At 34.8% G+C, this 72,089-nt stretch overlaps 3 protein-coding genes across 3 annotated transcripts; 1 reads left to right on the top strand and 2 right to left on the bottom strand.

Annotated features, from left to right (window-relative positions):
• Positions 1-20,364: 20,364 nt before the first annotated feature.
• Positions 20,365-20,790, bottom strand: LOC145007677 (uncharacterized). The gene has a single exon (XM_078966535.1). The coding sequence runs from the start codon at positions 20,788-20,790 to the stop codon at positions 20,365-20,367; it is 426 nt and encodes a 141-aa protein (XP_078822661.1).
• Positions 20,791-60,222: 39,432 nt separating this feature from the next.
• On the bottom strand, positions 60,223-60,704 carry LOC145007661 (uncharacterized). Its single transcript, XM_078966534.1, has 3 exons — positions 60,612-60,704; positions 60,403-60,542; positions 60,223-60,286 (listed from the first exon to the last, which is right to left on the bottom strand). The coding sequence occupies exons 1-3, from the start codon at positions 60,702-60,704 to the stop codon at positions 60,223-60,225; spliced, it is 297 nt and encodes a 98-aa protein (XP_078822660.1).
• Positions 60,705-66,900: 6,196 nt separating this feature from the next.
• On the top strand, positions 66,901-68,397 carry LOC144998942 (Inosine triphosphate pyrophosphatase family protein). Its single transcript, XM_078958676.1, has 8 exons — positions 66,901-67,154; positions 67,248-67,312; positions 67,395-67,458; positions 67,578-67,587; positions 67,672-67,703; positions 67,783-67,895; positions 67,979-68,055; positions 68,160-68,397. Exons 1-8 carry the CDS (start codon positions 67,013-67,015, stop codon positions 68,263-68,265), a joined length of 609 nt encoding a protein of 202 aa, XP_078814802.1. The 5' UTR covers positions 66,901-67,012; the 3' UTR covers positions 68,266-68,397.
• The last annotated feature ends 3,692 nt before the right edge of the window (positions 68,398-72,089 follow it).

Here is a 72,089-nt window from a genome sequence, read left to right as displayed (position 1 = left end):
TAGTTAACATATAAATTCACATATATGTAACCAATTAGTCTTTAAACAACTAATTTACAAAGCTAAAACATCCTAAGACAAGTTAAACACTTTATATAAGTGTTATAAGTCCCAAGGATTGCATCTAAGTGTTGTAGGACAAAGCTATTGGGTTTAGGGTTCAAAAGAACCCCTTTCTTGAGTTTACGGTTTTGTAACCTCAACTCATTGAGTTTACGGTCATAAACCCATGAGTTTACGGCCGTAATCTCATACTCCTTTGACCATTTGTTGATTTGAAGGTTTATAAGTCCCTAGAAGCATTTTGTACTTGATGTATAAGTCTAAGGAAGAAGTTAGGGCACCATTTCCCTCCTTTGAGGAGTTTACGACCCTAAGACCATTTCCTTTTGGGTTTACTACCGTAAAACCATATGGATTATGGTATTTTGATGTTTTCAAGTCCTAATCATATAATGGAATGAGTCTAGACTAGTTTCCCAAGCTTGTGAACGGACTAGGGTCACTTTGGCCCCTTTAAGAAGGGTTTACGTTTTAAGGAGTTCTTGGACCGTAAACACCTTTGATCTTGGTGTTTCTTTGTGTTTTCTTGATGTATGGACGTATAATAAGCTCTATGATACTATAGGATAGAGGCACTTACAATATAGAAGCTTGAAATGAGCCAAAAGTCCAAGAACGCTAGTGTGTGTTCTTGGTGAAACTTGAAGAATCAACCTTTTGGAACATTTTCACGGATGGATGTGTGTTAAAACACAAGATTAGGTGATATACTAACTTCAAAGGGCTATAAACACTTACTAGATTGTAACGCCCGTGTTTTTAGGCTCGCCATTTTTAGCAATGTAATAGTTTAGGTTAACCTTGTAACTCAACTTGAAATAATAAGAATGTATTATTTGTGAATTATGTGAATTATGTGTTTATTTTCTTGATTTTTATAATTTAATGAATTAAGAATAAAATAAGCGTCAAAATTAAAGTGTGAGATAAGCCCGATATCTTTGCATAAAGTTGTAGTGGTCGAAACAAGGATTCCGGAGATATAAGGAATGCCAAAATCCGAGTTATAACGAAGAAGTTATGACCTGTCGAAGTTTCGAGACGGAACCAGCACGACGCCGAGTGACGTAAAATATGAATTTAATTTAGATCGATATTTAGCCTTAGCGGTCTAATCGAAAGTCGTAGATTTCGTTAAACCGAGAGCGTGCATAAAAAGAACGCCCAAATCTGACTTCGTATGAGGAAGTTATGATTTTTCTAAGTTTCGACTTGGTAGTATGCAGCCAAAATACTCGATTTGAGATCGAGCGGTTTTTAGCCGAAACAATCTAAATGAGAATAGAAGATCTCGTTGTTAGTATCTAAACGATGAAAAGATAGGCGAGAACGGACGTCGGACGAAGAAGTTATGATTTTATAACGAAGTTTTCCTGTCCGAGCCTTCTAAAAATAATTAATAAAAATAAAAGTCAAAATTAGCCGACGGAGTCTAAACGAAAGTTGTAGAGCGTAGTCTCACCTTCGCGTGGATATAAAGAACGTCGAAATCAGAGTTCGTATGGAGGAGATATGAATTTCTGAAGTTTAATAAAATATTTAATATTTACTTTTATTTTACTCCGATATTATTCGAAGAGAGGAGAGGCGGTCTATCCGAAGTACGCAGCGCGTACTGCTGTACGCCCCGCGTACAGCGTAGGGCACTCGAGTTCTACGGAGTAGTGAGTCATATGCAATGACGTAGATGGACCGATGACGTAAGCGCTGACGACCACCAAGGCGTACTCCCCGCGTAGCCTCGTACGCCCCGCGTACGTGCGAGGGTTCAGCACCTATAAAAGGAGACCCGAAGCAGCCGAGTTTCCTTTGCAAATTCCATCATTCTCTCTGGTCCTTTGCCTCGTTTTGCGTGCCGTTTGTACCTCGAAGCCCCGGTAATATTCCCGAGCCCCGAAGCGAGATCCGAAGCCCCGAGAATCCCGAAGAGCGTTATTCCCGAGCCGAAGCCCTGCCCGCGAGGAGCCGGTTTTTGTGAAGATCTTCCAGATCTACGGAGAGGCGCCGCTTCTATAAGCTATAGTGCTGTCGGATCATCTTCTGATCAAGTGAGTGTGTAGTTATTTTCATTCCAACGCAATATTATGAAGTATTTCCTATAAAATACGTGTTATGTGTATATATTTGGTTGTTATACGTGTGAGTGTATATTCACTCTCTTCTATCTTATAGATCTGATGTATTCTCTATGAAATACGTGTTATGTGTGTATGCCTCATCTGTTATGTGGAATATGTGTTGATTAAAACATGTTATACAGGTTTTTAAACAATGTATAAAAATGTATATTTTTATCTACTAATAAGTTGGGTAGAACATGGGTAGGTAATTGGTGTGTAATAAACAGATGAGAGGCCTCGGTGTTATTGGTGTTATTCTAGTCATTCAGCAGAGTATGGATGACGACCACGAACTATTCTAGACTGTCCTGTGGAACACTAGCAGGCTCATTACCTGTAGGTGTTGTGAACGACGTGTTCACCGGTGTACTCTATCCCCCACATGGTTGCCTTTAGGACACTTATTGTTGAGGAAGCCCCTCTGCAGTGATGTCCGTCCCGATGAAAATCCTGAAATAGGTTCCTTATAATAGACGTTATTTTTAGGAACGTAAGGTGAGGATAACGGGAATGGGTAATCGGGTTTATTGTTGATTGTTGAAATTAAATATAATTATTGTAGGTTGAAAACCCTATATGCTCACCAGGCTCCCAAGCCTGACCCACTCAATTGATTTATTTTACAGGAAGTGGCGCAAGAGCTTAAGATGGGCGAACATCAAGTTGTTTTGTTTACAAGTCTGTATATGTATATATTTGTTGAATGACTTGTAATGCTATCGTTTATGCTTTATGACCTGTATCGGAACATGACATCCCGACTTTTGATTATGAAATGAAATCATATTTCTTTATGAAATGTTTTGATAAATATCTATTTTATCATGTTTTGTTTTTGGGAACAAATTCCGCATCTCTTTTAAAATTAAAAGGATTTACTCTGAAAATGTTTAAAAAGCATAAATGACACCGGTCTTTTCTGGCCGAGATTTTGGGGATGTCACAGTTGGTATCAGAGCATTAGTTTAAGCGAATTAGGAATTTGTAGGATTTCTAAACTTAAACTTAGGATGCTAAGTGGAGATTGTTAGGTGTGTGTCTGATAGATTTTAGACACAAGCACTAGTTTATTTTAGGAAAGTTGCCTAAAATGCTTTTATGTGCTAAATGTTATATGTTGCCATATATGATATTATTTGTTCGGATCTATGGTTTGTTGCCAACCGGATCTGAAGGTTTATGTGTTTAGGATTCTAAGCGTATATGTACGATATTAGAACTAGCATGTAATCGTTTGGAGTAATAAGGGGAAATTATTCGGTGTATAGATCAAAATGGTGAGAACAAGAAGCGGAATTGGAAATGCTGATGAAAACAGGAATCAACCGCCTGTAATCGAGCAAGTACCTGTCGTAGCTGCTGCACCTGAGCCGATAACAATGGCTGGTGTACAAATGATGATTCGAATGATGTTGGATCGTCAGATGGAAGAAACAAGACGCTTGCTTAGGCAGAATCGTGAAGAACCGTCAATTCAAGCGGAAGAGCCCGAGGAGAATGGAGGGCAGTCTGAAGGAGAAAACTTTAGTGGGATCATTGGTCAAGACGAACAACCAGTGGTTAGACGCAATAACCAGTATGGAGGAAATGATGGTCGTGGGTGCAAGTATAAGGATTTCATGGCATCCAAACCACCATGCCTATCCGGAAGCCCGACGCCGGTGCAAGTTATGGACTGGGTCTCCGAAATGGAGACTATGTTTGAAAGTTGCGAATGCAGCAACAGGCAGAAGACCGCTCTTGCGATCCCTCTGCTAAAATCTGGGGTGTTGAGTTGGTGGAAGCTGTTAGCTGACTCTATGCCCAAGGGAAAAGCAAGCAAAATGTCTTGGGAAGACTTTCTGGAACAACTAAAACTGCAATACTGCTCCGAGCAGGACCTTCTGGAAATCAGTAATGAGTTTCAGAATTTGAAGAAAGGGAAATTGAGCGTTACTGAATACGCTACAAGTTTCACGGAAAAGATGAAGTTTATCCCATATTTGGTGCCTACAGAACTCTCTAAGGTCAACAAGTTTGCCCTTGGAGTACCAGCAGACTATGGTCCAATGGTTAAGCAAGAAACCACATTGAAAGCCACCATCTGGGCTGCTAAAAATGTTGAGACCCAGATCAGGGAAAAAGGTCTAGAAAGGTCAGAGGTTGGTGAGAAAAGGAAAATCGATGGATTTTCAGGGTCCAACAAGAAAAGTAAATTCTCGAAGTCTAGTTCGAGAGGAAGTGGAGGAAAGGTAGAGGCGAAATGGTGCGACAAGTGCAAGAAGAAGCATCATGGGAAGTGTGGCGGGGAAACCACATGCTTCAAATGTGGAAAGCCAGGGCATTATGCCAACGACTGCACTTTCACCAAGAATGTTTGTTATGGTTGTGGTGAGGAGGGGCACATCTCAAGGGATTGTCCGAAAAAGAAGGAAGCATCAAGACCCAACATTCCGCGAAAGCCAAAGGCAAGAGCATTCCAGATGACACTGGAAGCTGCTAAAGATGAAGCTGATGTCGCTTCAGGTACCTTTCTCATTAACAAATTGCCTGCACAAATTTTATTTGATTCTGGAGCCAACTACTCCTTTATATCGCATGAATTTGGTAGAAAACTAGCTTTGCCTATTGTGAGACTAGATAATGCTTTATTAGTCGAAGTTGCTAGTGGCAAGATTGTACCTGTTAGCCATCGTATGAAAAACATTTTAATTGATGTGAATGGGAATAATTTCCACGAGGAATTATTACCTATAGAACTTAATAGTTTCGACATCGTTTTGGGAATGGATTGGCTTAGTGCCAATGATGCCGAAATTTTATGCAAGAAGAAAATAGTGAAAGTGAATTTGCCTGGAAAGGAATCGTTTATGGTGTATGGAGATAAACGCAGAGTAAATTCTGGAATCATTTCTCTAATGAAAGCCAGAAAATGTTTGACCAAGGGGTGTACATCATACTTAGCATTCTTGATCGATGCTAAGAAGGAAAAGAAGGTGATGCAAAATATTCCTGTTGTGTGTGATTATCCGGAAGTATTTCCCGAAGATCTTCCTAGATTACCGCCCGATCGACAAGTAGAATTTCGTATTGACTTGTTGCCCGGAACAACGCCAATTGCAAAAGCACCTTATCGATTAGCACCGACGGAGATGAAGGAGCTAATGATGCAACTTCAAGAGTTATTGGACAAAGGTTTCATTAGACCTAGTTCATCACCCTGGGGAGCTCCGGTGTTATTCGTAAAGAAGAAAGATGGAAGCATGAGGATGTGCATTGATTTCCGAGAGCTGAATAAGGCAACAATAAAGAATAGATATCCGTTGCCGAGGATTGATGACCTATTCGATCAGCTACAAGGTTCAAGTTATTTCTCAAAGATCGACTTGAGGTCAGGATATCATCAGCTAAAAGTAAGAGAGCAGGATACAGAGAAGACTGCATTCAGAACCCGATATGGACACTATGAGTTTTTGGTTATGTCGTTTGGACTAACCAATGCTCCGGCAGCATTCATGGATTTAATGAACAGGGTTTGTAATCCGTTCCTTGGTAAATCTGTGATAGTGTTCATTGATGACATTCTGATTTATTCAAAAAGCCAAGAGGAGCATGGCAGACACTTGCGAGAAGTTTTGGAAGTCTTGAAGAAGGAGAAGTTGTATGCGAAGTTCTCCAAATGTGATTTTTGGATTCGAGAAGTCCAATTCTTGGGTCACGTGGTCAACCAAGAAGGTATAATGGTTGATCCAGCAAAGATTGAAGCTGTAATGAAGTAGGAACAACCAAAAAGTCCCACGGAGATCCGAAGCTTTTTAGGATTAGCCGGATATTACCGAAGGTTTATCCAAGGCTTTTCTTCGATTGCTAGTCCATTAACAGCTTTGACCCACAAAGGAGCTACTTATGCTTGGAGTGATAAGCATAAAGAAGCATTCGAGAAGCTAAAGAAGAAACTATGCGAGGCACCGATACTTTCTCTACCCGATGGAGTTGAAGACTTCGCTGTTTATAGCGATGCGTCTGGTGTTGGATTGGGTTGTGTTTTGACCCAAAGAGATAAGGTGATCGCGTATGCATCTCGACAGCTGAAAGAGCATGAAAAGAACTACCCGACTCATGATTTGGAGTTGGCAGCGGTAGTTTTCGCTCTGAAAATATGGAGGCACTACCTCTATGGCACGAAGTGCAAACTTTTCACTGATCATAAGAATCTCCAATATCTCTTTAGTCAGAAAGAATTGAATATGAGGCAACGACGCTGGCTGGAACTACTTAAAGACTACGACTGTGAGATACTTTACCACCTCGGTAAAGCCAATGTTGTCGCTGATGCTCTCAGTCGGAAAGTCAATCTTGAAAAGAGAAGGCCAAGAGCGTTGAGAATTGAAGTTTTCTCAACCATTTTGGAAAGTATAAAGAAAGCTCAAGAAGAAGCTTCGGAGAAGAATGACCGAAAGGAGGAACGTTTGGGCAAAACGTTGGTGTTCGATGTAAACAGTCACGGACTGAAGGTGTTCCAAGATCGGATTTGGATACCTAAGACAGGAGGAGTCAGAGATCTTTTGATGGAAGAAGCTCACAAGACCATGTACTCAATTCATCCCGGTATCACTAAAATGTATAGGGACCTGAAACCCTATTATTGGTGGCCGACGATGAAGCTCGACATTGCGAAGTATGTGGCCGAGTGTGTGACTTGTGCAAGAGTCAAGACACAACATCAGAAACCGTACGGGAGTTTAGAACCATTGCCTATGCCTATGGGTAAGTGGGAAGACATTACTATGGATTTTGTCACTAAACTGCCCAGAACAAAGAATGGTCACGACATGATTTGGGTGGTCGTCGATCGATTCACTAAGAGTGCGCATTTCATAGCAACCAATGAGAAATGGTCTATGGAAAAGCTTGCGAATTCTTACGTGAAGGAAATTGTGAGGCTTCACGGTGTTCCGATAACGATTGTGTCGGATCGTGATAGCCATTTCACCTCAAGATTTTGGAAAAGTCTACAAGAGGAATTGGGTACCAAGTTGTGTTTAAGTACAGCTTACCATCCGCAGACTGATGGTCAGAGCGAACGGACGATACAAACACTTGAAGATATGTTAAGAGCGTGTACCTTGGAATTCCTAGGTAATTGGGATGAACATTTACCTTTGGTAGAATTTTCCTATAATAATAGTTTTCACTCGAGCATAAAGATGGCACCTTATCAAGCTTTGTATGGACAGAAGTGTCGTACGCCGTCTTGTTGGCTTGAGGCTGAGGAAAAGCAGTTTATGGGGCCAGAGATAGTCCATCAAACTGCTGAAAAGTTGAAAATAATTAGGGAGAGAATGTTAGCAGCTCAGGACCGTCAAAAGAGTTATGCTGACAAAAAGCGAAGACCGATGACTTTTGAAGTTAGAGATTCGATTTTGCTTAAAGTCTCGCCGTGGAAGGGACTTATAAGATTTGGAAAAAGGGGAAAGTTAAGTCCAAGGTTTATTGGACCGTTTAAAGTTCTTCAGAGGATTGGGAACCAAGCTTACAAGCTCGAACTACCAGAAGAACTAAATGGAATTCATAACACTTTCCATGTGTGTTATTTGAGGAATTTCACGGGAGAAGTTCCCGACATAATTCCACTTTCAGAGTTGAGGATCGATGAGAACAAAAGGTTGATTGAGGAACCGGAGGCAATTGTTGACCGAAAGACTAAGAAATTGCGACGTAAGATGGTGGAGTTAGTGCTTGTCCGATGGAAACACACGAATGGGCCAAATCTCACCTGGGAGACGGAGAGTGACATGATGAGTCACTATCTGCATTTGTTTGCTGGTGTGTGATTCCGGGGACGGAATCATTCTAAGGTGGAGAGAATTGTAACGCCCGTGTTTCTAGGCTTGCCATTTTTAGCAATGTAATAGTCTAGGTTAACCTTGTAACTCAACTTGAAATAATAAGAATGTATTATTTGTGAATTATGTGAATTATGTGAATTATGTGATTTATGTGTTTATTTTCTTGATTTTTATAATTTAATGAATTAAGAATAAAATAAGCGTCAAAATTAAAGTGTGAGATAAGCCCGATATCTTTGCATAAAGTTGTAGTGGTCGAAACAAGGATTCCGGAGATATAAGGAATGCCAAAATCCGAGTTATAACGAAGAAGTTATGACCTGTCGAAGTTTCGAGACGGAACCAGCACGACGCCGAGTGACGTAAAATATGAATTTAAGTTAGAGCGATATTTAGCCTTAGCGGTCTAATCGAAAGTCGTAGATTTCGTTAAACCGAGAGCGTGCATAAAAAGAACGCCCAAATCTGACTTCGTATGAGGAAGTTATGATTTTTCTAAGTTTCGACTTGGTAGTATGCAACCCAAATACTCGATTTGAGATCGAGCGGTTTTTAGCCGAAACAATATAAATGAGAATAGAAGATCTCGTTGTTAGTATCGAAACGATGAAAAGATAGGCGAGAACGGACGTCGGACGAAGAAGTTATGATTTTATAACGAAGTTTTCCTGTCCGAGCCTTCTAAAAATAATTAATAAAAATGAAAGTCAAAATTAGCCGACAGAGTCTAAACGAAAGTTGTAGAGCGTAGTCTCACCTTCGCGTGGATATAAAGAACGTCGAAATCAGAGTTCGTATGAAGGAGATATGAATTTCTGAAATTTAATAAAATATTTAATATTTATTTTTATTTTACTCCGATATTATCCGAAGAGAGGAGAGGCGGTCTATCCGAAGTACGCAGCGCGTACTGCTGTACGCCCCGCGTACAGCGTAGGGCACTCGAGTTCTACGGAGTAGTGAGTCGTATGCAATGACGTAGATGGACCGATGACGTAAGCGCTGACGACCACCGAGGCGTACGCCCCGCGTACGTGCGAGGGTTCAGCACCTATAAAAGGAGACCCGAAGCAGCCGACTTTCCTTTGCAAATTCCATCATTCTCTCTGGTCCTTTGCCTCGTTTTGCATGCCGTTTGTACCTCGAAGCCCCGGTAATATTCCCGAGCCCCGAAGCGAGATCCGAAGCCCCGAGAATCCCGAAGAGCGTTATTCCCGAGCCGAAGCCCTGCCCGCGAGGAGCCGGTTTTTGTGAAGATCTTCTAGATCTATGGAGAGACGCTGCTTCTATAAGCTGTAGTGCTGTCGGATCATCTTCTGATCAAGTGAGTGTGTAGTTATTTTCATTCCAACGCAATATTATGAACTATTTCCTATAAAATACGTGTTATGTGTATATATTTGGTTGTTATACGTGTGAGTGTATATTCACTCTCTTCTATCTTATAGATCTGATGTATTCTCTATGAAATACGTGTTATGTGTGTATGCCTCATCTGTTATGTGGAATATGTGTTGATTAAAACATGTTATACAGGTTTTTAAACAATGTATAAAAATGTATATTTTTATCTACTAATATGTTGGGTAGAACATGGGTAGGTAATTGGTGTGTAATAAACAGATGAGAGGCCTCGGTGTTATTAGTGTTATTCTAGTCATTCAGCAGAGTATGGATGACGACCACAGACTATTCTAGACTGTCCTGTGGAACACTAGCAGGCTCATTACCTGTAGGTGTTGTGAACGACGTGTTCACCGGTGTACTCTATCCCCCACATGGTTGCCTTTAGGACACTTATTGTTGAGGAAGCCCCTCTGCAGTGATGTCCGTCCCGATGAAAAATCCTGAAATAGGTTTCTTATAATAGACGTTATTTTTAGGAACGTAAGGTGAGGATAACGGGAATGCGTAATCGGGTTTATTGTTGATTGTTGAAATTAAATATAATTATTGTAGGTTGAAAACCCTATATGCTCACCAGGCTCCCAAGCCTGACCTACTCAATTGATTTATTTTTACAGGAAGTGGCGCAAGAGCTTAAGATGGGCGAACATCAAGTTGTTTTGTTTACAAGTCTGTATATGTATATATTTGTTGAATGACTTGTAATGCTATCGTTTATGCTTTATGACCTGTATCGGAACATGACATCCCGACTTTTGATTATGAAATGAAATCATATTTCTTTATGAAATGTTTTGATAAATATCTATTTTATCATGTTTTGTTTTTGGGAACAAATTCCGCATCTCTTTTAAAATTAAAAGGATTTACTCTGAAAATGTTTAAAAAGTATAAATGAAACCGGTCTTTTCTGGCCGAGATTTTGGGGATGTCACATAGATTGAAGATCTTGAAGAAAACTTGGATGATACTTGAGAGAGTTTGAGGTTTGTTCTTGAAAAGGTGGAAAAATGATATAAATGACTAAGTGTCACTTATATACCCCCTTCCTTGGGGTTTACGACCGTCAACACCATTGTTTAGGCCATAAACTCCAATATTTTTGATGTTTCGGGACTTTATTGTTGCACAATAAACCCTAGGGCATCCTCTCTCCTGATATCTCCTAAGTTGTTAATCCTAAAATACTCAAACTTATCCTAAAAAATCTGAAAATTAAAAGTAACTGTTCTGACTTCTATTGACATGATATGTTTTACAGAATAGAAATTTCGGGTTATCACATGTTCTCCGACCAATTCATGTGTTTCGATAAACTAGTTCTTAAAAAACAATCTCCCTCTTCATATTCTCTATGCATCCCACCTATAAACCTTAAAACCCATAATCAAACCCAAAAGAGTACTCTGGAGGTGTGGAGTACAAATATATCCAAAATTTGTATAAGAAACAGATAAATACATGTATTTGCAAAGAACTTGAGCTCTGGAGCAATATAATTGACCCGGATCAAGACCCATTCAGAAAGATATGACGGACGACTGTAACGACAGATAACATGGCGGAGGCTATGGAGGTGAGACAGCCAACGGCACGGTGGTATTTGGGGTTCTCTTTTCCCTAAAAACTTGGCACTAGTCAACCAAATTAGAGGTACCTGGAACAAAATCGAGGCTGAGAGGTTGTAAATTCTTGGTTGTAGTTTCTTCTCCACTCTAGCGGCGACTGTTTGACTTTGACCAACAATCTACAGTTGTCGTACGGAGCGTACATCCTATGACTTAACCTAACTAGAGATGGTTGGATAAGAGTGTTCGATGTTAGTGGTCTGGTAGTGTTAAGAAAATGGATTTGGTTCATAATGGTGCAATTAAGAAACTAAAAGAAGAAGAATAAGATGGGGGGATTGGGGGAATTAGGTTTCAGTTTCTTTTGAGAGAAAGAGAGAGAGAGGGACCATCTTTGTACGTAAAATAAAGGGTACTTTTGTCATTTAACAGAACCTAATAGAATCTTTTAACAAAGTTAGTCACAGGGGCCTTTTATGTGCAAGGTTTGTTTCTTAGGGACCATCTCGGGGAAAAAAGTTTTGTAAGGACCATTTCATGGAAAAACAAGAAACATAAAGGACCATTCGTGTAATTTAATATATATATATATATATATATATATATATATATATACATATATATATATATATACACACACACACACACACACAAAGAGAGAGAGAGAGAGAGAGATTGGAACAAATAAGAAGGATTAATTTGGTAAGAAGGATAAGAAATGCATCACTTGAAAAAACAATACAAACAATTATTGGCACAATCTTATTTTGCTCCTTTATTTTTATTGTCTATGGCAGTCTGTAAATTTATGTTTGTCCACCTTTAGTCCTTATTATTGTTGATGTCGATTTGAATGGTTATATCACAATTTAAGACAAAATATTGATGAGGAGGAATCCACACTTGACATTTTTCATAAATTTGTCTTTATTGAGATTTTTAAAGTCCTACATCTTCTGATAGTGTGCTAAAAGGGTCATCGAAAGTTCACAATATCATTTTTAAAGGGAAAGGTAACAGTTCTTCATCCATAAATTTCGATTTAATGTACATTACATAGATAACAGTATATCCTACTTCAATTTATATAACGTCGGAACTTTGGGACCTTATCCTAACAACAAAGTTCGATGTATATAAATAGAAACTTCTGCATACATCGGTAGACGTGAAATCACAATCCTTTACATTGGGCATGTATTACAAAGGTCTTGTTATTCAACACACCCTTACGTGCATAGATCCTATAATCTTAATTTTTATCGATAAAAAATTTGTAAAATATGGACCACAATGGATTTGTTGGTTTTTCTTAATGAAATATAAAATACTATAATGAAAATATGTATTATTGTATTCCAAGAAAACCATTGTCTAATGGCCTTAGAATCTTGAAGAATTGTGAAAATTATAGGGTTTTCATAGATTAGGCTCTTGATAATGGGGGAAGTATAAATGGATAAGTAAATTGGTCTAACTCTATGTTTTAGTTACAGACACATCAACTAAGAGAGAGAGAGAGAGAGAGAGGGGGAGGGAGGGAAGGAAGAGAGACTTAAAGTATAAATGTTGGAAATAAATCAGAAAACATATACATAGAGACTGAAACCATGGTGGTGGAAAATTCACAAGCAATGGACATTTCACAAGTGCTTCACAATTCACAAATGTCAACATATTGTAATTTTGTCCCAACATGTTAAAAGGTTAAGGAAAGTCAACCTCGGGAAACCAATGTATGATCTAGTGAGTAAAAGTTAGAGAGATGTGTTAGTTTATAGTGATGATAACAATGTTCCTATGTAATATAGGACTCTAAATGACTCTAATATTCATCATATTGTTCAAATTTTACATTGTTTCTATTTGGCGTCTGGTCCGAAAATTAATCTCTAGATATGTAGATTCTTGGGGATTGGAGTTTCATATCAGGAAGTGGAGATAGCTATGTTGCTTATGATGGCTTTTACATATAATAACATCCTATGTGCTAATGCAAACCCTAAAGCTTGGATCTAGGTTTCTCTATTGTACATGCAATTCATCTAAGACTTATAAACCCTAAATCTAGCATACATATTTCAAAATGGGAACTGATTTGTACACAACACTTTTTCTCCGTACACAACAATTTGTGCTTTAAAGTGTTGTATTGTACAACTCTATAATGCATAAATTGTTATGTACGGTGAAAAATTGTTGTGTACGAATCACTTCCCTTTCAAAATTATCATAAGAAAATAGATATAGATGATTACCTTTTCAACAATAGCTTGAATCTTTTTGTCTTAGAGCTTAGAGTCACAAATATCACTCCTCTAATGGCTTACAAACACCACACAAGATGGAGGATGATATTGGAAAGAGGGGAGAGGCACAATTTCAGCTATGAACTCTCTAGGGTTTCATGTGGCCGAAAATTAGATGCCTTGGGGTATTATTTATACTGGTGCTGCTAGGGTTTCAGTCAAAACCCTAATGGACAACTTAGGCCTTAAGCAATCCAATGAAGCTTTAGGAATAGAGCCCTTATGGCCAAAATTAGGATCGACACATCCCTAATTTCGTCCATGCCTAGTCCATAAGCCTTCTCAGCCCAATATTCAACTATAACACATTTGACAGTTTAAGTCCCGTTTATTTAACTAATGTCTTTTAGTCACAAAATTAATTCTTCATTAATTCTTGTCTGATATTAATTAAGCTATATGATTTCTCTTTTAATATATTATTCATGTAATATTTTAATAAACCATAATAACCTCTTCCTTTATAAATCACCCTGTCGAGTTGCTCTGGTGAAAGCAACCTAAAAGGACCATGCACAACCAGGTCAAAACTTACCAAATATAGTTGCGGGATTAGATACAAATCCAACAATCTTCCATTTGGATAAGTCTAGTAACTAGAAATGAAAATACAATCCAATTAGTAATCGTAGCTCTCAAAGACGCTATTGAACTCTGATCTCATCAATAACCTGTCCTTCAGATAAGGTTTCGTATAGTCCTCTGTTCTAGATATCGTGCAGACAATTACATGGACATAATCATACTTATTGTCCAACAATTTTATTTCTCGATCTATGATTCGTCTAACATAGAACTTAATTAAACACATCAATTCAATCCTGACTGAGCTCGGCACATAAGTCAAACCAAATCATCGAGGGGCAAGTTGCTCTGGTGAAGGCAACCCAAAAGGACCATGCACAACTGGGTCAAGTACTTACCAAATATAATTACGGGCTTAGACACAAGTCCAAAAGCTTATTGGTTGTGGTGCAAGTAAATAGCCTTTCACTTATTTTGGAGTCATGGTTGGTGTTTGATGTCTAGGCTCCAATCTTGGTGTATTTTGGTGTTGAAGGTGTTTGAACGACTATCTAGGTGGAAGGCTAAAAGTCTTATTACTGGTGATCATCTCACTTTGTTAAAATCTTTGTTAGGGGCCATTTTCAAATTATTACCTGGTGTTTCATAAGGTTCCGATTTGCATCATTTCCATAATGGAATCTTTTAAAAGGAAAATTTTAATGGTGTTGAGATGGGTGATAGAAAAATGTCGTGGGTCTGTTCGGACAACGTGTTAGCTTCCAAAGACATGGGTAGGTTGGGAGTTGAGATTTGTTTTTGCTTTGAATAGAGCTATGCTTTTTTTAATGGGTTTGGAGGTTTCTTTCTCAAAATGATGCTCTATGGGTTAAAGTGATTAAAGCTATCCACAAGTCTCATGACTATTTGGATCGTATTCCCCCGGATGGTGAGGCATTCTCCTTGGCTTGGTATTATTTTTTATATGTCTCATCTTAAGGATAAGGGTGTTGATTGCTTGATGTAAAAAGGTGATAGCTAATGGGGAGAGTTCTGTCTTTTGGGACGATGCTTGGTTAGGGGACTGTACTCTTTATTCGAAGTTTCCTAGATTTTTTATGTTGGAAAATTAGAAAAACGTAGCTGGGAAGTTGACAAATCCTTTATCTTTTTCCTTTCGTCGACTAGCTTTAGGTGGATCCGAGAGTGAGTACTTTATTGCTCTTGGTTCCATTTTGGAGCCGATTGTGTTGAATCATTTTCCATATAGATGGATTTATGTGCAATCTTCTTCTAGGGAGTTTTCGGTTGCTTCATCTCGTAGCATGGTGGATGATTTATTCCTTCCTAAGGCTTCGGTTGCTACTAGATGGGTTAACTTAGTACCTATAAAAGTTAACATTTTTTATTCGAGATTAGTTAAACATTGTTTGCATACTCGTCTGAATCTTTCTAAGTGAGGTCTTGACATTCCTTCATTGGTGTGTCCTCTATGTGATAATGTTGTGGAGTCGGTTAACCATTTGTTCTTCACTTGTTCGGTGGCTTTGGCTCTTTTGGAGAAGGTTTCTAGATGGTGGGGCATTAATTTTCCAATTCTTTTTTCTCGTGAGGACTGGAGTTCTTGGTTTGATAGTCTTCGGCTTCGAAAAAATGCTAAGGTGTTTCTTAAAGCGGTGTTTCTAGTTATGTGGTCACAAATTTGGAGTTTTAAGAATACGTTATTGTTTAGTTCCTTTATTCCTATGAAAGCTCTTATATTTGACAATATTGTCACGTTTGCTTATTCTTGGTGTCATAGTAGGTATAAGGGTTCTTTTAGTTGGGTCGAGTGGTTGCAAAAACCTTTTGTGGTTGTTATGTAATTTGTGACTTTTTGTTTTGTTAGCTTCTTGCTAGTTTTTAGTTTAGTTTTTACCATTCTAAAAAATGAAAGATTAGATCGGCCTATGGTTGTGTTGAAATCAATTATTTAACTGGATCGTATATTAGGGTTTGCAAAATTATAATAAATGTTTTCTGATGGGTATTGGTTTATGTTATTTCTTTATACATTTCATCAAACTCTATCAATTAAAAAACCAGGTGCAACATAATTAAAATTTCAATTATCCAACTTCAAATTTTATAATTACTTCACATTAAACTTTCAATTATCCAACTTCAAATTTTATATTTACTTTACATCAGTTCATAGTAACACTTGATGCAGTGGTGGAGCCAATGTCTAATTAAAAGGGTATGCAAAACCGATGGATTCGATTTCTCGGTTTTCCGAACTTGGTTTCAGGTTTAAACCCAAACTCATTCGAAAGTTTAACTTCTTGAGAATTGAAGTGCTTGTGTTTCTTATATAACATATGTATATGAGATATGTTTCATGATATGGTTGATGTGGGACAATTTTAGAATTTTAAGAAAAGCTGAAAAACTGATAAACAAAATAAAGTACACTCATGTAAGGGCTAAGATTCAAAATAGGGACCTCAAAGCTCTAAGTTTATTTACCACTTTGACAACTCAATACATGTGTTTAATTTTCACAACATCATAATATAACTAGGCGAATGCCCGCGCGTTGCGCAGAAACATCTATATAACTGAAATCCTTACAAATATATGTTTTTTAAATATAACAATATTTTTGTTGTTAAATTTGATATAATAATTCGTATACTAAGTTGATATAATATATTGATTATTTTGAATTATATGATAATATGCACATCTATTAAAACTACATAATCTCAATCTTTTGAATGACCACTACCTGCGGGTTACTCATGAATAAAATTAAATATAATATATGGTTTCATGTTATTTATAGTTTTGTTATTGTTAATTATTTTTGTAAAATTAAATATAATATATGGTTTCATGTTATTTATAGTTTTGTTATTGTTAATTATTTTTGTAAAATTTATTTGCTTAGGATTTTAATTTCTATCATTGTAATTATTTAAAACATCAAATAATTTTTTTTATTTTAAAGGTAACAATATAATCATTTATATAAAGTTATTATGAACTATTGTTGTTGTAAGTTATTTTAATCTACTTATTTATAAACTTTTAAAGATTATAAAAATATTTTTAAGAAATATTTTAGTTAAACTGATATTACAATTTAATTTTTGCATTTAGCACTATAATTAATCACTTTTAAACATTCACAAAATATTATTTGAGTATTTTAAATGGAACTGAAATTTATATTGATGTAGACACTATAATGTTATATATTCAAATTAACAACTTAAGTATTTTATTTTCAAACTGTTCAAAAATTATAGCTTTAAACTGATAATGGTTTACATACAATAACATATTAAATCTAATAAATTAAGTATAATATGTTAAAAGTTAAAGACATAACTTTATAAGTAAAAGTAAAAAGATTATTTTAATATTAAAATTTAGTTTATTTATGATTCCACTTTATTTGATACTTGTTTAACATTATCAACCAACTTATAATCATTATTAGAAAGACACTGCAATTTATCATTTTTAACTATTGACAAAATATTCTTTGGTTTTTAAGTCGAACTAAAATTTATATTTAAGTTGACCTATAAGGTTATATTTAAATTAACAATTTAAATATTTTATACAAATTGCTCAAAAGTTGTAGCTTTAAAATGATAATGGTTTACATACAACAACATATTGGACCTAATCAATTAAGTATAATATGTTAAAAGTTAAAAACATAATTTTATAAGTAGATGGAAAATATATTCTTTTAATATTGAAACTTAGTTTATATATAATTACACTTTAGGTTTTATATTTATTCAACCATATTAACCAACTTATAATCATTATTTGAAAGAAATTGAAAAGTCATGGGAGTTTCAAATGAATGTGGTGAAAGGAAAAATGAATGGGAGTTTCAAATGAATGTGCTAAAATGAAAAATGTTTCCTTTATAAGTATATTAGACGAATTCTCGCGCGTTGCGCAATGGAGATTAAAAAAATATTTTTAAAATATTGAAAAATATATGTTTAAAATGGTTATGTTATTGACATTAACTTTGAGATAATATTTTTACACTAATATATATATATATATATATATATATATATATATATATATATATATATATATATATATATATATATATATATAATCTCAATTATTTTGAACAATAATATTCATTGACATCAACTCACATTCCTCATTAATAGAATTAAATATGATTATGTATTTAGTATTATTTTTAACAATTATTATTATTGATTAATTATATTTTTACTTATGCGATCATTTTCTAATTTCAATAATGATATTCATTTAAAATACAATTTATTTATAGCTAAATGTAATTTATAATTTGATGTTATTATCATTTAAAATTTTTATTCATTAATTTTAAACCACTTATTATTAATAATAAGTTAAAGAAGAATTTTAAGAAACACTTAATATTATTATTAAAATGTGAAACATACACTAAATAATAAAGTGATAGGATAGACAATTTGTACTTCAAAAGAGACTTGCATGGATAATATGAAATATCGATGTAATTTGATTTTTTATTATTTATAATTATTGCTTATATATTTTAAAACCACTTGTTATTATTAATAGGTGAAAAAAACTTATAAAAAACACTTATTATTATAATTAAAATGTTAAACATATACTAAAATATAAAGTGATAAGATTGATAATTTACATTTTAAAAAAGATTTACATGGATAATATAGATAATATGACATATCCATGATTTTTAATTAATTATTGTTTTGAAGCAACATGAATATACAAACATGTATTCAATAGTTAATTAAATATTATATATATCACCTTCCATAACATATGATCGCTAACATAAATCTAATATAATTTACATTAAAATTTCAACAATAACATAAAATGATATTCTTAAAAGAATACTTAAATCAAGAAAATACAAAAAATAATTAGTATATAACAAACTTACAAAATAAAAACTTCAACATAATAACGTTGCTCAAAAAATTGTTCAAAGCCCTCAAACCAACACAAAAAACTTTAAACTTATTTTCTTTGTGAATTTTGTATGTGATTTGTATTTGTGTGTCTACCCAAAAAGATTGACCTTTTTATAATAGAGTATCCATTAATTGTTTATTAAATATATTATATAAGTTATAAAACCTTTAAGTGTTAATCATTATTAAGAGACTATTGAGTGGTATTCATTAAAATAGGAGGTTTCAAATGGATGAGGTGTTTGCAAATTTTTATGGGGGTTTCAAATGCATGAGGTTCAAGAAAAAATGCTAGCTTTATAAGTATGTATGATAATGATAAATATAATCTATATAAAGCTATATAAAAAGAGTTGCGAAAATAAAAAAATAAATAAATGTTTGAAAGCTGATTTGAACTTGCAACCTTTAAAAACACCCCCTAACACTTTAGGTATTGAGCCAACTACAACTTGTGTTATTATCCTCTTTCAAAAAAAAATTGTTATAATCTCGCTAAACATATTAATATTATGTATATATACACTACATACAACAAAAAATTTCTAAAAAAAATAGTACTTAAATTTTTTTTTAGGAATACCCGAGGATCTATTGTGTATCCAGCCATGGCTTGACACTTTTAGAAAATATCATACTTACACATCACCAACTTAGTTAATAAATATTAAATAAAATCTTAACTAGTATATAGTCCTTTAAAATATAACTAATAAATCATTAATATATATATATATATATATATATATATATATATATATAATTCATTTGTTAAACTTTTATAATAATAATAATAAAACATTATATAACCTATAAAATTGCCAAAATCATTAGTTTACAAATGATTTGTGCCAAAAAAAAAATGCAAAAACCTAAGTTTCTATCTACGATTAGGCATTTATCATCAAACATAAGGCTATAGGTGTGGGCAACATGTTATTACATGTAACCACACCCAAAAGGTCACACATCATCATCCTAGTCATAAATGAGTGTTATAACACCAACAGTGGAAATAGCCAATACCAAATAACATGTAATAAAACCACTTATTTTCTATTTTATTTTTAATTTTTTTTAATGTTTTTACTTTCTATATTTTCGAATTTCATTATTTTTTTTATTTATGTCATAATATAATTATAATATAAATTAAATCTTAAATTAAAAATAACATTAAAAAATAATGATAACAATATAAATCCTAAACTAAAAACAACATTAAAAAATTACAACTAACGATAAAAACACATTTAGAAACCAAAAAATAAATAAATAAATAAAGACGAAACAAATTACATTTTCGATCTAAATCACTCAACTTCACTGTCATCATAGATATGATCTGCCAAGTCTTCTCGAAGTTGTTTGTGTTTTCGTTGATCTTGGATATCAACGACTCTATGTAAGTATTCTGTTGTCCCTGGTTGAAATTGAATGTGTTCAGGTTCCGTAGGTGAATACTCCGCAATATTTCTTCCTTTATCTTCAATCACCATGTTATGCATAATGATACATGCATACATAATATCTCGTAGTCTGCCCAACTCATATGCTCGTGCAGCATGTTCAACTATGTGTCACTTTGCTTTCAGAACTCCAAAAGCACGTTCCACGTCCTTACGTGCTCCTTCTTGTCTTCTCTTGAAAAATTTATCTCTTGGTTCTATCGGGTGTCGAAACGCCTTCACAAACGTGGAATATGTTGGATAAATTTCATTCGTGAGGTAATACCCGAACTTATACTCATGGCCATTTATTGTGAAAGGAGCATCTGATGCCTTTCTTATCAAAAGGTCTTGGAATATTGGTGCCTGATCAAGAACGTTCACGTCATTGTTTGAACCTACAACTCCAAAAAAAGCATGCCAAACCCATAAGTCTTGTGATGCAACCGCCTCTAATACTAACGAAGGCGATCCAAGATGACCACTTGTGTATTGACCTTTCCACGCCACAGGACAATTTCTCCATATCCACTTTGTGTAATCAATGCTTCCAAGCATTCCCAGAAAACCATGTCGTTCTTCATGCGCCACATATAGTTGTTGTATGACATTCAATGAAGGTTTGCGCAAGTATTTTTCACCAAAGTTTTCGATAACACCTCTCGCCAATCTATACAAACTTTCTCATGCGGTTCGCTCTGACATTCTTATATAGTCATCAATAGAATCGGGTGATTCCCCCAAAGCCATAAGTTTGATTGCAGCAACACATTTTTGCAACCCTGTAAAACTCTGTTTACCTCTCGCATCGTACCTCAGTCGGAAATATTTATACCTAAAAAACATATAATAAAATTACCTAAAAACTTCTTAATAATCTAAAAAACATATAATAAAATTACCTAACAACTTTTTATTAATCTAAAAAACATATAATAAAATTATCTGATTTCCATTGCATTGACTATTCGCTGAAATACATTTTTCCACAATCGAAACCTTCTTTTGAAATCGTTTAGTTGGTAGACACAATTATCCGCAAAATAATATTTTACTAGACGTCTATGCCCCTCTTCACGATCTCTGTTCAACGTCGTACGTCTGGTTAGTAGTGGAGCTTGCTCTGGAGTATCATGTTGGTAACATATTGATACATCATACCCATGAACATATCATCCTCATCGATATCATGATTGTATAGATGGAAGAAATCAAAAGGATCCATGTTATAATTAAATAGAGTATGAAGGTAAAATGAAATTTTTTTAAATTGAAAGAGATGGAGATTATTGAAAGAGTTGATAATTCAGAAGAAGGTGAAATATATTTTTGAGTATTTATACATTGTGAAAATAATAAAGATTTTTTTTTAAAATTTTGACCGTTTGTTTTCGAACGGTCGAAAATATGACCGTTCCAAGCTAAAAAACCGATGTTACGTTGCGTTACCGTGGTAACACCTTTTGCCATAACGCCGAAAAACGCAAAAGGGGGGCGGTGTTTATGGCGTGATAACGCCAGTATTCCATATCCACGTCACAATAATGCCTAATGGCGTTGCCCGCTCCGTGCTGCCTAAAGGTTGGATGTTTAAAACCAAACAACCTCCACCTCTTAATGTTATATTTGTGGGTGGGTCGTAAAAGTCAACCCGTCTCCAAGCTAGATCCAATTTATATTTTAGGTTTTTATGGTTTCATTTTTTTTTCTTCTTTTTACAGTTTTCTTATTAAATACTAAGTGTTAGACACGTATAATATACGAGTTTAAAAAAAAAAAAACAAATTAATATATTTTATTAAAAATTACATGTTTTTTAATATTAATTTTACATAATGACAAAAATATATAAAAAATAAATTAATATAAAGAAATAAAATAAAAACGTATGTATTTATAAAATGATGATATCAATAATGTTATAAACATCAAACATTAATTAAATAAAAATTGATAAATATGTAAAAACAAAATGATGAATAAGTACGTAAGATAATGTATAATAATAAAAACAATCATTGAAATATTGAGAGTTATTTTTATGAATTACAAATTTCCAAAGACTTCTTTGAATACAATATTAGATGTCGTATTGGTAAGTTTACAATCTTTATCTAAAATTAATATTTTTAATCCATATTTGCTCTTCACTCTCGACAATGCAACATACAACTGTAAATGAGTGAATACTTGTTGTCTCAAAAACAACCCCACCTTCGATAGTGATTGTCCTTGACTTTTATTTATTGTCATTGCAAAACATACAACTATCGGGAATTATCGTCTTTGAAATATGAAAGGAATCCTTTTATCTGAAGGCGTCAAAGACATTCTTGGAATAAACTACGGTTTCCGATATTACTTCCAGATATTATCTCAGCTTCTATAACACATTTGCCCAATGCAATAATCCGTAGCCTTGTCCTATTGCACAATCTGGATTTTTGATCAATATTTCTTAGTAACATAATCAGAACACTGACTTTTAATACCAACTTATGAATTGGCATACCTGAAGGTCTAAGACCATTTAGAACATCAGGGGAGTATAAAGTTTCATCAATGTCATCATGAACAAAATCTGCATATGAAAGACTATCTTAACTTAAATACTCCTGTTGAGCTCCTGGAAATAATTTTAACAAACGCTTGTTAATCTCTTGAATGACTTCATTCTTCGGTTCAAGGATTGCTCTTTCTTGAAAATAAATCGGATTCTTGGCATTTTCAATAATAGAAGGATAGACAAATTCAATTAATGAACCAATAGGATATCTGTAATAAACGGAAGCCATGAAGCTTCACATGCAGACAAATACCTACAATCATAGTAGTTTTATATTTCATCGATGGAAGCATCATCATTATCATCTCCGTTGTTTTGTACAACTGCAACAGTAGCCCGATCAGGACCCTTGTTAATATATTTAAACAAATATTTGATGGAAACCACTTGATTGCACCACTCAACATTAATGTGAGCCTGATATCTTTTCAAAATGGCTTTGTGATATGGAACCACACTTCTGTTGTCTAACCTAACACCAGACTTTTCAACAAAAGATCCATCATTACGTCTCCTATATATAGGATAACCATTTGAATTGAATGAGGTATTTTCTAAGAATGACTTTGGGAAATTTTTTGAACACTTGTTGTCACTCATGCATAGGCATTTAGGATTATCAAAACCACATGGACCATGCATCAAAAACTCACTGACAAGTGCATACAATTATGGATCATCTTCTTTATTTGGAATTTCAGCCCAAATAACTCAATCAATTTGTTCAGCAGTAATAAGTTTGTAATCACAATGCATGAATAAAAATATATGCGCACGAGGTAGATTGTGCTTTTGAAACTCCACAGTATAAACAACTGTAAATTAGTTAAATATATATAATATTATAAGATAATAAAAATAAATAATGATAAAAGTGTTGTTGTATTATAAAGTACCTGCTTGGACATGTGACATCCCCAATTTCACGGCCAGAAAATACTGATTTGTTTATGTTTTGTTTTATAAATAAGAGTAATCGTTTAAAGAAAATGGTTGCGAAATTTGTTCCCAAAACAAGATATGAAAATAACTTATCAAAACATTTCTCAAAGAGAATGTATTTTTTTATTTAATAATAAAACCTCACGATGTCATGTTCTGATACAGACCAAAAGCATAAACAATATAAAATAGACCTTACAACAGTTATTTATAACTACTGATCTATAATTTAAAATCTCTCGTCAAGTCCATATCATGGAAATGAGAAGAGGAAAACATGAAATGTTCAATTAAAAAAGAATCAAATCATTTTCGTGATGCTGTAAACTAAATGTTTCGAACATCACATATATTAACACGATGTAGTAGAATGAGGCGATAATCCACTTTGATGATGAACGTGGTGATGCAATAAACCTTCAATCTCTCAATAAAATGTGACATATGAATGAGATTGTAGTTGTATATATTTTACAAAATTTGAATTTGGAAAGGATATGAAGAATATCTGTGATTGAATTGAAATTTGATAAGTTTCTGCAAATAAGCGTCAGTTTGAGTGATGATTTCCGAAAATTGTGTATGTAATTTAGGAAGATATAATTGGATTTAATGTATCCATTGACAAAAATCGGGAGGAGATATTTATGTTTCCTTTCTTTGTGTAAAATGCAGTAAATATTTGATATTTTTCAATTTTATAAAAAACCAAAAAAATCCATAATTTGCCAAGTGGAATTAAAGTTAATTGAAAAAATTATAAAAACGTCATGTGTCATAAATTATAAAAATGTCATGTGTCATATTGAAATGAGGTGGTATGTAAGAAAAAACATTATTTATTAGGTAGGATAATCTCAAATTTATTAGCTTATTAATTTAGTTAAGAAAAAATGGATGCATATGCCTTGCAACTAAACTTGCAAAATTCGAAAGGGTGAACGGGTGATATGGCAATTTTGCAATTCTATTGTAAGTGACAAGTGACAACGTTTAAATAGTTGAATAGTCTCTTTTTGTGTATTTGAAACTCGATTTGGAACCTTTATAAATTTCTCACTATATTGTTTCAAAAAAGTTTCATATATAAATTAATTTAATACAGTTCAATTTAAAAATTAATGTCTGTATCAACATTCCACATTTAATATAAATATGTATCACAAAAGAAAGTGACAAATGAAATGTCCCACTATTTCCTTAAAATGAGCATGTCCTTTGATTCTTAATCCCACCCAAAATTATATGAGACAAGATATCCTTATCATCAATTTGATAGGATTTTAAAAGTGAACCAGATAACCACGTTCGGACATACATGTTGAAATGGAGGATAGAAATCTTAAATCGAAATCTAATATTTAAGGCCAACACACACATATATATATATATATAGTAGACGAACGTCCGCGCGTTGCATAAAACAACCTATATAGTTGAAATTTTTGCAAATATATGTGTTTTTTAAATATAACAATAACTTTGATGTTAATTTTGATATAATAATCCGTATAATAAATTGATGCAATATATTGATTATTTTGAATTATATTATAATATATACATTTATTATAAAGACATAATCTCAATCGTTTGAATGATTTCTACATGCAAGTTACTCATTAATAAAATTAAATATAATATATGATTTAATATTATTTATAATTGTTGTTATTGATAATTAATTTTTTAAAATTTGTTTGCTTAATGTTTTAATTTGTATCATTATAATTATTTAAAACATCAAATATTGTTTTTTTTTTATTTTAAAAGTAACAATATAATCATTTATATAGAGTTATTTTTAACTATTGTTATTATAAGTTATTTTAAGCAATTTATTTGTAAACTTTTAACGATTATAAAAATATCTTTAGAAAATATTAGAGTTAAATTGAGATTATAATTTAGTTTTTACATTTAATAATACAATTTATCACTTTTACTGTTCACAAAATATTCATTAGGTTTTTTAAGTGAAACTGAAATTTATATTTATGTTGACACTTTAATGTTATATTTAAATTAACAATTTAAGTATTTTGTCCATATTGTTCAAAAGTTGTAGCTTTAAACTTATAATGGTATACATATAACAACATATTAAATCTAATAAATGAAGTATAATATGTTAAAACTTAAAGACATAACTTTATAAGTAGAAGTAAATATATTTTAATATTGAAATTTACTTTATTTATGATTACACTTTAGGTTTGATATTTATTTAACCATATTAACAAACTTATAATCATTATTAGAAAAACATTACAATTTATCACTTTTAACTATTTACAACATATTTTTTGGGTTGTTTAAATTAAACTAAAATTTATATATAAGTTGATCATATAATGTTGTATTCAAATTTATAATTTAAGTATTTTATACAAAATTGTTAAAAAGTTATAGTTTTAAATTGATAATGGTTTACATCCAACAATATATTAAAACTAATAAATTAAGTATAATATGGTAAAAGTTTAAAAACATAAATTTATAAGTAGAATTAAAGATATTATTTTCATATTGAAATTTAGTTTATTATGACTACATTTCATGGGAGATTCAAATTGATGTGGTGAAAGGAAAAATGATTCCTTTTTAAGTGTGTGTGTGTGTGTGTGTATATATATATATATATATATATTGTGAGACCCATGTATTACATGGGTTAATTTAAAAAAGAAAAAAGAAGTTAAAACTCATAAAATGACATGTGAAAAAAATATAATTTAAAATAATCACAAATTGATATTTAACAAATTAAATGAGAGTGTGACAAGTGGAAAAAAAATATCTTCATTTATTAAAGTGTGTGTGTGTGTGTATATATATATATATATATATATATATATATATATGGAGTTCATTGATGATCGCTACACAACCATTACTGAGAAGGCTTCTGTTGTAGCCTACGCAGTCGTGGCGGCTATAAGTACTGGGTCTGCTCGGGCTTCTTACTATCGGGACTTCGATAATACGAAGCCCCCGACTTTTGATGGAGTTCAGGACCCGATCGTAGCCATGGGGTGTTTATCTGATGTTTCACATGTTCATGCCCTGCTCACCAGAACTTCAGGTGCACTCTAAATCTGCTGAGGTCTGGAGCAAAGGATTGGTGGAGACTTGTGTGAGGATCATACTTTGATGAGCAGTGGGTGGTAGTGTCTTGGGATCAGTTTAGGGAGATGTTTTGCACTCGCTACATTCCACGGGTTGAGCGAGAGATGTTGGCTCAGGAGTTTTTGGATTTGAGACAGGGATCGGAGTCGGTGATGGAGATAACCCAGATGTTTATTGAGAGAGTGATGTTTCTCCCTGAATTTGCTTCTGAGCAGGCTCAGATGACCCGTTATCTGAGTATGATTAAGATGGATATCATGCAGTTTGTTTCTACTCATAGGTGTGATACTTTGTTGGAGCTACATGAGGCCGCTAGGCGGCATGAGCTTGAGATTAAGCTTCAGTTAAGGGAGCAAAGGCAGGTCGTGGTGCAGTCGTAACTGTTGGATAAGGTGTCTAATTCCATAACTATTTCTGGTATGTACTTGACCCGACCCGGCATGGTCCATTTGGGTTGCATGGCACCATGTAATTGGATAGACTAAATGAGAGAAATAACACTTGGAGATTATTAATATATTATAAGTTCTAATATAGTAATAATATTATTTGATTAGTTTGATCAAGAATTAATTTAGAATTAATTAAGTGATCAAAAGATAACTAATTAAATATATGTGTTGATTATGTAAATCATCCATATCTTGTATAGTGGGCTAAAAGGCTCCATGGACCATCAAGTTGGGTTCCACCCATAGGATGCTCCATGGGAGTTACAAACCCATGGGTCATGGAAATGAAGAGTCATGACACATTAGGGTTTAACCCTAGATGTGTCAACACTATATAAGTAACATATTCTCCACCCAAAATTGGCTACACTAAGAAACAAGAGGGCTTGGCCGATTTTGAGAAGTGAGTATTCTCTCATAAGTTCTTCCAAGAGCATTTGGTGTTGTGTGAAGCATTTGAGGCATCACACTTGGGGTGCTAGGCTCACAAGGTTTCAAGGAACACAAGCAACAACAAGGTAAGTTATTCTATCTATACTTTATGTTAAAATTGTTCCCCATGTATGCTAGATAGGAATATAACCTTGGAACCAACTTTGCATGACAAATTAGACAAACATAGATCCAAGGTTATTAGGGTTGCATGTACACTTAGGAAGTGTTAGAATGCTCAAAACCCATCAGTGGTATCAGAGCCTAGGCTTGTTTGTTCTTATTTGTGCTTAAAAGTTGAAAACAGAATCGGAAATTTTGCTGTCTGCGAATGGACTCGTCGAGTCTATAGGGGGGACTCGTCGAGTCCATGAGTATCTTCAACCAACTCGGCGAGTCAGTTTATGCACTCGGCGAGTAGGGTCGACTGAGTGCAGAATTTCGATTCAGTTGCTGGAAATGAATTAGAAACATTACCCTAAACTGTTTTGGTAATTGAAAACTTGTTTTTAGTGGTGTAATGACTTTGCTAATTCATTTACAACAACTAGTTATCAAAATTACTAAGTTTTATGTAATTTTGATTATGTTCATATTCATGTTCTTGTTCTTATGATGTTTTAGATGATCATAGGAATTATTTGTAACCTATTTGGTAGTTTAATTCTTGATCATAATGTGTTTTAATGGAGTCCATAACTTATCCTTAAGTTATGGAAAACCAAGAGTCACACTTGAGTTAAAACCATTAAGAAAAACACAAGAGTTAGAAAAATGAAGAGTCTTCATTTTATTACTCTATTAAACTCATAAGTTACAAGAAATGAAAAGTTTTGAAAGTTACAAAACTTGCCCTCAAGTTTTGGAACAAGTAAAGTTAAGTTAAAACTTTAAGTTCCAACCCCTAGAATTTTAAAAGTTAAAATTCAACCCTTATACTTATATTATGATAATTTAATAATTATATATATATGTATAAGAATAAAGTCGTCTTACCGCTAGTACGCCTCATTCACGAAGCCGGTCTATAAGGTGGGTATAAGGTTGTTGCCTATAAAATGGTGACTTAATGGGTGAATATTCTCACCCACCGCTTGCTTGACTGGTGGAGGGTCGTTAGCCGAACGGGTAAGACAAGGACTTATAAATTCTCATTCAAAGTATGATGAATATAATAAAGTAACTAAATGTTTATTAAATTCCCAATCTTAGTTACTTTAGGAAAAATGTGAATAAGGTGCTAATCCATGAAATTACACTTTACACTTTGTCTAAGTCGTTGGTGGAGCGTGTGTGGTTAACCGGCACACTAACTTGGACTTAACAAGGTAGGTAAAGGGTGACTTAAGGTTTATTATAGTATCGGTGGAGCGTGTGTGGTTTACCAGCACATCGATTGAGTGATAAACTTTAAGGGTACCAAGTGATTTGCATGGTTACTTCACACCTCGTTTTGTGATCCTCGGCATCCCAGTCACAAAACCTGGAGGGCACTCCCGAGATTGAAACATGCCTTTGAAAAGTTCATTGAATCTCAAAGAATCTAGGAATTTCTAAAACCAACAAAAAACTAAATATCTAATATTTCGGTTTTCGTGGTGGAAATTGGTGAATCGTCATTCACCTACCTTTCAAATATGGTATAGCTTAGATTACGGCATACCTCTTCTAAGTTATATTATATTGTGATTGGATCCTAGCCTTAATATTACATTTGGGTGTTTTATTAAGGACTCTCTTAAATCTAAACTAAACTTTTTCTTCTCTTTCAGATGTCTTCAAACAATGCTTCTGGCTCGAATCCTAATGGCTCCTTTACTCTTATGAGTTTGTGTGGGAAAGTCACCTTTGATGGATCCAACTTCAATAAGTGGATCAGAAACATCAGGATGATTACCCGCTACGAGGACAAAGAATATGTCCTTGACAAGGAGCTTAAGGAAATTGACGAGTCCACTGCAACTCCCCAGGAGATCGCTGACTTTCATACTCATGAAAGAGATGCAACCAAGGTGGCTTGCATCATGTTGGCCACCATGACAGCTGAACTCCAAAAGTCTTATGAAGACTTCTACCCTTATGAAATGCACCAAGATTTGATGGAAAGATACCATCAAAGTGCACGACAAGAGAGGTACGAAGTCATCTGCTCCATGATAACAACCATGATGAAGGACGGAGAGTCCGTCACGAGCCACATGCAGAAAATGCAAAGGTATGTGGATCGTTTGCTGAAGCTCAATGTGAACTTCCCTGAGGAGCTTGCAATAGATATCATTTTGCACTCCTTACCATCGTGCTATGATCAATTCCGCATGACATATCACATGAACAAGGAAGAGGTCACCCTCAGCAAACTTCAGGGACTTCTCAAGACCGCAGAAACAGGTCTTAAGGGGAAGTCGGTTGCTATCACTCCTACTCCAGACTCAACTCCGGTCTTGGCAATCGGGCAAATTCGAGGGAGGAAGAGAAAGAGATATTCGAAGGGTACCAAGGCTCGGACCCTTGATGGATCTTCTTCAAGTGGAACCAAGAAAGGTTTCATTACTCCTTCTTCTGACCCAAAAGAGGCTGAATGCTTCTATTGCCATGAAAAAGCTCATTGGAAGCGGAACTGCCCAAAGTACCAGCAAGATGTGAAGGATGGGAAAGTCAAACCCAACCATGCAGGTATTTACACTATCATTTCTAATAACTCACCCCATTCGAAATCTTGGGTCCTTGATACCGGTTGCGGTATTCATATTTGTTGTGACTTGCAGGGACTAGGAAGAAGTGAGAATGTGGAGCAAGGAAGAATAAACTTAATCATGGGGAATAGGAAAGTTACACCTGTCACCAAGATTGGAGTTTATACTTTATCGCTAAGTAGTAGGTTAAATTTAGATTTGAATAAATGTTGTTATTCGCCAGAAATGGCAAGAAATATTATTTCCTTTCATGCATTGTACAAACAAGGTTTCACCTTTTCGTTTGATAATGAAGTTGGTTCGATTAATGCTTTCTTTAATAATGTACTTTATTTTAAAGCATTACCTTGTGATGGTGTGTATGAAGCTGTATCTATTGTAGATAACTCAGGAAATAATGTTTTGTGTATTGATTCTACTAATAATAATAACTTGGATAAAGCATCATTATGGCACTATCGTCTTGGACATATAAGCAAGAAACGCATAGGCCAACTCCAAAAGGATGGAGTCTTGGAGTCGTTTGACCTAAAGTCAAATGATAGTTGCGAATCATGCTTACTTGGAAAAATGACAAAGTCACCCTTCACAGGCTCGTGTGAAAGGGGTGAAGGTTTGTTGGACCTTATACACATGGATGTGTGTGGACCATTCAAACATGCCACAAGTGATGATAATCGTTATTATTTGACTTTTACTAATGATTACAGTAGATATGGATATGTCTACTTAATCAAGCATAAGTCAGAGACTTTCGAGAAGTTTAAGGAATTTAAACAGGAAGTCGAGAATCAATTGGGCAGGAACATTAAGATGCTTCGATCCGATCGAGGTGGTGAGTATTTTAGTTCAGAGTTCCTCGACTATCTAAAGGAATGTGGGATTGTCTCACAATTGACACCTCCCAGGACACCGCAGTTGAATGGTGTGGCTGAGAGGCGTAATCGAACCTTGTTGGACATGGTTCGTTCCATGATGAGTCGAGCTTCGCTACCAATCTCATTATGGGGGTATGCCTTAGAGACTGCCGCCCATATCCTTAATCTAGTCCCTACAAAGAAAGTTGCCAAAACTCCTCACGAGATGTGGACTGGTAAAGTACCTAAACTAGACCACATCAAGATTTGGGGATGCGAGGCTTTCGTGAGACGCGAGACTCATGATAAGCTCGAACCCCGAAGCGAGAGGTGTATTTTCATCGGCTACCCACAGCAATCCTTTGGTTACCTCTTCTACAGACCTAATGACAATGTGATCTTTGTAGCAAGAAGAGGAGTCTTTCGAGAAAGAGAGTTTATAAGCCAAGGAGACAGTGGGAGGCAAGTTGATCTTGAAGAAATTCAAGAGTCAAGTGGTGAAGGAACTTCAAACTCTAGCCCTCAACTTGAGGAGGAAACTCCTGTTGAGCCAATTGACGAATCTGTACCTCTGAGGCGTTCCACGAGAGTTAGGAGTGCACCTGAGCATTACTATGGATTCCATATTACTGTAGAAGGTGAGACACTTATTAGTGATGAGACACTAGTAAGTCAAGATGACCCTAACAGCTACGAGGAAGCCATGGCGGGCCCCGAGTCTGCTAAATGGAAAGAGGCTATGGATAGCAAGATACAATCCATGTATGACAATCAAGTTTGGAACTTGGTTGAGAATGTACCAGGTCGAAAGACTGTAGGGTGCAAATGGGTCTTCAAGAAGAAGACCGACATGGATGGTAAAGTACACACTTATAAGGCTAGACTGGTTGCAAAGGGCTTCTCTCAAATTCCTGGAGTGGATTATGATGAGACCTTTTCTCCAGTAGCCAAGATTAAGTCTATTCGGGTTCTGTTAGCCATAGCCGCATTTCATGACTATGAAATTTGGCAAATGGATGTCAAAACCGCTTTCCTTAATGGGAAGTTGGCTGAAGATGTTTACATGAGTCAGCCAGAAGGTTTTGTCAGTAACGAGTACCCTAATAGAGTGTGTAAGCTTGAGAAATCCATTTATGGATTAAAGCAAGCACCTCGCAGATGGAATCTTTGCTTTGATGAAAAGGTCAAGGAATTTGGCTTTTCTAGGAGTGAAGATGAATCTTGTGTATATGTCAAGGCTAGTGGGAGTATAGTTAGCTTTTTGGTATTGTATGTGGATGGCATACTACTCATAGGAAACAACATTCCAACCTTGCAGGAAGTAAAGTCCTGGCTTGGAAAGTGTTTCGCTATGAAGGACCTCGGTGAAGCTGCCTATATTTTGGGGATAAGGATCTTGAGAGATTGGAGTAAAAGACTAATTGGACTTAGTCAAAGTACCTACTTGGAGAAGGTTCTGAAGAGATTCAGAATGCAAGACTCCAAGAAAGGAGAGCTGCCCATCCAGAGTAGCGCCAAGCTGAGTAAGACACAAAGCCCTAGCACTGAGGCTGAGATAGCAGAAATGAGTCGAGTACCTTATGCTTCGGCTGTAGGATCGATCATGTATGCTATGACGTGTACTCGACCTGATGTAGCCTTTGCCTTGAGCATGGTTAGCGGGTTTCAGGGGAACCCTGGCAAGGCACACTGGACTGCGGTAAAGAATATTCTCAAGTACCTACGAAGGACTAAGGACTGGGTCCTTACCCTCGGTGGGAGTGATGACTTGAGAGTTGTAGGGTATAGTGATGCTAGCTTCCAGACTGATAGGGATAACTTCCGCTCTCAGTCGGGCTGGGTCTTTACCCTAAATGGAGGAGCAATTTCTTGGAAGAGTTCCAAGCAAGAGATAGTGGCAGATTCTACGTGTGAATCAGAGTATATTGCAGCTAGCGAAGCGGCAAAGGAGGCGTTATGGCTGAGGAACTTCATTGGAGACCTTGGAGTTGTACCAGCTATTAAAGAGCCGATGGAAATTTTCTGTGATAGTGAAAGTGTTGTTGCCTTAGCCAAGGAACCAAGGGATCACGGGAGATCCAGACACATCGACAGAAAATACCATTTCATCAGACATCGGATCGAAGAAGGACTCCTCGTGGCAAAGAGGGTATCATCAGATGAGAATCCGACAGATCCCCTCACGAAGGGACTGACTCGGGTTAAGCATCTCCAGCATGCTCGGAGCATAGGGCTGAAGGATGATATTAGATTTAGTAGTTAGATAATCTCGAAATTTGTAAAGTGTAATTGACATTTGATGATGAATAAAAGTGTTTTATTTATGAGTAAAGTGTTGCTATCTCTTGTCAATCGTTTACTATATTTCTTTTGCATGTTTTGACTTCCAGAATAATTTTGTTTGGTATAACATATTATTCAAACCTCCACAGTCGGTCATATGTCGGAAGTAGGTATGAATCAAGACTGTCATGTTTGGTTGTAGAGGTCTGGGACAAGGCTACAACAATCATGAGTGCTCATAAGTTCTGAGCATTGGACTCAACCCACGCTCACTGGAATCACTTCATGGAATTCTATCTCGAGTGATCGTGAGACGGTAATATCATATAAGTCTTTAAACCTAGAGATATGATTTGTTACTTACAAGTTGGTTATGCATTGATTGTACGAAAAACGCATTGGTAACTCGATGTTATAAAATCGCGCTCTTATGTGTAATTCAATGAGTAGTAGAACAAACATATGAGTCGAAGTTTATCTGTTCCTTCTTGGATTAGAAGCTGATATCTGGGCCCCTCGATGATTTTGTTTTGACCTATGTACCGGGCCCGGTCAGAACTAAGTTGATGTGTTCAATTAAGTTCTTTGTCAAACAAATCGGAAATCGGGAAACAAATGTTGGACAATAAGTAAGACATTGTTCCATGTATTTGTCCGACTGATATCTAGAACAGAGGATTATATGATCACTTATCTTAAATGGCGTACCATCATATTCTCAGTTTCGAGAAACCTTGAAAAGAGCTACGATTGCCGATCGGTTCCTGAAGTCATACTTGCAGTAATAGTTATTAGACTTATCCAAGTGGGAGACTGTTGTATAAGGTGTCTAAGTCCATAACTATTTCTGGTATGTACTTGACCCGACCCGGCATGGTCCATTTGGGTTGCATGGCACCATGCAATTGGATAGACTAAATGAGAGAAATAACACTTGGAGATTATTAATATATTATAAGTTCTAATATATTAATAATATTATTTGATTAGTTTGATCAAGAATTAATTTAGAATTAATTAAGTGATCAAAAGATAACTAATTAAATATATGGGTTGATTATGTAAATCATCCATATCTTGTATAGTGGGCTAAAAGGCTCCATGGACCATCAAGTTGGGTTCCACCCATAGGATGCTCCATGGATGCTCCATGGGAGTTACAAACCCGTGGGTCATGGAAATGAAGAGTCATGACACATTAGGGTTTAACCCTAGATGTGTCAACACTATATAAGTAACATATTCTCCACCCAAAATTGGCTACACTAAGAAACAAGAGGGCTTGGCCGATTTTGAGAAGTGAGTATTCTCTCATAAGTTCTTCCAAGAGCATTTGGTGTTGTGTGAAGCATTTGAGGCATCACACTTGGGGTGCTAGGCTCACAAGGTTTCAAGGAACACAAGCAACAACAAGGTAACTTATTCTATCTATACTTTATGTTAAAATTGTTCCCCATGTATGCTAGATAGGAATATAACCTTGGAATCAACTTTGCATGACAAATTAGACAAACATAGATCCAAGGTTATTAGGGTTGCATGTACACTTAGGAAGTGTTAGAATGCTCAAAACCCATCAGTAACCTGCACCAAAGCGATTTAAGACCGCTAATATAAGTTATGAGGGTCGAAAGGGCCGCACTTGTGGTAAGTGCGGCAAAGCGCACGAGGGTGCTTTTCGGTCATCATCTGGGTGCCATAATTTTGTCCAGCATGGTCACATGCCGCTAGTAGGGTCCAACACTTAGTTCCAGGATTTGCTATCATTGCGACCAGTTTGGCCATGTGAAGGCCAATTGTCCATTGCTCACCGCCAAGCCAAAACAGGGTCCAGCGCCAACTATATTGAGAATCACTAACGAGACTTAGGGCGAGGTGGAGCCCCCCGAGGGCTCAAGGTCGCGCTTTCCAGCTCACTGTCGAGGAGGCCAAGACAGCACCATATGTTGTGACTGGTATTTCTTATTCTCTTATCTTGTTGTTTATGATTGTACTATGCTCATGTATTTGTGCCTTTGTTAGGTATGCTCCTAGTGAACTCTTTGCCTGCTTTTGTGTTTTTTGACTCGGGTTCGAGTTGGTCTTTTGTTTCTCGGTCCTTCAGTAGGGAGTTTGTTTTGCCCATGGGGGAGTTGGAGTGTCATTGCATGTTTCTATCGCCAACGAACATGGGGTTTCTGATTCTTCGGTTTATCACGGATGTATTCTAGAGATCGTCGAGGTGTCATTCCCGATCGATTTGATTCCGATTCCAATGGGGGATGTTTTTATGATCGTGGGTATGGATTGACTAAGTTGATTCGGTGTCATGATCGACTGCGAGGGTTAACGTGTGGTAGTTCAAACTCGTTATTTATGGAGAGGAAACCAGGTTGGGTTCAGGGTTTTGTTCGGCAGCTAGGGTGCGACAGTATATTAAGCACGAGTGTGCAGGTTATTTGGCAAATGTGGTGGATACGTGGGTCAGGGATCAGGTCTCAGTTGGAGATGTTCCAATTATCACGGATTTTGCCGATGTGTTCCTGGAGGAGTTACTCGGTGTACCTGCTAAGAGGCAGGTCGAGTTCCAGATCGACCTTGTGCCAGGTGCGGCCCCTATTGCCAAGGTGTCGTACCAATTGGCACTGCATGAGATGCAGGAGATATCATCTCAGTTGCATGAGCTATTGGGTAAGCTGTTCATCCATCCGTGTAGTTCTCCGTAGGGAACTCCGATTTTATTTGTCAGGAAGAAGGATGGTTCACACTAGATGTGCATTGATTATAGGGAGTTGAAAAAGTTAACGGTGAAGAACCGTTATCCCCTTCTGCAGATTGATGATGTCTTTGATCAGTTGCAGGGAGCATCTTGGTTTTCTAAGATAAATCTGAGGTCTGGGTACCATCATGTCAGGGTGAGGGATGAGGACGTGGAGAAGACTGCATTTTGGACTCGTTATGGGCATTACGAGTTCGGGGTGATGCATTTTGGGGTCACCAATGTGCCTTCAGTATTTATGGATTTGATGAATCAGGTATACAGGCCGATGCTCGATCGATCAGTCATTGTGTTTATTGATGATATCTTGGTGTATTCCAAGACTAGAGAGTAGCATGAGGAGCATCTTCATGAGTTTCTGGGAGTTTTGAGGGGAGAACAACTTTATGCTAAGCTCTCAAAGTATGAGTTATGGATGTGAGAGGTTCAATTCATTGGACACCTCGTTAACAAAGATGAGATTTTGGTCGAACTGGCAAAAATCGAGGCGGTGATGTAACAGGAGATTCTGAAATCTCCCTCGGATATCAAGAGTTTTTTTAGGGTTGGCAGGGTACTACTAGAGATTTATTCAGGATTTCTCCAAGATTGCAGTTCCCCTCACTCGTCTAATGAGAAAGGGGGTAGGTTTTTGGTGGGGCCCTAAGCAGCAGTCAGCATTTGAGACCCTTCGCCAAAGACTTTGTGAAGCCCTAGTCTTGACCCTTCCGAGGGGAGTTGAGGACTTTGTAGTTTTATGTGATACGTCCATCACCGGCTTGGGGGAAATCCTCATGTAGAGATGACGAGTGATAACTTATATGTCGTGGCATCTGAAGTCGCATGAGACGAGCTATCCTACACATGATCTTGATTTGGGAGCGGTGGTTTTCGCTCTCAATATTTGGAGGCATTACCTTTATGGGGTCCGTTGTATAATCTACATGGATCACAAGAGTTTGAGGAATATATGGATCAGCCGAACTTGAACATAAGGCAACACAGGTGGATAGACGTAGTCAAGAACTACGATTGCGAGATCTATTACCATCCGAGTAAAGCGAATGTGGTGGCGGATGCCCTGATCCGCAAGATGGTTGGATCTTCTGTTCCGATGATGTGCATGAAGAAATCTGTGGATTCTCCACTTGTGGGTTTAATTAGGGAGGCTCAGAATGAGGGTGTTTGACAGGAGAATTGAAAATTTTAGAGAATCAGGGATAAGATTACCAGATTTGTGCCTGACATTCGTGGATTGTTGACCCGTTGCAGTCGGGTATGGTTCCTGTGTCTGGTGGGGCGAGACAGATTGTATTGGAGGAGGATCATAAGTTTAGTTTTTCTATCCATCTGGGGGCCACCAAGATGTATCGAGATCTGAGATTGAGTTAGTAGTTTTCGTGCATTAAGAGAGAGATCGCTTGGTATGTTGAGAGGTGCCTGACCTATAGGATGGTCAAGGTCAAGCATTAGAGGCCGCATGGCCAACAACAGCCTCTGGAGGTTCGCGTGTGGAAATGGGAGAAGATTTCAATTGATTTTATCACCAAGCTACCAAAGATGGCAAGGGGTTTTGATGCTATATGGGTCATCGTGGATCGATTGACCAAGAGTGCCCATTGCTCATCATCCACAAACCAACGGCCAGAGCGATCGGAATATTCAAACCCTTGAGGATATGTCACGGGACTGCATCATTGATTTTGGTGGGGGTTAGGACTCCTACTTACCCCTTGCAGATTCCTCCTACAACAACAACTTTCATTCCAGCATTGATGCTCCACCTTTTGAGTTGTTGTATAGGCGGATGTGTCGTACCCCAGTCTGTTGGAGTGAGGTTGGACATCGAGTCATTGGGTGGACCGGGGTAGTTTTGAAGACTAAAGAGATGATTCAGCATATCAGGCAGCGGTTGTAGACTGCTCAGAGTCGATAGAAGAGTTATATCAACCGGCGTCAATCTGAGTTGGAGTTTCAGGTCGGTGACATAGTGTTACTGAAGGTCTCACCCTGGAAGGGTATGATCCACTTCAGGAAGAGGGGAAAGCTGGGTCCCCGATTCATTGGGCCGTTTCTGATAATTTCCACGGTTGGCAAGGTGGCATATATATTGGATCTTCCGGAGGAGCTCAGCCAAATCCATAACACTTTCCATGTTTCGCAATTGCAAAATTGCGTATTGGATGAGGATACGGTTGTGTCACTATATGGAATTTAGGTGGATGAGCGCTTGAATTATGTTGAGAGGCACGTAGCTATTCTGGAGAGAAAGGTGAAGGTTTTAAGGAGCAAGGAAGTACCTTTGGTGAAGGTACAATGGCAGCATCAGAGGGGATCTGAGTTGACCTGGGAGCCAGAGGCTGAGATGTGGGAGCATTATCCAGATTTGTTCACTGTATCAGGCTTCGAGGACAAAGCCTAGTACAAGTGGGGAAGAGTTGTAACATCCCGACTTCCAGGTATATGAGTTATCTAGAAAGGCAAAAATTCCCTTGGAACTCGTCGAGTTTATGGCCTTAACTCGACGTGTAGAGAGCTTTTGGGCCACAGATTTTCTTGGACCAACTCAACGATTTGGTAAGGAAGAACTCGACAAGTTGGTGGCTGGATGAGAAACCTTAAATTTTAGGGTTATGCACCCTATTTAAAGACCTTATGACTCATTGTTGGCCTCCATTATTGTCCCCTCAGTCCATAGAAACCCTAGTTCGTACCTTATCTCTCATCTTGAGTGTGTGTGACCTTGGAGTGTGGTTTTTGGTGCTCTTTTGGAAGGAACTTGAAGCTTGAAGAGGATTGATGCAGAGGAAGGCTTTAGATCTGGGATTTTCATTGTTGTTTCAGCCATTTTGAGGTATAAAATTGATATCTTGATCATCCATTTGCTAGATCTCTTCATTTGAAAGTTTATGGCCATTATTAGCTTATTTTGGGACCATTCTTGGATTTGAGCATGTTTTGAAGCTATGACTTCAGATCTGGACATCTCATAGCCTCCATGGACTTAAAGTCACCAAATTTATCAAGTCTTAGCCCTCTTACATGCCCTAAGTCCGTTAGTAAGCTTTGTTTTGGTGTTTTAGCATCTTTATGCCATGCATGAACGTAAAGTTAGCAACTTTACGTGGTATTTCAGTTCTAAGGGACTAGATATATGGTTTGTGGCACTAGATTCGCTTGGAAATTGGCTGAATGCTTTAAGGCTAAGAGAAATTTACGAGTTGCCTAGCCAACTCGACGAGTTGAATTAGGTTGTCCCATTTTCTGGATATTATAGAAACTCGACGAGTTGTTCTAACAACTCTGTGAGTTAGGTTAGGCTTTTCTCGTTTTTTTTAGTACTGAAGGAACTCGACAAGCCGATCGATGCACTCGACGAGTTGGGTCAACATGGACTGTTGACCTTGGCTATTGACTTTTACTTTGACCAAATTTGACCTTGAGGGTATTCTGGGTATTTCAGGATTTTGATGGAATTAGTCTCATGGTGCTTGTAGGTTGTTGAGTTTGGAGCCGTGATTTGAGAGTTGTATCTTGTCAGTTCAGCACTACTTGTGAGGTGAGTCTTCCTCACTATACTTTTAGGCCAAAGGCACCAAGGTCGGCCCAATGCATTGATATCCCAATAGTTATTGATATGTTGAGTATGAAATAGATATGCATGCTAGTTGATATTCTAGACTGGCAGATCTATAGGACTACCTGTGATACTGTCTGCTGTATGTGTATTTATCTGTTACATGTCGACATGTTGTGTGGGTTGGGTTGAGGTTGTATTGCTCCGTTCTGTAGCCAACAAACCATGGTGTATGCCAAATATGAGCTGAGGGCCATGTAGGGTATGCCAGACTCATACTGAGGACTCATAATCATTCTAAATACGAGCTGAGGGTCGGACAGGGCATGCCAGACTCGTACTGATGGCTAATCATTTATATTCCAGTCTGTGGACTGAGGGAGCAATCCATACATAATTTGTGGGCTCGAGGACAAGCCAGACTTATGTTGTGGGCTCGAGAGCAAGCCAGATATTTGTTGAGGGCCATGGAGGGCATGTCAGAATCATACTGTAGGCTCAGGGGTAATCCAATATATAGAGTTGTGGAGCCATTACATGATGTTATTATGTGTATTATTTGTATGTATCGGTGTTTTGGAGAAACTCACTAAGCTTTGGCTTATAATTGTGGATTTTGTTTCAGGTACTTCGGATGATCGCGGTAATGCGAAGGCTTGATCGTGCACCTCCTCGTGTTTTTTGTCATGATTCCTGGGATTACTATGATGATAAGCTATTTTGAAAATAATTTGAAATAAAAGGTGGTTTTTGGATGTTTGAAAAAGTTTAAATTTTTTTTGAATTTTTATGGATGTTACACAAAGGAGCCGCAGGAGAAAATGACACTCATTTAACAGTCATTTTATAAACCGTTTCCTTATACCTCTCTTATAGTGTGGCTTCGTGACTGATACCTACTAATGATTTGATTGACTTTTTTGTTATACATATAATATTATAACTCTATATATATATATATATATATATATATATATATATATATATATATATATGTGTGTGTGTGTGTATGTGTGTATATAGGGTGTATTTTAAAACACTTTTAAATTACAAGGTTCTAATCTTATTAATTAAATTAACATTTAATTAATTTATATTCGAACTATTTGAGATTTAATAATTATCTTTAATTAAACTTTTAATTAATTAATATTAAAACTTATTAAAGAATAATTCCATTATCTAATTATCTTAAAATTAGATAATTACCTTTTTTTTAACTTCCTTATTTTCCAATTAGGATTTCTAAATTATCTAGTTATAATATTCAGTTTTTAACCATTTAAAACAATACAAAAAATAACTAATAATTATCCCACCTTTTGGCAAGAAAATCCTAAATTTTAACTTTCAGGAGATGGCCACGACGTGGCAGAGGATTAACCTTGTCGTGGGCTTAACAGATTATCGATTTCAGGCTTCTTTTACATTTTCAGTTTCATCTTTATGCACTGATAATTGAACAAGCATGGCTTTGATTCCATTATTGGGGTTTTTAGGTTACAATAACAATATACTTGTTGAATTTCATACCCCGTCCGTCCTAAAATTATTGTCCACACTTGACTTTTAAAGTCTTTCAATGTCAACTTTGACCATAAATAACTTTATTTATGTTATATATAACTTTTGATGAAACGTATAATAATGAAAATACATTTTAAAAACAATCTATTCATATATCTTGTAATATCGCGTTTAAAATAGAATAATTAAATAATAAACCCGGAACCCCGAGAAATAATAATAATTATTATTTTATATTTTTATTATCCAAAATTAATTAGTAATTAGTGAGGTGTTGGTTTCGGGAAGCCAAATGACAAGAATTGAATCTTCGGGGGTTAAAGTGTAATTTTGGGATTTATTTTGCAAAGGATTTTAGAATCCAGGGGGTGCTTGGTATCATTTGGATTTAATATGCAAGGATTTGGATGGTTGGGGTTAAAAGGGTAAATTATGTACCTAAGTTGAAAAGAATTTGTCATGGAAGGGCTATATGGTAACTACTAGGACTTGAATTGTTATGAATCTTGGATGATGGGGGCTGATTTTTAAATTATAGCCTTATAATGAAAAGCAATTAGGAATGAGGGGCCAAAGGTGTACATTGAAGGAAATTTGGAGATGATCGGGTGTTAAACCCATCATAATGCATCGACCTCCTCAAACCCTAACCCTAATATTCTATGCACCCACCGCCCTCACCTCACTTATCTCCGGCGCCGCTATCGGCTCCGACCACCTAGCACCATCGAACGGCTTCAGTCACCGATGATAACGGACACCAATGGAAACCGGGATCGGGCGCTGCATCAGTTGAAGACTGGAGAAGGAGTTGGCATCGTGGGTGCCGCAGATTTGTTACTTTCTAGTCGTCGCGTACTGTGCTGCCCACCCTCTTCGCCTCCCCTTTTTGTTGCACCGCCGCTACCACTTCAACGGCGGTTCCACCGCCATCTTCTTCCGCTATTGGTCGCTACTGATTCCCGTCTCACGATGCTACGTCCTAGCCACAACTGCTACCACTCACCACCACTCTCAGATATGGGTGTGTGCTTCAACCAGTGTATCGCAAGCATGGGGTTTTTTTAGGTTGCTGATTGTGATATGGATGCTCGATGGATAGAAAAAACCGAAGACAAATCACCATGGCCGCCGGCCCTGGTGGTTGTTGCCGATGACGAAGTTGTTACCGCTGTTGCCCGCTTTCTTGTGTCACCATCGTCGCCGTGAGCCACCAGGTGGGTGGCTGGAGTGTATTTTGCAATCTGAAGTGGGTGTGTGTGTTTTGTGTGGCTGGAAAACCAAGGAGGCCACTACCACCATCGTGAGGTGGTGGTTGCCACCATGTACTACTATGTATGTGTCTTTAGTTTAGTGTGTGTGTGTGTGTTATTTGAGATTACATTGCAAAACTGTAATAGGGTGGGAATAATCAAAGAAAACTCAAAAACCACCACCGTAGGGTGGTGGCTGCCGCCACTCGCCGCCGTATTGGGTGGTGGCGTGCTTTGCATTTGTTTGGATTGCTTTTAGGATGCTTGGACACGATTGGACTAGAGCACTAACCACCACCATGAGGTGGTGGTCGCCGCCGTGAGCCACCATTGACCACTACTACCCGAGGTGGTAGTGGGTGGTGCCCGACCAATGAAACCCTAATGGGACCAATGAAGCCTAAATTGACCTAAAAGCCCAATCATGTTACTAATGGGCTAGTATTGGGTTGGAAACCCTAATTAGGGTTCAGAAAACCCTAATGGCATAAAACGCTAATTTTGGGAATTTGATCGGGACACGCATGGAAATTATTTAGTAAACTTAAAATATTAATTAATAATCATTGGCAAATTAACCTATGGCAATATTGGACTTAATGGATTAATTACCTAATGGGTTAAGTAAGAAACACTTAACCGTAATCGACATTTCATGTGGAAACCCTAATTTCACTGGGGCCTTGTGTTGGGCCTTCCTATTGGGCTTTGGTGATTGGACTATTGATGGGCTATCCAAGAAAAAGTAAATGGACCAAAATAATTGGATGAACTTTAGTATAAGGCCCATGTAAAGGACTTGGGCCCAATTTGGAAAATTAGGCCATAGGTGGGCTGTAACTGGGCCTTGATGATTATGTGATATTGGGCCATGGGAATAACAAGAGTTTGGACTAGAATAACCGGATGAGCTTTAAGGAAAGACCATGTAGAGGTCTGGGCCCAATTTGGAAAATTGTGTTGGGTTTTGAGCATTCTAACACTCCTAAGTACACATGCAACCCTAAATACCTTGGATCTATGTTTTCTCTATTATACATGCAAATATAAATATCCAAGGTATTATCCTAACTAGCATACCAAAACATAGATACATAGTAATATAACAAGTTAGAATACATACCTCTTTGTTGTAACTTGACTTCATGAAGCTTGAGTGCCTAGTGCCCCAAGTGTGACACCTCAAATGGTTCACACAACACCATGAACACTTGGAATAACATTGAGAATAAGAATACTTTGGTTCTCTCTAGTGAAATCGGCTTGCCCTCTTAGTGTACTCACACAAGTGCCAATTTCACCAACCAATGACATCTTTATATAGTGTGGAGACTAGGGTTAAACCCATGACCTTTCATTTCATATGATCCATGGGTTAAACACTCCATGGACTATCCATGAAGCTTAGCCCAACCTAAATGAACTTGGCCCACCACACATATATATTTAAGAGTCCATATTTAATTAGCTCCTTTTGATCACTTAATTAATCATAAATTAATTCTTGATCAATACTAATTAAATAATATAATTATATATTAATATATTATAGCTTATAATATATTAATATAAATCACTAGTATCCTTTTTCCTCATCTTGTCAATCCAATTGTCCCGATGCCATGCAACCCAAATGGACCATGCCGGGTCGGGTCAAGTCTTACCGATTATAGTTATGGACTTAGACATTAATCCAACAGTCTCCCACTTGGATAAGTCTAAAACTATTATTGCAAGTATGACTTCATAACCCGATTAGCAATCGTAGCTCTCAAAAGCTTCTGTCGAACTCTGACCTTGCCGATGATCTCTGACCTTTGTCAATGACCTGTCCATTAGATAAGGGATCATATATTCCTCCATTCTAGATATCATATGGACTGAGACATAGATTATAATCATTCTCTTTGTCCATTTGTTGTTTCCCGATTTCTGATTCATGAAGACTGACTAATTGAACAAATCAAATCAATCCTGGCTTGGCCAAGCACTCACATGTGTCATCATTAAATAATCGAGGGGACCTCATATATCGCTTTTATCCCGAAGGTAAAAGGAATGGATAAACTTCGACTCATATGGCTTGATCTACTACTTGTTGAATCATACACAAAGGCACGTTTTATAACATCGATTTACCAATGCGTTTTCATGCAATCAATTTACAACCAACTCATAGTAACAATTCATATCTCTAGGTTTGAAGAATATAAGATATTATCGTCTCATGATCACTCATGATAAAATCCATGAAGTGATTCCAATGAGCGTGGGTTGAATCCAATACTCAGAACTTATGAGCACTCATGAGTGTTGTAACCCCACTTTATCGAACAACGTAGACCTCTACAAGCCAACCCATGACAATCTTGATTCATATCTACTTCCAACATATGACCGACTGTGGATGGTTTGAATAACTTAGTCTTTCAGGAATAATGACCTAGTTTATTCTGGAAGTCAAAACATGTAAAATGAAGCACAAGAATAATTGAATCTGATATAGTATCAAAACCTATGAATATAAATAAAACACCTTTTATTTATCACCATACTGATTACTCATTATTCATTGGTTTGGTTTTATCAACTTAATACTTCAATTAAAAACACTAGTTGTCCCATGCTCCAAGCATGTACACTATGTTTTTTCTAAACAATAGCTTTGCCATACACTAAGTATGCACTCTATGTTTGTCTATGATCCTTACTTTGTGAAATAAACCAATTGAACATAATTTCAATGATTCTAATTTCAGACTCCCAAATCGAAATCTGTTAGATTTTAAACTTATGACACTACCCTCTTGAAATGAATCTGTACAAAGTCACAAAGACTTGTCAACAACCATTACAAGGTATTCCAATGAAGACCTACTCCATGGACACAGAGCCTTATATTCAAAGTATGCATTGCTTTGAACATGCTTCTTGCACTAAGTTTTTCTAATCTTACACATATTGCTTCTATATATGGAGACAACTCCATATTCCCATTTTGACTATCATTTCTGAACAAGAGTTATCTCTTTTCAAAATATGTCAATATGGTCCTTCCAAAAATTAACAATATACTTTCAACTATCTCTGAGCAACCAATCTTTGGTAAACCTTCGATTGTCCTCGAAAATTGCTTAATCATTTTAGTCATATACACTTCTAGACCTTTTCCCTCTTAATGCCCTAGGCATTTGGAAAATTTAGAAAGGATGAATATTATAACACATGCAATCGATCCTATATCTGAAGCATATAGGACATGATTCATGATGTCTCACATAAAGACATGATTCTAGACCAGTCTTTTCTGTAATATTTCTATTTGCCAAGTTCTCATTATTCTAATTATGAAAAGGGATGTCGTAATCATAATCAAATTTTAGAACGCAAATAATAGACCCATATATAGAATTTCCTTATGTTGAGTCATTTCAACACAAAATGCATATATATCCTTGACTAAATATGATTAAAACCTCAATCTAAGCTTTTATGTTTTTAAATGATAATTCAATTTGATCCTTAAAGCTAAGGATCATAAATTTTTTGAATCATAAGATATTGTTCAATGATCACAACACACTCATTGAACCAAAGTTCTTTTCATAAGCCACAAAAGAGCTCAATTGACAACATGAAATGCAACTTGAATAACATATTCTAATGCATAATAGATTTTAGGAACGTTTTACCAATCATCATGGGACTAACATTGTTGGGTAAAAGTCAATTTATATAATTTAAAAGTAAATGAATGGCAGCATAGAGTGTTATAAAGCTCGCCTATTTCCTAAAGGGTTCATACAATAGGAAGGAGTTTATTTCTTTGATACTTTCAACATTGTGCTTAAACTGGCAATGATTTTGGTTTCTCTGCCAAATTGCAATTAAAATTCACCTCTGACAAGTAGATATTAATAATACTTACATTAATTGTGATTGGCTGAATATTGTTTATATGCACCGACCATAGGGTTTTATTATTAATGTCAGACCCTCCTGTTAGAAATAGTGTCCAAGGTTATTACCTAGTTGGTAATATTTCTAAATAATAACATGATCTTTTAGGTTGACCTCATGCCACAATTAGCAATAAAGAAATTGGGGAAAACAAGTTGTTAATTTATTGAATAAGACAATGATTATCCTTTAGGAATTTGAATTGCTTAAGGATTAATCAGTTGTCTATAAACAAGATGCTAGGGACCAAACCCTTGTTGATGATTCCCTCAAAATTTCATTCACCCATATCATGTATCTCTATTGGATCGAAATTTGTATCCCCTCTCTTGGGATATTGAAATTTCGACTCATCCCTTTTAGGGTTTTCCTTGTTTTGATTCTTGGAGTCTTGGGTCTGACTACATTAAAGGGATTCTCCTTTGGGTCCTTCATCCACTGAAAGATTGTCAGTCACAAGGTATCAATCAATAGATCAAGAGGTATGTATTTAATCCATCTCTTTAGCTGAATTCGAAAGTAGGTTGCTATAACTAGTAAAACCTAGATATTAGGGTGCATGTACACTTAGGTAAATTTTCATTGTTTATGTTTCCTTTGATAAAGTGTATTGATGCTAATAAAACCCAACACCTCATGTATATTTCACTTATCGAAATATTTATACACCCTCAAACATGCACCCTCGTGCTTGGTTCCATAAGCTTTAACCGTCTCTCCATCAACATGGTTTTAAAATCTTCATCTTTGAATCCTCTATGTTCATCAAATGGTGTGGTCGGGATGTTGTTTATGGTCTAGTCTATGTTGATGACTTGATTATCACTAATTCAAATTCCAAGTTCATAAAGGATTTCACATATAATCTCAACGTTGCATTCTCCTTAATGAACTTAGGTAATCTTCATTGTTTCTTAGGATTAAGGTTCTTTTTTTATCCATTTGGTATCCTACTGTCTCAAAAGAAGTGCAGTAATGACATTCTTGATAAGTGAAAATTAATAGGTAAAAAGCACACCTCCGTATCGTCTGACTCACGCTTATATGATGATGGTGACCCAATTTTGGACCTTCGTTTATATCGGATTATTGTAGGTACCCTTCAGTACGTTACTAGCACACACCATAAAATTCATATGCGGTTAACCAAATTGTGTCAATTCATGCATAAACCAACATAATCACATTGGTTAATAGTTAAATGGATATAGCAGTACCTAAAAGGTATCATATATGATGGTCTTGTGTTTAGTAGAATGTGGGACTCCAATATTGTCACTTTTACCAATATTGGTTAGGCCTTAGGCTTCTGACCAGGATGACTATCAATCCCAACATGTGTTTTAAATCATTATGGTGGGAATCTTATCAGTTGGTATTTGCATAAGAAAAGGTTATATTTTCCTCTTATACTAAATCCAAATATCTGTTTATTGCATATGCAGATACCAAGCTTATATTGATCAGAAAATTGGTAAAAGATTAAGCATGCCACCTATTATTCTATGTGAATATTCATATAACTTTGCTCACATCTAACCTCGTCTTTCACTAACAGTTCTAAGACATCATGATCAATCTGGATTGCGACTAATACAGCTGGCACGCGCCGCGAAGTCAAGTCCTTCCAAAAAAACCTTCTTTCAAATAATCCTTAATATAAATAAATAAACATATCAAGGAAACAAACATTCCAAATTAAAAAGGCATTCAATTGCGTTATCATCCCTAACGTTTGGAAGATTGGATAATATTGAGACTTATAATTACATGTGGTTCAAAAGAAGGACGAAAAAAACATAGCTTAAACTCATATTTGCGGTGTCGTTTTTCTTTTAAAGTTTTTCATTTGTAAGTTATTTCTAACATCTTGCTAGTTTTAATTTAGCTGATCTTTCCTGATATAAAAAAAGTTTAAACTAAATTTTATAAACTTGAATAGAACTTGTTGTATATTTCAATTTCTTTTTGTCATCCAAATACTAAATCGAATCATCGACAAAATTATATATTTATTATATCTTGAGAAACATAAAGTTTAAATGATGAGAGTAAATTCATAATCTTTTAATAGGGAATCCTGAATTTGAGGCCACCCTCACGTGGGCAAATGAATTCCACAACAATCTTTGGTAACAACCCTTTTGCCCAAGCTCCACGACCACAATGCAGCTCTTTTATTGTTAATATTTTTTTATTATAAAGTTATTATTTAAATTATTTTTACTTGACTGAAATTTAGAAATAAGATTAAAATTTTGCTAAACATTTATTTGTTTCATATATATTTTTAATAGTAAATCGCACAATCCAATGGGTCTATGTAGGCCTGTTATTTGAGTATTTCTTTTGGAGGTTTCAAGTAAGTGGTGATTAAAAATTTATCCAATTTTCAGATCGTATATTACTTCGGGTAATCGGATATTGGGTTGGGTAGGTTATATTTAGACCTGACAACGCAACGAGTTTTGACCATGATCCACTCCAAACCCGTGAAAATATAATGGGTTTGGAGCATAATTTATGATTCGTTTACCCATTAACGACGCGAACCTGTTAACCCTTTTATTAAAAAGGTTGGGTATGGATAACTATCGACCCAATTCGTTTATGACATGTCCCGTCTAAAATTTTAAAATATAATTTATTATTTTTATGTTATACATTTGTCACTCTCTGTAGAAGACTCGAGGAGTTTGATCGTTCCACTTCCATTTCCAGTTCCTAATGGCTGAATTCCAATTGACTCTTAATACAAATAAATATGTGGAATTAGCATTATAGTCACAATCGATAACCAAGAACAAGAACAAAACGCTTCACTCTATCTTGTTTCATAGAAGGGTTTTATGTAATTGACATTCCACAATCAGGTTTATTTTCTACAATTCTACAATTATGTGTTGTAATGTATAATTATAACATAATATTAATATTGTAAATGAATCGGATAAAAGGATTGAAAATTCATTGATCCAGTGGATAAGGGTATAAGTTTAATTATTCAAAACTCAATTGGTTACATTGGTTACAGGTTGGGTTTGTATCAACATTTGAAAATTGTTTAACGTAACGGGGATTGGATCAGGGTCGATCCAATCCAAAACTGCTCCATTGTCAGATCTAATTATATTTGTATATATACCCAAAAACTTTAACATGTCCAGTGAGGTGCAAATATTGATGCATAATGTGCAAGCTTTTATCGTAACATTTTTCTCCAATTGTACTTCTACCTTGGGCTATGTGATTGTATAGAAAGGGTTGGGTTTTTTTTTTGGAAACAACTAATAGATTAAAAAGCCAACACCTAGCAAGAAACTAGAAGAAGGGAAAATATAGAATACAAAGAGTATAGAAATAAAAGAATGTTGAAAATGAACAATTCCAGACAAGAAAATGGAGACCTACTCCATTCACACCACCTAGCACTCCCCATTGAACCCCAATGCTTAAACGAAAGGAATACTTGTGCTTGAATGATATTTGTTGTTTTTGTAGGGGGTATTCTCACATGTTTAAATATCCGATCATTACACACCTTCCATAAGAACCACACCATGCCATAACAAATAACATTGAATATCCTCTTATTTTTTGGATAATGACCCCACGTAGAGGCAAACTCTATCAGATCAACCAAGGAGTTAACATGTCCAAGATTGATACCAAACTACGTCATGATCCACTCCTTTGTGGATTTTGCATAATCACACCTAATGAAAATATGATCCACACACTCATGTGAGTTTTGACAAAATCCACAGCATGGGAAGGGGACGATTATACCTCTACTACCGAGAGTTGTTGATGTTGGAATCCTTCCCTATTTTTCCCTCCAAATAAAGCATAACACCTTCAATGGGACCTCCTTGATCCACTCAATTTTAGTACCTCTAATTGATGGGGTATATTCGACCAACTTCCTACGAAGAGCCTCAACTGTGTACCCATTTGGTGCAATCAAACAACGCCATTGATCTAGTTCACTGTTTAGGGAAAAGACCCAATTGCAGTTTCTAAGTGAGATAGATTTCGAGGCAGAGACGACTCAAATGGATCAGCCTTCCAATCCCAAGTGAATCCATCAATTGTAATCCTATTAACCACCAAGCAGAATTTCTTGTTTTCAAGATTATATACATCCGGAAATCTAGATTTTAGATTAGTACCCATTCGTCATGCCAGAATAAAGTCTTATGGACCGAACCAACATATTTTTGCAGCACATTATTGAATTCTAGTCCAAAATTCTATAGATCTAATGTTGTCCCAGTAATGTTACTCCAAATGCCATTTATCGCTTTTCTACACGTCTTATTAAAAGCTCTTCTATTGAGGTTGTGAATCCCACTGATGACCTAACACCATAGAGAGGAGTGTTCCAACCTTAGTCGCAACCACCATTTGACAATTAATGCGATGTTAAGTGACCGCAATGAACCCATACCAAGCCCAGTTTTTTCTTTAGGAGTTATCACTTTATCTTACGATACCCAATGTATTTTAGACTTAGAGTCACAACCACCCCATAGGAATCTCCGACGAATTTTTTCTAAGGCATCCACAACTCCTAATGGAGCTTTGAAGAGGGATAAATAGTATGTGGGAAAGTTGCCAAGAGCAGCCTTTATCAAAGTTAACCTAATGCCAAACGATATATTTTTGGCCTTCCAAATTGAGAGTTTGGAATTAAACCGATCGATAATGGGTTTCAAATTTTTTTTAGGTTCATGTTAGCTCCAACCGGCACTCCCATGTACTGAAAAGGGAAAGACCCTACTTCACAACCTAAGATGTTTGCCCACTGATTTGTTTCGAATGAGGAAGCATAAATACCAAATACTTTGAATTTCCTGAAGTTTACTTAACGCCATATGAGACGTGAAAACATATAAGGATTTTTGCGAGGTTGGTAATGTTATGACAAGACCATTCTCCGATAAATAATGCATCATCGGCATAGAATAAGTGTGAGACCATAGGACCGCCATTAAGAATCTTGATCCAATTGAATATGACTTGATTATATATATATATATATATATATATATATATATATATATATATATATATATATATATATATATATATATATATATATATATATATATATATATATCATGTCTAGTTGATGTGCGTCTATTTGTGTGTAGCTTTTGTTGAATTATTTGCAAATTTATTTATTCCATTATATATGGAATAGCAAGACGACACATGTTCTATCTTTATGTGCTTTTGTGTAGCATTATAATACACAGTCTGATTGGTTTTTTTTGTTGTCACTTTGATTCATATTGCACGCAAATGATTCTTCATCTCATCATTTATGTTGATAATTACTTAAAAGGGTAATATATTCTTCGATTTGTACACATTTGGTCACTAAGTTTATTTTTTTTCATATTTACCCTTCAACTTATTAAACTGTACACATTCAGTCTTTATGACCAGTTATTTCAGGTTAACCGGTTAAAATATCTTAATAGGGTAATATTTTTCTCATTTCGTACACATTTAGTCCTTAATATTTTTGTACACATTTAGTTATTAATTTTTTTTTTGCAAAATAATTTATTTTTGTTTTTGTACTCATTCAATACTTATGAATGTTTTCTTAAAGTTTTTCTCACAACATCTTACATGGAACAATCATTAACGATGTGTTTTAGGCTTTTGATGCTTATATCTATCGCGATCTCGACTACTTTGTTGCTTAGGTCATGTGTTTTGAACGTCATAACTTTTTCATACTATCGCAGATTTTAACGATCTTTATATCTATGTGTTTGTATTTTAGTATACTACAACTTTCGTTTAGATTACTTCTGTTAAAAAGTAATATATTTTTTAATTACGATCTTTATATCCATATGTTTTTTATGAATGCATGTATGAATGTTTTTTTATAAAATCGTAAGTAACAACATGTTATATTTTAACGGGAGTAATGTTAATGAAAGTTATAACACACTTAAACACGAACACGTAGATATAAAGATCGTTAAAATCAGATATCGTATGAAGAAGTTACGACATTCAGAATACAAAACCTACGCCAAACCACAAGATCTATGCAACCAAGCAGTCGAGGCCGTAATGGACATACACATCAATAGCTCCAAACACCTCATCAATCAGGGACGGACGCAAGATTTGGTAGTAGGTGTTGTCGGTCCGTAGTAGATGTTGTCGGTAAGTAAAAAAAGAAATATATATATATATATATATATATATATATATATATATATATATATATATATATATATATAATATATATATATATATATATATATATATATATATCGAAAAATTTACACTGCGTACAGAAAAAGTAGGGGTTGTCGGTGCCACTGCGGGCACCTAAAGAGAACCATCCCTGTCATCAATGATAGTCTCATGATAGATGTCATAAGAAAAACCCTAAATAAATCATTCATAAGTATTGAATTGGTACAAAAACAGAAAATGAATTATTTTGAAATAAAAAAATATTAAGGACTAAATGTGTACAAAATGAGAAATATATTACCATAATAAGTCATTTTTCCCGGCTAAACTGGAGTAACCGGTCATAAGGATTGGATGTATACAATTTAATAAGTTGAATGGGTAAATGTGGACGAAAAAAAAAAAAAACTCAGTGACCAAATGTGTATAAATTAAAAAATATATTAGCTTTTTAAGTCATTATCCTTTCTTATTTATACCAGAGGATGCATTCGCACCAAATTTTTTGATAGATTGTCTTTTTTAACTCGATTGATGGTGAACAGAAAAACAAAGATCCTACATAAAAGCTAGGTCATCACAGTGAACAAAAAAACAAAGATCCTACATAATTTGAGATGCCCATAATAACATAATGATACTAATTAATTCAAAGTTTCAAACCACAAAATATCTTCAAAATAAAAATGTATCAAGTTCCAAAAGATCTTCACAAATGTATTCATTCTTCTTGCACCTTCACAACTTCATCTTCCTCAATTCTATATAAAAAAAGTCAAATAATGTTAGTATTAAGAGCAAAAGACAATGGTTAGATGGAAGAAACAGAGGAGGGTTTTATTTCTCATCAAAGTGAGACATGATTATCAGGAAAAGAGAATACGAATAAGTGGATATTACCCAACAAGTTCTTTATTTTTCAAATTAATCGAGTATTTCGGGTATACACGAAACCCTATAGATATACCTATACCCGATCTAAAAAGAAGTGGGAACCCGAATACCTATATACCCGATACCTGAGTTATTCGACCCAATTTACCTTAATTGAAATGGATTGGACGGGTAATTCCGGTTCCGATTATTTTCGACTGGGTTAGGTCTATGTCAAACCCTCTAAAGTATGTTATGTGGGTTGTCAGTCACATAAAACTATATTTTTTGATGTATTAAGATTTGAATCATGGACCTTCTGTGTAAAATTTGGCACTTCGACTACCAGGTTTTTACAATGAATGTTTAAAATAAAACGAAGTCATGTGGTAAACAACAATTGAGTAATCTTATCAATATTTTAGTTTAAATTAAAATGTCAAATTACACAAAAGTCATTATATTATCATTTTTTAATATTCAAACTCTATTATTTCTGTTCTAAATCGAAAATCATATTTTTCAATTTCGTTCAACGTTGACCATTTCACCGGGATCCTCCCAGTTACTTGGTGCAACATGTTGACGTGACAGAAAATTCACCAAATTGCCATTTTTTTTTACACTCCATTGTTTTTAAAATCAAACATCTTCCTCTCAAAGAGCCTCCTATGCTATTTAGATTATTAATTCAATAACAGATGCAATTTTGGTGTTTCAATTCAAACATCTTCATCTCAAATATTCTTTTCCGATCGCTGATCCACTTCATCAAATTGGGTTAAGGCTAGTCATGTCGATATCGGCTATGGTTGCATTCGTGTTGACTGATATCAAGAGACTATACACAAGTCAGATCCATGCCTGGAAGTGGCCTTGCTTAGGTTGTTTTGGTTGGTTCCTAAATATTCTTAGTGGATACATGGTTGTTATGTTGTGTTTAGGGCTTATTCATAGCTAGTTGGGGCAAAATTCATGGTTGGCGAGTAATTTGAGTAAAATGAAAACTTTATAAAATTTGTATAAAAAGTAGTAATATAAATTTTGTAGAAACAATCCCATCAAAAACAAATTTATAAAAATATATTAAAGAAGTTGAAAAACAAAACTTCTAAAAATACTTAAAAAAACGCTAAAAGGAAGAAAATTGTATTTTTATTTTATTTTATAGAAAAAGGTTTGAACAAAATTTGTAAAAGCAAATGAAAGTTGGGACAAAATTGTATAATACAGAATTATGCTTGGACCAAAATTATAAAATAATTTGAAATTTGAGACTAAATTATAAATAAACAAAGTTGGTAGTGATGGTAGCATAAACCGTCCCTTTTTTTTTTTTTTTTTTATAGAATTCGGATGGTCTCGATTCGGTCTTTTTCGGTTTGGTCTCACGATTTTTTTGTGCGCCTTGTTTTGGTATGGTTCTCGGATTTTTTTCGATTCTGTTTCGGTAATGTTTGGTTTTTGTTTCAATTTCCAATTTTTCCTTTAACAAATATATGATTAACATCAAAATAATAGATTAATATTTATTAAAAATGATACACATAAATTTAAACTTTAATAAAAGAAAAAATTGAAAGAAGTTAAATAATGTGATTAGAAATTATGTAACACAAAAATGATATGCTTATAAACTTTGGTTACTTTGTGACCGGTATTGGGTCGGCCATGGCCGATCGTTTTTTAGAACCGACCTTTTTTTCAATCAGATATCATTTTAAAATAGTTTGATTTTTCTCGGATTCAATCCGAGACACGTTTTTTTATGCATGTTGGTATCAGTTTGCCCAATCTCGATTTAGATCAACATGAAAAATGTAAGGGAGTGAAACAAACCCGAATCTTTTATATAGCAACAGGAGTAACATGTTATTTGTCTTCAAATCTACCACAAATTTAATTTTATGATAGATAATCTAAAAATATTAAAATTTTATTAATGATATTTGATAATTATGGCATTTGTATAATATATAACCTAGATGAGCCAATTAAAAGTATGCATATACATTACCTCATAAACTCATAATACAAACCATTAAACAATGATTCTAGAAATACTTTTTTTTTCCATAAAAGTTAATTAAGGTGTTATTTGTTTTTCTGAAGCAAAAATTCATGAAGTCTGCAGACCATCTCTGCAACCCTCTGTAGTAGAAGAGGTAGACCAAACGATTGCAGACTGTAATAAAAAGCGTGTTTATTTTTTTAATATCTGAATGCCGCTGAAGGTATTAAAAAATTAAAATAAACTAATTTTATAAAGTGAAAATTTTAATACCAAAAATTTAATAATGTATTACATTTTAACAAAAATTTATAATATTTCAACAAAGCAATAAAGATATTTTAACGACAAAATTGCAAGTTTGGTCCCTGTGGTATGTCAAAAATTGGATGTTTGGTCCAAAAAGTTTTGGGGTTGTACTGGTGGTCCAAAAGCTTTGATTTGTTGTGGAATTGGTCCAAAGGCTTAACAGCCGTCTACCCCCTCCGTCTGTGTGAGGGTATTTTGTCAATTCACGCTCATTCCTTTGATATCTTATTAAATTAAACCTCATCATCCTAATTAATTGATACCTGCCGCCAAATCCTCTGTGCATTTCGTCGATCGACTCTCCTGTCACTTTCATCTTCATTCGTTACCCAGAAGCCCTAACCTCCAAGTTGAGTTTTTTTATTGTGATCGGTGTTATTTCAGTGTATGAACATACCAATGTGGAATATAAGGCTCTTAGACAAACCGTTCAACGCAAAGGTGGCTTATGGTAAGGATTTTGTAATTTCTCTGTACATTACATGTTTTGTATGTGAAATCATGCTTCTGAACTTATTTTTGTTGTTGGTTTGAAGATGGCCACCCAACATTATTTACCATCAAGCTATACCATGGAGGTGAGTTCACCAAGTTTCCTGATGTTCAATACATTGATGGAAGTGTGAACTATGTTGACATGGTGGATATAGACACGTTTTCAGTTCATGAGTTGGATGCTATCATGAAAGGGTTCAGGTACGGTGTTCCTCCTGTGATTTACTATCACTTCCTTGTGCCTGGTGGAGACTTCCACTTTGGTCTTAAACCCTTAGGCAATGATGATGATTTACGAACTTTTGCCCAATATGTGTGTGATCACAAAATCATGAGGGTATATACTGAACATGGTGAGACAAAGTTACTTACCTACTTTATGAATCCTAAACCTGTTAAGAAGGTAACTATTGTACAAATGGATGAAATAGATGAAAATGATGACAATGAAAACCACACAACTGAGGTACAAGAATTTCCAAGCCCACCTAGATCATCCCCTGTTGAGGTTGAGGTACAACCATTACATGTCGAGGTTCATGATAGACAAAAAGAGCTTATTGCCAATGACTTTATGGAGGCAGCTACAGAATTTGATATTGGTTTGTATCAAAAGATGTTACAATCAAATGCAGATGTTCATGAACATGTACAAGTAGAAGTGGAAGAACATGTTCAAGATGAAGTAGAAGAACATGCACAAGTAGAAGTAGAAAAAAATGTACAAGATGAAGTGGAACTGGATCATGGACATGAGACTGCCATGGAAGACAACTTGGATAATTACATGGATAATTACATAGACAACAACATGGATGATTACATGGAGACTGAAATGGAGCATGACAATGGGAGCAAATCTGATGTAGAAGATGGGAGCATATCTGATAGGGGAGAGGGTAGTCACTGTGATGAGGAAAATGACAGTGAGGATAGTGAGGATAGTGATTGGGTGGATGAGGAGAATATCATTCCTGAAGTTGAAGTGGATATGAGGGATTTCCACATGAGCATTGACACTGAAGCAGAGTTTTTTGAGAAAAGACTAAGGAATAGCATGGAGAAAGATAGAAATCAGGAGCATGAAGATATGGAGTTGGATGTTATTGACAATGATGAATGGGATTCAACAGATGATGATTCTGAGATGGTCAAGAAGAGAAGACAAGTTATTAAAGAATTAGGTAAGGAAAAAAGGTGTTCTTTAGGAGAAGTTCATAAACCAACATTTCGTATAGGACAAAAATATAAAAGTAAAAAAGAGTTGAAAGACAAAATTGCCCATCATGCCTTGGAAACCAGGAAGAATCTTTTTATTAAGAAAAATGATAAACTTAGGTTGCGGGCCACATGCAAAGGAAAAGTAGTATTCAATGAGGGGCAAGTGGATGGACCTACCACTGGGAAGAAAAGTAAAGGCAAAAGTAAAAAGACAAAGACAAGTACTGAACTGTCTTGTCAGTGGGTTTTACAAGCATCTAGGAAAAGTGAGGAAGAAATTTGGTGTGTGAAAACCTACCAACCTGAGCATTCATGTCTTAATACAAGAAAGGTAAGAACGGCCACAGCAAACTTCATCTCTAAACAGATTATGGATCTAGTGGAATCTAACCCAACTGTGCCAATCAAAGCTGTACAAGAACTACTTCAGAAAAGATATCAGGTGAGCTTCTCCAAAGACAAGGTATTTAGGGCTATAGCAGATGCCAAAAAACATGTGATGGGAGACTACACAAAACAATATGATGTGCTGAGAGATTACATATTAGAGTTGCAGTCCACAAATCCTGACACAACTGTGAAACTGGAACTGGTTCCAGAACCAAATCTTGTAAATGCAACTTCAAGATGTTTTCAGAGAATTTATATTTGCTTGGGTGGAATGAAAAAGGGATTCAAAGCATGCTTAAGGGATTTTATTGGTTTAGATGGGGCCTTCATGAAAGGAGCTTACCCAGGGCAGATCTTGACTGCAGTTGGCTTAGATTCTAACAATGGTATATACCCATTGGCATACGCCATTGTTGAGTCTGAGAGCACACAAAGTTGGAAATGGTTTCTAGAGTACCTGGGAGATGATTTGGACCTGTCACAACTTTCAAACTTCACCTTCATAAGTGATAGACAAAAGGTAATAGATTTCCTTGATGTATTTTAGTTTTCTTATTACACTTGTATTATACTAACCACAATTTAATGACTTTGTAGGGCTTAATTCCAGCCATTGCACAGTTGTTCCCGGTTGCTGAACACAGATTCTGTCTTAGACATATCTATGAAAACATGAGGAGGAGATGGAGAACTACTGAGTACAAAGAAAAGTTATGGAACTGTGCCAAAGCCACAACAATGCAAGAATTCAATCGTTTGATGAAAGAGTTTAGTGAATATGACATAGAAGCTTATGAATGGTTGAAGAAGATCCCACCACAACATTGGGCTAGAAGCCATTTCACAGGTAGACAACTCTCAATTCAGTGCTAAGTTACACAAATTTGTTGTATGCTGTTCTAAATAACAATTATCTTGCAGGTAGACCAATCACAGACATGCTTTTAAATAACCTATGTGAAGTGTTTAACAGTAAACTGATAGAAGGTAGGGATAAACCAATAATCACATGCTTAGAGTACATTCGGGAGTACATGATGAAGAGGATTTGCAATGTGATAAAGGTTCAACAGAACTGTGCAGGTCCATTGACTCCAACAGCAACAAAGATCATGGAAACAAACACAATAAATGCTTCTAACTACATAGCCAGGTGGAATTCCTCAGACAAGTATGAAGTACAAGGACCATGGCAAGATCAACATGTTGTTGACATGGGCCAAAGGGTATGCAGCTGTAGGAAATGGGAATTAACAGGAATTCCTTGTAGGCATGTGATTGCAGTCTTATTTGATAAAGCTGACAATGGTGAGGATGTGGGTGAACTTTACACTTATGTACACAAGGTGCATTGGCTTGAAACCTGGAAAGAGGCTTATTCCTACAAGGTAGAACCAATCAAAGGTCGTATCATGTGGCCTGTTAGTGATTGTCCAATAAAGATCAGCCCTCCTCCACATCGTAATCAGCCTGGTAGGCCCAAGAAGAAGAGGCAAAGATCCATGGAGGAAAAATCTCAAAGTCAGAGCCAAACTCAAAGTCAAAGTCAAACAATTGGTGCTAGTGGTATAGATGGTCATGGTCCAAGGGGCAGTGGAAAACTCACAAGGAAGTTCATTACTGTCACTTGTAGCAAGTGTAAAAACAAGGGACATAATGCAAGAACATGTAAGGGGCAATGAGGAAATTGATGTGTTGTCTTGTTGGATTAAGATGATGTAATGTGTTACTTTTGGGAACCATTGTGTTGTTCTTTTGGGTGTCTGTTTAATGGTTTTGATGTTTTTTGGACAACTTTACCCTCCGTTTAGAATGATGTTTTTTTTGGTCATGTAACAAGAATTTGGTATGTGCAAACAATGGTTATTAACTTTGGATGTTCTTTTGTTTATGCATCATTGTCCTTTACTTTTTAGCATCTTTATGTTACTATTAGGTTATGTTAAGCATTAACAGTTTGTCCCATCACTGCTATGTCTAGTAGAACCAAAATATTTGGATGTTTGAAACAAATAACTTCATTACCCACTAACCATAACAATGCATTCACTTTCATGTCCAAAAGAGTACATTCACAAACATAGCAATTTTCCCAAATCTACCACAAAATAAACCACTAAAACATGGAAGAACTACTTCATCAGAAAAAAAACAAACCCAAAAAAAACCCAGCTACATATCAGGTACAACTTTAGTTTTGATTTTTCTTCCTTTATTTTTCCAATATCATACTTGAACATTTGATTTTCTTCCTTCAATTTTCCAACTTCAGTCTTTAGCTTGTTGATTGATCTCAGCAACCCAGGTATTATTGATTTTGATCGTTCACACATTTGAGGGTCGATCCATCCCACAAACCCACATGTCGAATCCTAGCAAAATATAAGAAGGAATTGAGTGATCAGTGAAAAATCTTCATAACCAACCACATGAATACTAACCTCTTTAGGACATCCCCAAAAACGTCGACCAGGGTTCTTATCAGTCCAAGCCGTTCGCAATATCGCCATTTGACCACAAAAACACCTCACCATTGTTGATTTTGAGTTTGGAAGACACGATTTTGATTTTAGCAGGAGGAGATATCGATTTAGGGAAAAGATGAAACACATGTTCGATCTATTAATAAGGAGAGTAGACGTTAGGGGGGGTTTAATTTAATAAGATATCAAAGGAATGAGTGTGAATTGACAAAAATACCCTCACACAGACGGAGGGGTAGACGGCTGTTAAGCCTTTGGACCAATTCCACAACAAATCAAAGCTTTTGGACCACCAGTACAACCCCAAAACTTTTTGGACCAAACATCCAATTTTTGACATACCACAGGGACCAAACTTGCAATTTTGTCTATTTTAACAAAAAAATAATGATATTTCATCAAGAAATTATCATTATTTAATATCGAAACCGAAAAAAACAATTCAATAAAGATAAAAAAAAAAAAAAAAAAAACACGGAAAAAATGAAATAAGATTTCAGCAACATGAAAAAAAAAAGTTGGAAGAGGCAATACAAGTGTTGCGGCAATAGAACACGCGCAACTGTTTTTTACTCTGAATACTTCTAAAAAACAAACATCTGTTAAATTAAAAGTGTTACGCGTATGTTACACCGCGCAACAATAAGATGTTTGAAGATGTTTTTTTTTTTTTTTTTTTTCCAAAAAACAAACAACATTTAAGAAAACATTTTAAAAATATATCTCCTTTTTTCTTATTTTAATGGAATTGTGTATCTGATGATGAAATATTTTATCTTTGGCTTTTCAATAATTGTATGTGTTTTTTTGAAATCAACCAAGAGGACATGAGAAGTGTATGTGGCGTGTTTACGTGTGTGTAGAAAGTAGAGGAAGTGAGGAACTGACTGTTAAAATGATAAAGTGGTGGGGCTAAATTTGAAAATTGGTATAAAGGCAACGGCGGAGCACGACACAGCATAGCCCGTATTTTGAGGGTCGTCTTCTTGGAAACCTAAAAACCCCTTCCAACCCCATTTCCATTCTATTATTTCATTTTTATTTTATTATAAAAATTTTAAAATATGCCAACTTTTGTTTTTTTATATAGGAATCGTCTGATTGACGATGTTTTATTATACTCAACAAGTGAAACAGATGAAATTTGATGATACACCTAAACTTAAAATTGATCAAGGGAGTAAAAGTTAGAACTATTCTATAAAATATATTATATTGAAGCTACGTATATGAAGATGCCATATTTTTAATTAACCATGCTAAACTATCAAACTCATGAAAACATATCACGAATTAACGAAATATCATTTTCCGATAACGATGATCATGCTAGATATTCACGAAATTCATTTAATTTAAACATTCGAACGATTTTTTCTTGTTTGTTGGTGATGCTCAATGAGGGTAATATAGGTAAAAAACAGAAAAAGTTGATGTCGAGCTTTGCCTATTTGGTGTTATGTTTATATAGAAGGCGCAAAATGGCATTCTCTTTATAAACGAAAGACGAGTTATCATGATGTTGGTGGATATTAGTATTAGCACTTGTAGTAGATATTCGGTTTAACTTAGTAATTATATTCAATTTGGTTTTCATTTGGTAAATATATCATTTTCAATAATATTTCTTCCATCTATTATCGTTTTACCATTATTTGTTTCTTTCTTCATTTATCGTTTATTACTTCACTCTAGTGAACAATATTGTTTTCCATCGTCACGAAGATCGAAGATAATCAATGTTCTTTCTTGTTTATCAAAACCATTGTGTACATCATAAATCTACATTTTCAAGTGTTAATCATGAATTCATAATCGCAATCTTTATATAGTAAAACAACGTATTTTCATGAGGTTTAGTACCCAAATTTAGGTGGGGCTGTAATGTATATAACTTTTTCGTTATTTCCTAAGTTCGTAGAATTTTGAGAATTTTTTAATATATGTGTCTTTTTAGCTAACCTTTTTCTTTATGTGATTTTATTTCTTTAATACAGTTAATCTTTTAAACAATCAATTTTTTTAAATCATTGCATGATTTTATTTATGGCTCTTTTTCATGCACGAATTGTTTTCATAGATTTCAATGTTTTATTTATTCGTGACAAATGACTATCATATAACCGCGCGTTAATGTTCTAAGATATGTTTCACGAATTAGCTTAAGCTTTCTTGAAAAAAATACTTAACTTTTGAATTCTTCGGTTCCAACTTTTTTTTTTGTTTGTTATCAAGCAAGAAAATGCCAACAAGGAAAAAGAAATGAAACTCAATGGATTTAATAAATCTTTAACATTGCAAAAGAATACCAAAAACAATTTATAAGAATTCTTACATCTTTGGTAGTCTAAAAATGGAGTAACTACTAATTATAAATGAGATCGGCCACAACAACTTTTCTATCCGGTACAATTATCCACGGATTTGGCAAATATTACTAAAATCTCACTGACCTTTTTCTCGAATGTTGGTGCACCTTCTAAGAGGTGCAGGGTCGGTTTCGGGTCCATACGGCGTGTGCGAAGGCCATTGTCGATTAGGGGTCCCAAGTTTTTTATGTATATTATTAGCAACAAACTATTGACATATTAGTGATGGAATAGTGTCAAATTAGCAATGAACCAATCACAATCTTTAGGGTCCATCTTTACTTTTCACACGTGACCATCAAAATCAGCAACGGACTTTCAAAAGGTAGATTATTTTTACTAAGATTAAAATTTATCTGTTAGTTATAATAGTTCATTCTCTATCATATGCATATATTAGACATACTTGTGTTTTCAAATCATAAAGTACCGTTAGTAACCGGCTTTTTGATATAAGACAAAACTGTAAAACTGGCCATTGTGGTATGTGAAATACTTTAAGTAGAGTCTAAAAAGTTTCCGACTTGTATTAAAGGTCCAAAATCAAGAATTTCCTATGGTTTAGATCCAAAAATACTTGAAATGACCGTTTTGATCTTTTAATTTTTTTTTTTTGTATTTATTTTAATCTTTAATTAATTAAAAATAAAAAATAATAATGGACCCATCCATCTCTCTCTGGCCACCACAATAAGCACACACTCTCACACATACACCCTTTCGATTTCGCTTCACGGTGACTTATTCATTTGATCGATAAACTTGATCAGAATACAAATCAATATTTGATAAAAAATCATTGACAAGATAATTGCTATAAATCTTCAAAGTTGAATATCCACGTCTAATAAAGAATCATACAATAACAAGAGATCTTTAATCTCTCAATTCATTTTGCCAATAAATCAAATTGACATTTTGATCCAGTTTCAAAATCAAACCACAAGTGAATTGTTCGTTAGAAAGCTAAACTTAAACTAACTTCGTAACGATAACAAATCATCAATAGAAAACATCTATATTGTTGATCTTCAATCTCAATTTGTCTCTCTTCCCCACACACTTACGAAATCAACAATCGTTTGAGTATGTATATTTGTTTATGTGTTGAAGAAGGAGGAGATTATCTCAGAAAGTTAGTGTACCTTGATTTCAGATTCAACACACACGTTTACAATTGATACTCACAAACAATTGCACATTGATTATGGTGTTGAGGCTTACAAACAATTGATCGTGAAACACTCATAGTTGTTGAATGATCTGATAAGGATGGGTGGTTAGCCACTAGCTTCTCAACATCAATCAAACACTTATCTAAAATCACCCTCTTCAAACGAGACCCTAGTAATGGCGACTCTGAAAACCCTAGTTCCAGTGGCGGCCATCGTTGCTTCGTCTTTTCCGGTAGCGTCATCGATTAACAGATTTGTGCTTGATGACAATAAGCGAGAGAGATGAAAGGAAGATGGAGTTGATTTCTTAAAGAGAGTATGGTTGGGTCGATGCTTCTGATGGTGAAGATGGTACTGATAATAGAGTTTTAGACCAGAAGTATGAACAAGGTGGATAAATAGATATATATATATATATATATATATATATATATATATATATATAGAGAGAGAGAGAGAGAGGTCACCTGTGGGGTGGGGTAGATAGGCACAATGTTTTTATTTTTTTTTTATTTTTGTTTTAATAAAGTGTTTACAATAATATAAAAAAATACAAAAAATAAATGAAAAGGGTAAAATTGTCATTTCAAGTTTATCAGGGACAAAATATAGACTAAAACCACATGAAATTCTTGATTTTGGATATTTCATACAAGTTGAAAACCTTTTGGATCTTATTCAAAGTTTTTTGCATACCACAAGAACCAATTTTGCAATTTTGTCTTGATATATCAATTCGATCTCTATCATATGTTTTGTCATGCAATTTTATTAATAAAACCAATATATTTATCAATATACGAAGATTAGTTGGAATCCGGAAATCATTTTGACATAGTCGATATATATATATATATATATATATATATATATATATATATATATATATATATATATATATATATATATATATATATATATATAACCACATTTACAAAAATATGAATCTAAAAATCACTAATGACTAATTTCATCTCAAATATTGTCTTCCTTTCATGTGTTATTATTATATGTTATATGATGAAAGTAAGTTCATCGAAAATGGATTGTCGATTAACTCACACATCCATCTAATCGCACTCTTAAATCTAAACATTTTGTCCATCATAGGACTTGAACGGTTGAACCCCCACCACTTAGGAAGTTACATACTTTCGAACACATGATACCGTAGACGGATTGAATAATATTTTAATTTTCCATTATTTCTACGTGAAAATTAAGTCCAAAAACCCATCTGGTTTGACAAAAAAAATGGCATCAAGTCTAATACCTCGTCACTTGTTATACGTGAGATACTATGTGTATCTCATGGTATTGAATTGTAAACTGATTTTCAGCTTAAAATATAATGCATCAACCTCTACTACTAAGTAAACTATATCAAGAGAATCATGGTATTACTTATGAATAACTTGAATTATAAAAGTTGAAGTCAATAGTACTATCGAAATGAAAACAAAAAAAAATGGACAAGTTACAAACTCGAAAGCATATCGTTAATGTCGGATTGGAGATGTAGATGAAGGCACAAATGTGTCCCGAGTTATATAACATATTGATTAAATGAACCATATGAGAGAATAAGATAAGAAACTTGTCAACTTTTTTTGGAGATAAGTATTACATTTATAAATGGTATGTTCGCAAAATAAATGAATTATGCAATTAGTTTACAGGACAGAGTTAATGATGCTAAGTCATGTTTAAAGTGCATCGTGAGGGGCATCATGGGGGAGGTGCTTTTAAAACTTTCAATAAGTTTTGTACAAAAATTACTTCAACGACCAAGTTAAACAACCAAGTTCGTAAGATTCAAATAGTCATTACAATCAAACAAAAAGTACAAAGTATTTAGTATGGAATAAAATTACAAACCATACATAATGATATGTAGTGGTTGGGCTAAGATCCATTAAAGAAACAAGGAGGAGCCTGTAATAGTAGATTTCAAACCTTATACACATACATCATAGTTCAATGGGATCAAGTTCACTCTTTTGCAATTGCAATGGTTATCTTGAAGCTAACATGCTATAATTTTCAGTATGTAAATGAACGAATTTTTAAAGCTAATAAGACACCATATATTATCATATAAACATCATGCTTAGTTATTCAATTATTTTTATTGGTTGAATTTGTTTTTTTTTTTTCCTGAAAAAGCTAGTTATAAATAATTAATAAAATGTTGACTTTTGATAAAAGGTGTCTATGGAATGTCTATTTTTCATAAATATTTGGTAAATTTTACTTTCTATATTTATTTCCATAATATGCATCATACTACATGCAACCTTTTGCAAGACAATACAACACTTTCGGGTCGATGGAACATATTCTACATCAATGCTAACACTGCAAATTTTGACAATCTTCTTAATTGTTCTTTCAAATAGGATTGAATGGTAATTTTCTCTTCTATTTGATCGAACTATTTAAGATATAATCTCACAAAACACAAAAATATTGTTATAAAAACTATTATTTGGGTTTTGGTTTGATTATAATTAAGTCAAAAAGATATTAGAGCAAATGCATCAACGCATACAATTTGACATAAACTAGTTGATTAATGCATTTTGCAAAACAATATATGGAATAATAAATAGGTCATTAAAAACTGGACATTGTGGCCCATTAATTCTATATGGGCTTGATCCAATACACAATCTGAATTCGGAAATCTGGAAAAAGCTATTTGGCAAATTTGAGTAGTAGGGGCACTGATACTGAGAGGAGCAGTAAACACGAAGGGAAAAACCGTCAGCTGAACGGCGAGAGGATAGTGGCGGAGGAGCAAAAGAGCAGGAAAATGGCGGCGGCGCGGTTAGCGGCGGGGACTGGTTTGGTAAAGCTGCCTCCAGTAACGTTTGTGACAGGAAACGCGAAGAAGCTTGAGGAAGTTAAAGTAATTTTAGGGCAATCCATTCCGTTTCAGTCGCTTAAGCTCGACTGTATGTATATTATTCAATTACTTCTCCCTAATAATCTCCGAAACGCTATTGAGTTACTGTGGTAGTTCGATTGATCGTTTTGTTAATTAACAGTGCCGGAACTGCAAGGCGATCCTGAGGATATCGCGAAAGAGAAAGCTCGTTTGGCCGCTAACCAGGTACACACTCGTAAGCTGTAATCTCCATTGATGTTCTTCGAGAGTTACATTTTGCTGATTGGGAATGTGTGTATGTAAGTAGGTGAAAGGACCGGTGCTAGTTGAAGACACTTGCCTCTGTTTCAATGCTCTTAAAGGCCTCCCTGGTTAGTATAAGATTCTGGATCGATATGAGAATTACAGTTAATTTGAATTCATTATGGAATTATCTGTTGATTGATTCTACTGTTTGATTTCATATCTTCAACCATTGTTTTGTTTGCAGGACCTTACATGTAAGTCTCCTTTGCTGCACTTCCTTGTTCATTGCCTAAACTGATAAAAACAATTAACTTTCTCTTACATCAATGGATTCACAGCAAGTGGTTTCTCCAAAAGCTTGGACATGAAGGTACTTAAATCAATTCCTATTCGAAATGTGACCTTGATCTTATCATGTTTGTTAAGCACTTGAAGAATCACTTTTGTAGGTCTAAACAATATGTTGATGGCATATGATGATAAATCAGCCTATGCTCTGTGTATATTTTCTCTTGCTATAGGGCCAAATTTTGAACCCATTACATTTGTGGGAAAGACCATGGTATGCTTTATATATATATCATTCTTCTTGTTTGCTTAATTTGTATTACAAAGAATTTAACTCAAAAATGTACAATTTCTCAGGGGAAGATTGTTCCTGCAAGAGGACCAAATGACTTTGGATGGGATCCAGTTTTCCAACCTGATGGCTATGATCAAACGTAATTCAACTTATATATGATCATATGCATGATTCTTGATCAATATGAGTGCAAAAAGTAGCAGATTTATTTGATGTTTTTTGTTTTTTTGGTTATTGTTGTAGTTATGCTGAAATGCCTAAGGAAGAAAAGAACAAGATTTCTCATCGTTCAAGAGCTCTTGCATTGGTGAAATCCCACTTTGCAGAAGCTGGGTATGTTTTTGAATAATTTCACATTCTAATATCATTTTTGTAGTTTTAAACAATGTATTTTTGTGGGTGTGAGTTGTACTTTGTGTTTTTGGGTTAATAACTCTATATGACTGAATCTTTTGCCACTTTTGATGATGGAAGTTGGATATATTCGTGTAAATTTCCCTAACTTTTTCTTACAATGTTGCTCCAATTTTTGTTACAAATTTGTTTTTGTATGTTTTTTTTTTCAAAATTAGGTATTTTTACAAATTTACACTTTTACAAAATAATGTAATTTTTTACATAATTTTTAACTTTTTTTTTTATGATAAACCCCTTTTTAAAAAACATTAGACAATTTTTAACAAGTGCATTTATATTTTTTTCTAACAAACCATGGATAAACACTTTTATGTGATTAAATTTAATATTTTTGTTAATAATTGTTTGTTGTTGTGTTATACATAAGGTCTCCGATGCATTGCACTAAGTGTAATCCCTAGTTATGTAGATATGTATTATACTAAATATCATTTATTTGTATATTAAAATAGTTTCTAACTTATTTAATTAAAATGTACAAAAATAAATAAAAAGTCTATATAGACTATAACGAAAAAAATATAGAAAACTTAGTTTAGAACGTTTAGATTATGCGATGAAAGATGAGTTATTCACTTAAACTGATAATATTTTGGTTCGTTTTATCACCAAATAATCAAAGAATATCTGAAATTAACCATTTAAATACCAAATTTGCGAACCAAAGGGATTGTAGCATAGCTGAAGTTTGATGAAATTTGTAGCTTGTAAATAAAGTAAAAATATTCCAATTCTGTAAAATGATTTTCGTTTTCCAAAAAAATGTAGTTTTACAGAATATAATAAAATGCGAAAGTAGTTTTAAGATAGACATTTCTGTAAAATGTCTTTAAAATTAAAGTTGAACTAAATGTTGGACGCCATGGGTTCGATTCCCCATCACGCTGTGTTTTTCTTTTATATTTAGAGCAACAAAAATTCTGTAGAAAAAAGGTTTGTAGACATATAAACATAGAACCTAACGAGAGTCAAACATCTTAATCACTTTAGCTAAAAGTTTATTTCTAAAAAAAATCTACAGAAAAAAGGTTTGTAGACATATTAACATAGAACCTAACGAGAGTCAAACACTCAAACATCATAATCACTTTGGCTAAAAGTTACTATTTCTGACGAAAATCTGCAGAAAAAAAGATTTGTAGACATATTAAACATAGAACCTAACGAGAGTCAAACATCTTAATCACTTTGACTAAAAGTTATATTTGCAAGAAATGCTTATCTTAGATAAGCGATCCACAATATTATTTTTCACGAAAAAGAAATCTGAAAAGCCATTGAAAACCAACACGCAAAATTCGTGAGTTTTCGCATCGCAAACTAAATTTAGAAAAATGCAAAAAATATATTGGTAAGAGATAAGATTGGAGAGTTGAGCATTGAAAAAGTAACGTTTGTATTTTTAATGAAAAAAAGTACGTAGTTATTTTATGATATTTCTAAAAGATGAGTTATGAAATAATATGAAAAACCTACATATGATATTCTAAATTCTAATGACCAACTCAAAGTTATAAGGTTCTAGGGTGTCGTGTATTTTTACTGTAATCATGTTGATTTGGCAGTTTTATCGGCGGTCAACACCAATTCTCAATGGTATTTTTACCGACGGTATACCGGTAAATTTCTACTGAAGAAATAAAAAATGATTTTTGTCTTTCTCTGTCTACTGTCTCTCTCTATCTAATTCTTGCCAAGAACAACACCCTTTACTTCTTTTTTTCTTTTTTTTTAAGTAGTTAAAAAATACAAATACATCACTATACCGCTAGATACCGTTTAGCCTAATGACCTAAAATCCAGAATATCATTTAACATTATTTATTTTCTCAATGTTCCATACTTTGATTGCAAGTAGATTAAGGTTATAAGGTGCGGGAGGCTTTTACCAATAGTAGAACATATGTGGCACTTTTACCGATGGTGAACACCATATCCATACTTTTTTTTTTGTGAATGATAAATCTTATAGGTGAACTTCCATTGATAACAAATCTCAATTGTAAACATTTTCTTATTTCCTGATCTTGTAATTTTTTTTTTATTTTCAACATAAATACCACCGTATATATATCATTGGTAAAAAAAGCCACCACAACCCATTCATACACAAAGTGTGACAAAATTTGTAAAAACTTAGTTGATGCTTTTATGATATCCTTTTACCATTGGCCAAAAAAAAAACTATCAAACATTTTATGTTGGAAGGAGTGGTGTCACATTTGTCACGATTCACATAGACAACACGTCAAATTTGTCACACTCCTTTAAAAATTTTCTATTTACATGATACGGGTTGCCACACTTACAATGATATTTTTCTTTTAAAATTAAATAATTTAAAAAAATAAACATTTCGAACATACTATTTTTTTTTAAACTAAAATTTCATTAACTTCAAAAAAAAATCACACACTTACACTTAAAAAAAACAAAACACATTTGAAATTAAAATAATATGCTCTTAAATTAAAAAAACATAACACACTTCAAATAAAACTAATACACATTTAAACTTAAAAAACATAACACACTAGGAAAAAATCTAAAATAAAGACAATGAGTTTAAATTTGAACAAAATTGGGACTGACTTATAATTTGTCAAAACTCAACAAGTTTGAAATCTTTGTTAGTTTCAATACGGTAAACTTCAAGAATATTCCCTAGTAAAATATTTTCATTTTCACAATTTCCAATTTCATGCATCATCCTACGAAACACATTGTTAAACTGATTTTTAAGTGCATTTGCGTGCCTCCATTTGGAGTAGATTTCTTCTTTACCTCGAGGGACAAGGCTTTGCGGTTGTTTTTGTTGGTGACTCTCCTCCAAAAGGTTATTGTAGGGAGGTTAATGCGGATTGGATCTTCTGTAACATCAACCCATGAACAAGCCAACATCTCTTCTTCGGGGGACCAAAAATGAACCACACAAGCTATTAGCGATTAGGTTTTAAAGAAAATTAAAAATAAGACAGTTAGGAGAATTAAATTAAGATAATTTGAATGTGGTGAAGAATGAATAAGGATGATGGTATTTATAGTTGAAGATTGAGGGTTTAAAATTTGAAATTTTGAAGAAAAAAACGATTATATTTTTGAAATTGAGTGCTTTTTGAAAAGAATGTATTTTTTGAATTTTTTTTTTTTGAGTTAATGGGTAAACAAAAACATTTTCTCTCTCATCGGTAAAACATCACCGAGTTGCTGAGCCAAGCTTGACATTTTGAGGCCTCGGCCCGGTGTTTGTCGAGAATGCCAAATTCGATGTCGAATCCACTCCAATGAGCCTTTGCCTAATAAGTAGAATTAGTAAATGTGTCATGTTGTGTCGTGTTGGGTTGAGTTGAAACATTAAATTGATTAAGAGAACTTAACCATACTCCACCCCGTTTAATTATCGTATCGTGTCGTATCAATCCGTTTATTTTCATGTCGGGTTTCCGTGTTAGAGTTCAAACCTTTTAAATGTGTTATGTCAGGCCGGGTTGAAAGATTAGGAGTTTTGACTTTATTGACCACTGAAGTCTCAAAATTGTCACTACTTAGCCACTAAAGTTCCATCGTGTTAATAAAGTCTTTAAACTTTCAATTTTGTCACCATTTAGTCATTGATACATTTTATATCAAGTTCTAACATGTTACCAACCTACTTGCTTAAGTCCTTATTTTCTGTTTTTAATGCTGTTGTCTTGATTATTGTTCAGAAAAAAGTAAGCAATTTTTATCACATATGTCCACATGGTGCTAACATGG

This window comes from Lactuca saligna, chromosome 1 (genome assembly GCF_052625555.1).
Source record: "Lactuca saligna cultivar CGN05327 chromosome 1, ASM5262555v1, whole genome shotgun sequence".
In the NCBI taxonomy this organism is placed as follows: domain Eukaryota; kingdom Viridiplantae; phylum Streptophyta; class Magnoliopsida; order Asterales; family Asteraceae; genus Lactuca; species Lactuca saligna.
Note: the sequence above shows the minus strand (reverse complement) of the source record. Positions and strands in the feature narration are given on the sequence as shown.

What these genes read in the sequence shown, in the direction of transcription:
- LOC145007677 (XM_078966535.1), bottom strand. Translation starts at nt 20,790, where the DNA reads ATGCTTGGAAGCATTGATTACACAAAGTGGATATGGAGAAATTGTCCT.
- LOC145007661 (XM_078966534.1), bottom strand. Translation starts at nt 60,704, where the DNA reads ATGGTGAGGTGTTTTTGTGGTCAAATGGCGATATTGCGAACGGCTTGG. An exon ending in TTTGGGGATGTCCTAAAGAG is followed by an intron (nt 60,543 to 60,611) that starts GTTAGTATTCAT and finishes ATATTTTGCTAG; the next exon opens with GATTCGACATGTGGGTTTGT. An exon ending in GAAGAAAATCAAATGTTCAA is followed by an intron (nt 60,287 to 60,402) that starts GTATGATATTGG and finishes TCCATGTTTTAG; the next exon opens with TGGTTTATTTTGTGGTAGAT.
- LOC144998942 (XM_078958676.1), top strand. Translation starts at nt 67,013, where the DNA reads ATGGCGGCGGCGCGGTTAGCGGCGGGGACTGGTTTGGTAAAGCTGCCT. An exon ending in CTCGTTTGGCCGCTAACCAG is followed by an intron (nt 67,313 to 67,394) that starts GTACACACTCGT and finishes GTATGTAAGTAG; the next exon opens with GTGAAAGGACCGGTGCTAGT. An exon ending in CCAAAAGCTTGGACATGAAG is followed by an intron (nt 67,704 to 67,782) that starts GTACTTAAATCA and finishes TCACTTTTGTAG; the next exon opens with GTCTAAACAATATGTTGATG.